Raw genomic sequence first — 72,089 nt, forward strand, 5'->3', positions numbered from 1 at the left:
TTTTTCACCACTACAAACGGCTTCAAACTACACATTCATTGAAATGAGCTAATTTATGAACAAGAAGAATCTATGTAGGAATAGTTTATTGATAAGGATGTATTGACACAATGTCATCTTATCAGGTTTATCTATATGTTATATAGTTTTATATTGGTTCAGTAATATTTCCACAGATTCAGCTGTTTAGCATGTTTAGTTTATTGATGAAAGTTTGGCGTGATCTGTCATTTTCTGCTTTCAAATAATTTGCATCGAATGTTCTGTAAAACATGGAATGAAGTGATCAGAAATACTTGAGATATTGACAGTGTCATACGGTGATTGTACTCTGCGTCATAAAACTTTTTACAAGTGGTATAAACTTTACATAGAGGTTCTAAAATGACGACGCTCGTCCTAGACGCCCCAGCACATCAACAATCGATAAAAATGTTGACAAAGTGAAGAAAATTGTTATGTAGAATCGTCGAATCACTATTAAAAAATTGCTGAGGGTGTCAGCATATTATTTGGTTCAAGCCATTTAAATTTTTCTGAAGTTTTGGGCACGAAGCATGTGGCAGCGAAGTTTGTTCCAGAATTGCTGAACTTTGACAAAAAAAACCGTCGCATGAGCATCGCTCAAGACTTGTCGAATGACGTCAACGACTATACAGATCAGCTTGAAAGGGTCATAACTGGTGACGAATCATGGTCATGACATCGAAAGCAAAGTCCAATCGTCCAAATGGAAGAGCCCAGGAGAGCCAATACAAAAAGAAAGCACGTCAACTCCGATCAAATGTCAATGTTCTGCACACTGTTTTCTCCGATAACCGTAGCGTTGTCCATCAGGAGTTCTTGCCACATGGTCATACGATCAATTAGCAATATTATCTTGGAGTGACGCGCCGCTTGTGAGAAACAATACGAAGAAAACGTTCGATATTTTGGAAAAACAATTCATGACTTTCGCATCACGATAATGCACCTGCTCACTCGTCATTATTTGTTCTCAATTTTTCGATCAAAACAACACTATAATCATACCTCATCCACCATATTCATCAGATTTGGCTCCCTGCGACTTTTCACTATTCCCAAAATTATAGGGACACATGAAAAGATGACTTTTTGCAAAATAGAAATTGATGAATTAATGAATATTTTTTTGTGAAAAATTAAAATTTACCTTATTCATATGTATCTATCTTTTTTATCACGCATTCATTGGCTTCACCTGTATGTATGTATATTTGCTTGTTTGTTTGTTTTATAATTCTCAAGCTCGGGATCTGTTTTTGACAGAACTATCGACCTTATTGCTTGATCTATTCGCGGGCAGATGGAAGTGTACGTAACCTCCTTGATATAATTCGAACTCACTTTACATATATTTCTTCATTTGAAAAAAGTATATTTTTTTCATTACCACGCGCGCCTGCTGCCTTATTTGTAAATATCTTCTGCGCACCTGCTGCCTTTGGCTTCGTAGCTGATTTTCAGGCTCCCTCTCCGGAATCGGAAAATATCAATGGTCACTTTTCTAAACAATATACGGCTGATACTTATGATGCACTGTTTGGAACCTTTGGTGTAGTAATGAATATTACTGGAGTTTTTTCCCAACACCAAATCGTTATTTTCAACACCTCGACACTTTGATTTTTTATTTATGTTTTTATTTATGTTATTTTTAACACCTCACCTTCAAAGAGGAAGAATAAAACCGTTTTAATCTTCCTCTTTGAAGATGGTGATCGAAACACGTATCGAGGTGTTAAAAATAACGATTTGGTGTTGGGAAAAAACTCCAGTAATATACGGCTGATTAATCCCAAAGTTCAGATAAAATAAATATAGTTGAAAAAAAATATAAAAAACACGCTTTTATAGTATATAAAACTAAAAAATGAAAAATAAATATAGTTTAAACAACTAAAAAACACGCTTTTAAAGAACATGGAAGTGAAAAGTTTGAAAAAAATAAATAAGCTTGAAATAATAAAAATCAAAAAAAATATAGTATTATTGTGAAAAAAGCGTGGGAGCTCTGTGCCATATTTTTTGTATATCAAGCGCCCATCTCTTTCTTCACAATGATATTGTGAAGAAAGTTGTTTCAAGCTTATTTATTTTTGAACCATATTTATTTTTATTTCACCAGAGTTCTTCATTTGAAAGTGATTGGCAATGTTTCTTGGTGAATGTTACAAGTTCGTACATCAATTGTCTAAAATGGTCTTACATAAAATCTAATGAAATTAACTTGGTTTACGTAACGCGCGTTGAGGAATGGTATTGTTGTTCTTGTGAGTAAAGTCTTGAATAGTATTAATAGATTCGAAGTCAAAGAAGGTACGAATGGAATAGAATGAATCGAATGTTGAAATTACCGAAAGTACTAGAAATAAAAATCATTGGTTTGAAAAGGAAAGCAAATATTGTAATGACGCTAATTTTTAATAAAACAAATCATTGTAACCTTCATTGAAAATTTGAAAACGAGTTGAACATTCAGTGAAATATTCAAGAAGCACTTTATTGGGAGATTTCCACTTAACACACCTGAAGAATCTATCGTATCTATAGCGAAACACCTGTGGCGTTTTTTCAAGCCGTTCAGTGAAATTCCACAATAAGGTGTTTCCAGAATACGTTATGGATTTTCATTAGCCGATTCCATCATATATTTTGTAAAATGTCAATTAAATACAAACAATGATAAAGTGAAATGAAAATACATAATCTCAACGTCGTGGCTTCTATAAGGGTAAATTTTGTTGTATTGTTTCTGATATATTCTGATTATTCCATTCAGTTTCATTTGAATTATATGTTGGTGGTTTGACCAATCAACCGACAACTGCGGTATCAGAAATTTGGGAGCTATTTATTTTTTGATTTTCATGGAATTATTTTCCAGCAGCATTAACTAACCTTTCTAGATTTCATATCATTTCTAGAAACATGTGGATTCGTTTCCCGATGGCATTTCAGGTTAGCTCCAAAATTTCTTCTACCGCAGTTGTCGGTTGATTGGTCAAACCACCAACACTGACATAAAAACTTGACAAGTTGACTTGGGTGTCACACCAATAGGTGGTTCCACTTATGTTTCGCTTGTGTTTACGCAGCTATTTTTATCAAGTACTTTCTTGGTTTCTCTCATTTTGTCTTCAATCGAGGACCACCTGCCCGGTACTGACGATGCCCAATAGGCTGAAACAGCTGTCTACCGGTGGCTCTTGAATTGAAATCAAAATGGGACTGATAAAAAGTACTTGTCTATTTATTTTTTGATTTTCATGAAATGCAAGCGAGTTATTTCAAAGGAACCACCTATTGGTGTGACAGCCAAGTAAACTTCCCAAGTTTTTTCATCTTACATAAAAAATAATATTTTTTTTATTGAAAGTATCCTTTGTTACATCTAATACATCCAAGAACATGTGTACAAAATTTCATGATGATCGGTTGAGTCGTTTTCGCGTGAAACCGTAACAAACAAACATACATTTGCATTTATAATATCAGTAGGGATAGGGATTAATATATTATTTCTTGTTTAACCCATTTTTTCACAAATTGTAATTCTTTCAATTTTAAGTATTCACTTCTCTTCAATTCTCTGACAATACTCTTAGTTCAATAAAGATTCATTTTCCCAAGCTTACAGTTTGAAGAGAGAAACAAAAAAGAAACAACTGAAACTAAAAAAATAGATGATTGAATATAGTTTGAGGCTCTAAAAAACTCATCATCAACATCGTACATTGAAATAATAATCAATATTTTTCCAAATGTATTCTGAATTTTTGTTTATTGAAAGTTTTAAAGCACATGGTAGCTCATTGTGAAGCTTGATACCTTTATATTGAATGGAATTTTGTCTGTTTAGGCTCCTATTCAACCGAATATTTTAGTTCATCAATACAATTTTTAGTATTTTCAATAATATCAATATTTTATTCATTTTATTTTATTGGTTCTTCCATAAATTTCAAATGTGTTAACGCCATTTCATACAATGGGAGCCGGAACTTGTGACAATGAGCAAATTTTTCGTTGCTAATTTCATTTTTTTAAATACCTACTAAAATCGTCGTTTTCTCCCAAGCTGACAGAAGTTCACCCTGTATGCCCCACCTTCGACAGTCCCATCAGTGAAGTGTTAACGAAGTAATCCATTGATTATACAGTACCCCTGCCAGTGGACCGAACAATATAAGCGGAACAGAAATAGGGCAACATTCGAGTGTATATTATTCTGCGGTCAAGGGAGAGCATAATTCATTTGGGATCTACCGCTTTATAGCCTAATTCGGTTGTTCTGGGTAAATGAATGCACCTTCATGAATTTCATTGGGTAGTTTCAACGAAACTATCTTCATTGAATGAAAATAAAATTTCAAATGGTATAATTCAAGATTGATCAAACACAATCCCTTGATGTTTCATTTATGAATTTTTCGAACACGATAATAGTCCAATTAACTAGATCAGTTCATTGATTATCCAGATCTAGGAAATTACGCAACACAAGCTTTGCTTAGGCGTTTCCCGAAATCTGAACACCACCACTCAATTTATTGTTATGTATTTAATTTTTTTAATTTATTGTAATTATTATGTAATATCTATTACAGACAAAAATATATGTCTGAATTGAATGAATTGATTAAAAGATTGATTGATAAGGATCCAAAAAATATATCATTGTATTTTGGAGGCGCTGTTCTCAAACAATACAGATTCTTGTGTAACGACTCTGAAGCCGGCCCTGAACGATATCTCAGCCAGCGAAAACACATGACATCACCATGAAAGAAGCAGTTTGACTCGCCGGAAAAATACTAGGCGAGTACAGAGACCACTAGATAAATCTGGAACGATTGTTACCGATATATAAGCCCTGCTTCCCGTCCAGAGATGGCAGAAAACAGAGATGAATTCAGAAAACGAGTCGAGCGGAAAATAAAGAATTTCAACAGTGAAAATAAATTAAGTGCTAAGTGTTGTAAATAAATTAGTTTGCGATATTGAAATATTGTTAGAAATAAATTTGTTTAGGACAGTAAATTCTTTAATTCGTTACACTTGTGTAATTTTCATATGCGTGAAGATCCACTTCATGATCCTCCGATGTGTACCATATAATATGACATCAAATTGAGAAACATTCATGTCATTCATGCCAAAGTTGAGATCAATCTTACCCTGGTAATCTTTTAATATACCCCCTTGTGATCAACCTTCACTTTGTTATTGAAATGCAAGAAAACGTATTTCAAAGAAAACCGTTTATTGAACAACTGATACTTCTACAGTAACATACGGCAAACCTATGTTGCTGATAAAAAATCAACCGACATATATAATCTCGAGGTGTCCAAAATTCTTGAATCAGAAGAGGTTAATAGATTTTCAAAAGGAACTGTAAATGGGAAGTAACTCCTCATTAAGGTGATTTTCTGAATTAGAGGTAATCACTTGTCTGCATTCCATTAGTTCGGACTTCTTTTGTCTAATATGATGTAAAATGATTTGAAATCCCTGAAATAATCGATAAAATTAAAAAGATCAGCTAAAAAATAACAATTATATTAACCAAAAAAACTGAAATTACAATATAATAAAATTTAAGCAACAATTGAACAATTGACAAGAAATGAAAATCAAAATTGAAAGATTTCAAGACAAGTTACTTCACGACGTTTCGATTGTTGATATCCACAATCGCCTTCGGGTGATGACTAGACTTATTCCTCCAAGAGCTGACTATTTATTGTCATTTGAGTGCTTTCACCTATCCCCTCTTCCTCCTCCCCGCTTCATCGGTTTCAGCGCGAGCTAACCGTTTGGCATGAGTTGGCCGTTTTCCGCTCGATTATAGGTTTCCATATGTTGCGTATCTCTAAGCTAGCTTGGCTAAATGCGTTGTTGGACAACATATATGCGGCTTTTTTGAACTCTCTCCGTGTGGATGATTTCAGCTTAAGACCACCTGATGTTATGTTGATGAATCCAAACATGCTCTGCTTTTCCTGATTTGCTGGTTCCTTCTCGCTGTATGTATTTCTTATGATCGGCAATGCGAACTTTCAATGGCCTCTTAGTTTTACCGATGTAGAATTCTCCACACTCGCAGGGAATCCGGAAAATTCAATTCTTGGAATCGCAGTCCGCGTTTGGTGGCATAGTTTTCGAGAAGCTGCTGCGGATAGTGTTTCCAGATCTGAAGTAGATCCTTTCCGACGATCATTTGATGAATGAAAGTACAAGTACTGATTATGGCGGCTTCTCTTCCTTGTGAGGCTTTTGCTGTCTTCTAACCAAATTATGTACCACGATCACTTCAGAGTAGCCATTCCATTGAAGGTAATTTTTGATGATGCCTAGTTCCTTCTCAAGACCTTTCATATTACAGAGTCCGAAAGCAGGGTCTACTAGAGTCCTGATGATTCCTCCCTCAGTCGATTGATGGTGGTTGGATTCCTGGTTCAGATACTGTCCTGAGTGAGTGACTTTTCGGTATACAGATATTTTCCATTCAGCGTCGGTCTTCCTCACCAATACTTTAAAGAATGGCAATTCGTTGTGGACTTCCTTCTCCATTATAAAAGTGATGGAAGGTCTTACGTTGTTGATATGCTTCAGGAAAGTGTCTAGTTCCGTATTCACATGCTTCCATAGCATGAAGGTGTCGTCATCGTATCTCAACCAGACTCGGAGCTTTTTGTGGGCTTATTCAATGCCCAGGGTTTCAAACCACTCCATATATATGTTGGCTGTAACTGGCGATCGCATTGATAGTCCCTCATCTTGCGTAAAGAATTCGTCCTTCAGTTGGAAATAGCAGTTTCGTATCCTAGTAATTCCATGACTACCCCTATCGGTAAGTTCGTCCTATCTTTCAGGTTCCCGTCTTCTGATAGCTCCCTCTGTATTATTAGAAGTGGTTCTTCGACAGGAACGTTCGTGTAGAGTAGAGGCTTTCCACGTCAAATCATTTTATGTCATATTAGACAATGCAAGTACGAACTTATGAAATGAATCATGAAACATTGACAACTACCTTCAAACAAATCACTTGTTCGGTTTCATGGGTCTGTACGGATCCGATGAGTCCTACATGTTGGAGGTGGTGGACGTAGATAACAAAAATTCGGTATTGTTAGTCTTACCTCTTATCAGCACGAAAAACGAAATTGATCACTTATTCTGCATCACTGCATTCTGCCTATTCTGTATTCTGATGTTAGTGTTTTAGACACACACGCAGGATCGCAAACTTCGGCGGAATAACTTGTTGGTTTTTGGTATCGAAAAAGAAGACAATGGTGAAGCCCTTTCTCTCCTAAGTCATCTTCTTGAAGTACCTATCGAATTTGCTGATGTTAATAATATATACTCATTCGAGAATAAGAACAAAAAGCGGACACTGAAAATCGAACTGGTCTCTTATTTAAAAAAATTGGAAATCACAAAAAACTTTCACAAACTAAAAAATAAGAGCATCTTTGTGGTCAACGATTTATGTCCAGCCGACCAGAGTATCCATAAATCCCTAAAGACTTACCTCAATACTGCTAAACTTAACGGAGTCAAAGCAACTATCAAGAATAACCACCTCATTATCAACGACACCTTCCACACTCTGGCTGATATCCAGTCTAATCTGGAACTCTTGCAAGTGACTCACAACAGAAGCGAGTTTGCGCCCTCTTCTACAAGAACTGCTTATAAAAGGACCCGAAAATCTTCGTACAACCTCTGACCGGAACTACAAATAACACAGTTACTCTAATTTTTACTATATTTTTTTACATTGAATTTGAATTCATTTATAATTTAAATTTAAATACTAAGTCAATACATTCATTTCCGCTTTGACGACTACCACCCTTACTAATTCTCCTTTCAGAATTGCTTGTTTTGTATATGCTTCAGTCGAGAAAATATCCTCAAATGTCCGAAACTTTAAAATTTGTACATTTAAATGTAAGATCATTATTCACAGGGTTTGATTTGCTATCGGAATATATTTCGAATGAAAATATTAACATATTTGGTGTCACTGAAACTTGTCTCTCTCCAAATTGACTCTGATACCATTGGAGTTAACAATTATCTTTTGGTTCGCGCCGACAGAATTGGAAGAGGGGGTGGCGTTGCCTTCTACATAAATAACTCTATTAAATTCAAAACACTCTTTAGTCATATAAGTTATCATCTTGAACAGTTGTGGATCTCAACTACCTACAGATGTAAAACTCTCGTTTTTGGAGTATTATACCGGCCCCCTTCAGCTGATTTGATCCAATGTTTAAACGAACTCGAAGACAGCATGGCCAACCTACTTCCTTCATGTGATTTTTTGCTGGCTGCCGATGCCGGCGATATTAATATAAACTTGTTAACTCACAACCGGCGTACTCAACTCCTTACAGATTTTATAAATTCGTTCGATCTTTATCAGCTTATAGAGAAGCCTACCCGAATAACTGCTCATTCTCAATCCCTGATTGACATCGTCTTTGTCTCTGATGAGGAAAGAATATTAGATGTGGATGTATATGATATTCAGGGAATTTCAGACATATGTCAGTGATGTGCAAAATTAATGCTTCTGTTTCTTCTAGAAGAGTTAAAATGGTTTCTTTTCGCGATTATCGTAACTTCGATCTATTCCGTTTAGACGTTCTGAATATTCAGTGGGATCTCATCTATCAATTCGATAACGTGGATTGTATGGTCTCCTTCCTGAACGACAACATTCTTAGTCTTTTCGAAAAACACGCCCCTTCTCAAACGAGGAGAGTAACTAAACCACCAGCATCTTGGTTAACTTACAATATAAAAATGATGATTGCACTCAAAAACCGAGCTCTGAGTAAATACAAGAAATCTTTATCTATCGCCGATTGGAATAGCTATATAAGGACCTCAGAAATTATACATGTAGTGCGATACGACGTGAGAAAAAGGCATATCTGGACTTTGTTTTAAGAAATAAAAATTCCAAAGCAACTTGGAATACCTTAAGAACGCTGAAAACTCCTTTTACTTCACCTCAGTCACCTGTGAGATTGTGCGAAGTTCTCTGAGACGCATCAAGAGCAACGCTTTGGGTTCTGACGGGATATCCCTCAACATGATCAATCTCATTGACTCTGTTTTGATAAATCACTTCACCTTTCTCATAAACTTTATCATTACCAGTTGCCAATTTCCAAAATGTTGGAGGGATGGATTGGTTATCCCTCTGGCTAAGTGTACCTAACTCACCTACTGTCCTTTCTGACCTAAGACCAATTACAATTCTACCGTATCTCTCTAAAGTAGTGGAATCGATTCTGAAAAATCAGATTAATGAGTACGTCAATGAAAATCATATTATAACATCTGTACAATCAGGATTCAGACCTCGTCATAGTACCACCACGGCCCTTCTGTCAATTACTGAAGATATTTTTCAAGCTGCAGATGAACAAAATTTGACCTGTTTAATACTTCTAGATTACAGCAAGGCATTTGTCACTCTAGATCATGAGATTTTGTGTGACAAACTTGTCTACTTCGATTTTTCTCGGAAAGCAGTGTCTCTACTAGAAAACTATCTGAAGAATCGTACTCAAAGAGTTGTTGTGGATGAAGTTATTTCAGATGCTCTGCCGGTATTAAATTGAGTGCAACAAGGATCTATCCTTGGGCCCTTGCTTTTTAGCTTGTATATTTGTGAATTTTATCTGTCCGTGAAAAAATGCAACATACATCACTATGCAGACGACACGCAATTATATTTCTCTTTTTCGCCAGGTGAGTCTACATCTGCTCTGTCGCATATTAATAACGATCTCCGAGCCATATTTGACATTTCTACTGCCCATAAGCTCAAGCTCAATTCAGACAAATCCGCAATAATGATGTTCGGAGCTAAAAAGAACAGAGAGCTCACCAACTCTACCTTTCAAGTTCACATCGAAAACGATATACTTCCCTCCGTGGACGAGATGAAAAATTTAGGATTGTGGTTTGATCTGAATCTCCGCTTTACTAAACATGTCAGCTATCTGAACCAATCTTCTCATAACGTTCTCAGACAGCTTTTTCCTAATCGTGATTTGCTAAACACAAACTTAAAACTTAGACTATGCGAGTCTGTGATTATGTCAAAAATTTCCTATTGCGACAGTATTTATGGACCTGCTTTGAAACAATCGGATGCTCTCCGACTACAGCGTATTCAGAATAGCTGTCTACGTTTCTCGTTTGGTATTCGGAAATATGACCATATATCCCCAGCAATGCAAGAATCAGGATGGTTAAATGTTGAGAAACTTAGAACTCTACATCTTCTTACCAACACACATAAAGTTTTGATAACTCGACAACCTGATTACTTACTGAAGAAGCTTAAAACATTATCTACGATTAACAGCTTTACTACAAGGAACAGTTCAGTTCTAGTCATCCCCAAACACAAATGTTCCATCTTCACTCGCTACTTCTCGTATAATGCACCCAAATATTATAATCAGCTACCCTGCAAATTTCGATCATACACCATCGTAAACTTTAAAAAAAAGACTGAAGACTTATTTATCTCATTAGCCTCTTGTCCGTTCCCGACCTTGGCATTTCTAAAATGAATTTTCTAAAGTAAACCAATAACTAAAATTTCTTGATATTGTTAAATCGACTTGTGTTCATATTATTTATCTATAGTTTCTCCCAGGTTGAGTTGAAAAACAGCCTTGGCTGATACTCCGCCTATTCACCATAAACTGGAAGTTTTTTTTCTTTGTTTTTGTTATTGTTCCTGTATTCTGTTTTATTTTATTTTTGTCTATTCCATTTGTATTTTTATGGTGAATAAAGACGTATTATTATTATTATTATCAATATTATAAATTTCAGCATCTGTTATAGACAAAATTATATAAGTATTTTTTTTCAAGACAAAGAAATACGAAATATCCAAATTCGGTATTTCAAATTTGAAACCTTCATATGAATAATTTTTTGGCTTATTATGTCTAAAAACCTATCAGCGATTTAGCGAAAATTGGTTCAACAGTAGATAACTCAAAAAACAATTTGAAATACAAACAAAACTTCTGAACGCTTTATGAATTCAATTTCTTTTGAGAGCGGGTTAATTGGCTAGTTCAAACACTTTTCAAGAGATAGACGTCTTCTTCGAAAATATATCGTGAACTTCAACTTGAATTGCTTTTCTAAAAGTTCACCATAAACTTTTATACTCCAGCAGAACCAAAGTTTCATATTATTCTCATACTTTATTATTCATCGTGACACAAACAAGTTGTTTGAGGCGACAATAAATAACTACGAAGGACTTCAGTTCAGGCTGTGAGTGCAATTATGTTCATTTCGTAAATTGATTTTAATAATGAATTGGATTGCACTGTACTTCAGTTATTCAGAAACTTGGGTTGAAATTGATTGAAAGAGTGAAAAGAAAACAAAGAATCAATGAATGAAAAATAGTTCGAATATGAGTAAGTCTTCACATAATATAGGAATTTCAAAACTCAGTTTTGAAATTCTTTTTTCAAGGAAATACGTTGACGATGTCATTTGTGCAATACCTTATGACAAATCTCTATGATGAAATTCTTGATGTTGTCAATAGATATGATAAAAAATTGCAATTCACTATCGAAATCGAAAATAATCAGATCCTTACTTTTCTTGATAAAAGTGTTATACCTGAAACTGATAATTTCTTGATCACTGTTTGGTATGTCAAACCTACTGATTCAGAAAGTTATACTCTATTTGAAAAAACGAATAGAAAAATTGGTACACCCTTCTCTCGAACAAAACATTCTCAGGCTTCTTAGAGACATATTGATCGCAAATTCCTATCCCAGAAAACTTTTGAATAAAAGAATTTTCAATACTGGCAGATACAAATTCCGATGTTATCAACAGAAATGTATATAATAATAGTTCGCCTATCAATTTTTCCTATAGATCTATACCTAATCATGGAAATTTATCTTAAAATATCATAAAACTTTTTCATCATGAACAAAATATCAAAATATGACAAAAAAATATTAAAACTACATAGAATTTGAATACCAAATAGAAAGATAATACGGATATTACAAAAAAAGTCAAATGTGATTTATTACATTCTTTGTAGCAAGCTTGATAAGAAACCATGTGCATTAGCGCAACATTCTATAGAAACAAGACATAAACCAAATCACAAATTACAAATTAAAATATCAAAGTTTTACATATAGAAAAAAATATTTCCAAAAAAATCCACAACTCAATAAATTATGGGCCCTGAAGAAGCTTCCCATTAGTAGCGAAAGCTTGACAAAGTAGAGCACAGTTATGATTTTTATTTTTTTGACTGAGAGACCCCGATTATCCATTTTACTGTATATATTTATATATTTCATATCCGAAGTTTAGGAAACTCACACCACACACCAACATTGGAGGAAAACCAGGTATTTACCGATTCACTTTAAATAAAATACATGCATATATAAAAGAAATTGTCCAAGAATAAAATAACAGGACAACCAAAACAAACTTTGAATACAGAAATTTCGTTTGCAAACAAATCACAGTAACCCTGAATAATCAACTGACATTTAACAGACATAGAGTGCGTTCCGATATTCACACAAAATCAGTTCGGTGTAGGTTTAGAACATTCTTAGAATTAAGTAATTTTCTCTCTTGGTAATTTATATATTTTTGAATTCAAAATTTTTTACATTTATAATTAAAATTGTTCTACTTTTTCTGAAATCAGTTGTGTCTTTTTCAAATTTCTTCACAGGAACATCTGCAAGTAGAATCAGATTTGGGTAAGTAATCGTTGTGTTCGTGCCTGAATCCACCTGAGGTATTGAGAAAAATCTCTATACACTGAGGATTTAAACTCAACATAAGAGTCTAGCCGAATCAAAATTTTCATTTAAAAAAATAACAAAAATGATAACTAGAAATCAACATATTTAACATCATATAATAATATATACAGGGCTTTTCATGATGAGCGTTAATTAGCCCTTTCTGGAAAACTATTCAACGGATCAACCTGAAAATTCCACAGTATGCATAAGTCAATGTGACCTACACGCCTAAAATATTTTAGACGAAGCGGCGTTGTTGCTTCTACTATAAAGTAGCGGCTCCTTTGATTTTTTAAATGGAATACCCCGTATATAATATCATATTATGATTCATTATCACTTTGTCAACAAATTCATATACTATTTTGCTATATCTATCTATTACCGTTTAGAAGATATAAATTAATTTCGATATTTTTTTACCAAACATGAACTTTTATAAATGCTGATAATCTTGAAATCTCTTGCACTAAAACGATCAAATTTGAAATGTAGTGGAGTGATTCTATGAAGATCTTCACTCCGAGTCATATTTTCATTTGCCTCATAGAGGGTCTTCAAAAAATGCAGATACTTTGATCTCATGAAAAAATGAGTGGAACTAATTTTTTTCATTTTTGAGCTCTATATCAAAATAGAAATAGTATTATCTGAACAAAGTTAATCTGAAATTGGATGTAGAGTTAAAAAATGTTGAAAAATTGAGTTCCACTCATTTTTTCATGAGATCAAAGTATCTGCATTTTTTGAAGACCCTGTATGAGGCAAATGAAAATATGACTCGAAGTGAAGATCCTTATAGTATCACTCCACTCCATTTCAAATTTGATCGTTTTAGTGCAAGAGAGTTCAAAATTATCAGCATTTATAGAAGTTCATGTTTGGTAAAAAAAATATCGAAATTAATTTATATCTTCTAAACGGTAATAGATAGAAATAGAAAAATAGTATGTATATGAATTCGTTGACAAAGTGATAATGAATCATAATATGATATTATATACGGGGTGTTCTATTTGAAAAATCAAAGAAGCCGCTACTTTATAGTAGAAGCGACAACGCCGCTCCGTCTGAAATATTTTAGGCGTGTAGGTCATATTGATTTATGCATACTGTGAAATTTTCAGGTATATATATACTGGCAGTAATACAAATTACAGTAATACATTTTACCAGTATAATAGGTAGCGGATCGATTAGGGTCGACCGACTTCCGAACACTTAACAGTGTAATATCCAGATGATGACAAATGAGATTTTGTCGAAACGTCGATGTGATTGAAGATTATAGCACATAACACGGATCAAAAACCCGAAAAACCAGTTCAACATATACCTATATTTACTTTAGATTAAACATATATATATATATATATATATATATATATATATATATATATATATATATATATATATATATATATATATATATTGAATGATGCAACTAATTTTCCGTTATTTTCAGTATTTTAACTACAAAATACTTAAATACTTCAGCTCAGGCTGTGATTATAACTGTGTTCATTTAGTAGATAGATTTTATCAATGGATTGAAAAGGCACTCTGTCTCAGTTATTCAGAAACGGGACTCAAATTGACTGAAAAAATGTATGTTTGTATCAGTATACTTTCATTTCACAAAAGTCTTACTGATATAAAATTTCCGTTTCAAACAATGGATCGCTTGATATCAGTCGATAATAAACAACTGATGAATAGCCTGATATAATAGTTCCATCAGCGTCATTCATTTAGGCGTGTTGCCAAACGGATAAATATTTTTTACAGTTTGACTTAAGGTAATTCTCAGATTTTATAAGCCATATACATACAATAGACATAATCCATGGCCGGCAATAAGGCTATTGAGACCAAATTTGTGCTGTTTAGAACCCTTAATTGCATTCCATTACTTGTTTGCATTTCTTTGTTCCGAATAATTACACTCTTCAATACAGACCCTTGTTTGCAAAGCGTGCCGATCTCCCACCAGCCATGGTTCACTGCACGTGCTGTAATTTAACGTTTATTATTTCAAATGAAGAGAACTTCTGAAACAAAAAAAATATATATGAAAACTAGGTTTCAACATATTATGGATGTACACGTAGAAATAAATAAATTGATGGATGTAGCGGTTACTACATGGTAGGAAATTATAATGAAGAAAAAAGAAATGAAACTTTCTATGTTTTTTACCACTTGTTACTACAGTTTCGTCCTATACGGATATTTTCAAACTCATACAATATACTAACAATGGTTCATGTAAGGGCTAAGGTAATGAACTATTGTTAGTTTATTGTATAAATGTCCGTATAGGACGAAACTGCAGTAAAGTTAGTTACTGCAGTTTCGTCCTATACGGACATTTTCAAACAATAAATAAACTGTTTATACAATAAACAATAGTAACATTAATTACAAATAAAAGTGGTAAAAAACATAGAAAGTTTCATTTCTCTTTTCTTCATTAGAAATAAATACCTGTTGAGAACGAAACTGCAGTAAAGTTAGTTACTGCAGTTTCGTCCTATACGGACATTTTCAAACAATAAATAAACTGTTTATACAATAAACAATAGTAACATTAATTACAAATAAAAGTGGTAAAAAACATAGAAAGTTTCATTTCTCTTTTCTTCATTAGAAATAAATACCTGTTGAGATTGAAAGGGGTATATTATTAAAAAACATCGGTTTGGCTTTCTACTTCTTCATTTTTTATACAAAAAAACGTGAGAATCTTCCAAAGAAAAAAGGAAGAAACGAACGTATAGCGGCCGTTCTCTCAGAAGGGGAAGCGGAGAGTTCATTTTGTACACGTTTTCTCTTTTATTATATTGTGTGAAAATCTGCGCCCGAAAAACGTGCATCACAATCCAATATATGATTTGTGATCCGCCGTGATACGATTAATGTGGTACACGTGCATTGAAATAATCCGAGTGGGACATCCTGAATGTCATAGGAAAGATGATGATCGAATCAACAAAGACGGGAAAATGGATTTAGGCAGTAGAGTCATTATCAAATTAGCAAGCAAGCTAGATAATAGTGTTCCGAAATTAGTCATTATGTGTAGCATTTCTACAACAGAGCTATTTTAGAAAGTTTCGATTGTTATCAAAGTTTTCAAACATTACATATTTCCACCTCAACCTAGCTAGCTGATGCCTTGTTGTTCAAAATCTACGTATTTTCTTTGGACTCCCAAAAGTGCTCTTCTATTTTCGAAATGCTTGTTTCTTTATTCTTGTGCTTGCTTATACTGTCTTTTAATGCCTTTTTATCGTTGTCCTTGTTTGGTAGCTTGTTTTTTTATGATAGTGTCCTCGAATCTGAGTTAGGTAGTACTGAAAAAAGGAGAATTGAAACTTTCTATGTTTTTTACCACTTCATTTGTAAATAACGTTACTTCAGTTTCGTCCTATAAGGACATTTTCGAACTTATACATTAAACTGAAACTGAAATTGTCCTTATAGGACAAAACTGCAGTAACGTTATTTCCAAATAAAAGTGGTAAAAAACATGGAAAGTTTCAATTCTTTTTTCTTCATTATGATCTCCTACCATGTTGTAACGGCTACATCCATCAATTTAATAGGTAGTACTATCGAACTAAAATTCAATTCTTTTCCTTGCCGAGAGTCCTGCTAAGAGGGTGTTGTCGTCTTCTGGCCAATGTATTTCTACTACCTATATGTAGTATACATTCTGTTGAATATATTTTTTTGTAACTCAGTCTTTGTCGATACCTCTTTTTTTGTTGCACAGACTGAAAATACGTTAGAATTTTAAATATTTTTCTCTAAATGAATTAGTGGTAATTGGTTTCAATGAATCAATCAATGGAGGTATACTTTATTGTCAGAAGAACAAGGTTATTAAAGACAAAGCTTATATTTTTATCTAACAACGATTAGGTAAAACTACATGGATAATTTGAGCATATGGATTTTATATACTAAAAATAAGAAGGATAAAAATGTTGAAAATATGTCAAAATAGAATAGATACAGTAATTACATACCTTTATTCATTGACAAAAATTTTAAATTCAATATTTGATAGCTAGACAGAAAGCTGGAATGAATTATTAGTATAATTAAACGCGTAATAATATATTTATGAAAATTTCATAAATATAAAATTCAAATTGAATTTGGAGTACCCTGAGGTACTCCAAATTCAATACCTGAGATCTTTGAGCTAGTGCCAGTGAGCCGCACTATTTAACTGCCGTTGTTCAAATATGATCCAGTCCTTCTCAATTGTGAATTTCATGGAAGGTATCACGCTGTTAAGGTGTTACAGAAAGCCATGTTGTGGTTCTTAACACTAATAATATACACATCTGTAATCCAACCAAATTCGATGCTACTTGTGGGCTTCTTTAAAAACCACCAAAATAGTACTTTCAGACACATGTTAGTAATATTTCTGTTGTACTCATTCTGACTTCCAGATTTTCGTCTTTGGATAACTTCCTGGAGATGATCTTGAAATGGTGTCGAACCTTAACATAATCAAAAGTCTGGAAATTGTAATTTACCGCTAATGCTTGAAGATCTTTTTTTGAAGATGAATTAATAGAATGAGACAAAATGATAATAATAGAATGTAAAATACAAAAGGTGAATAACATACAAACTTCAACCTCATTTGAATCTAGGGATCCACGGTTCAAATCGTGAACTATGGTTTTCCTATACTAGGATGAGTATTGCATTGAGACATATTCATCGATGTACTTTCAACTAGTTTTCATTTCTTCAAGTAATTTACTAATTTCACATCCATTTCTCCCGATATTCATATTTTGATTCACAAGAGAATGTATCTGCCTTAACCATTATCCAAGAATAATTCATCAGTCGCTCAAATCCGTTTCATGCTGATAGAAATATATTATGGAACATCAGTTACCTTTAGAATGTTTCAATCGCAAAAAACTGTATTGGGACCGTTATAGGGAGAGCGCTTTTACCGAAAAAAACCGTCATTAATCATATACGAAAATACGTCACTCTCATACCTCTCCCTTCAAATTCTTATCGAAACACAAAAAAAATTGTTAAAAACGATTTTCATCCATCAGAATTCACCAGGAAACTGTATAGGAGGAGACTGGAAACTTTTTCGTTTCGCCTGCATTGTGTATTCACGTCAAACATTGAAACATTTCGTTTCCTACATAACACATAAAATGCTACTCAAGCCACAAGTGAATTTGCAAAAATAATCATGTAGGTGTTTACATTATGACTGAAGATCACAAATGCTTTTTGGTAATTTTTTTATGGAAATAAATTTTCGGAAAGCATTTTTTTTCATTTTGCTGTTGAACTGCGGAATATATTGACAATCATCTTTCCCACCAACCGATTTCCTAGAGTCTTTGAAATTCACTAGATACTCGTAAGGACAACAACAGGATTGTTCTGGATTCTTGGGTTTCTTATTGAATACTCTTCGTAAGCAGGAAAATGGTAGAATCAATACCCCTGACCGCTCTGGAATGAATGATTCCGTACAGTCTATCTCGTCTTGTGTTTGTAGATATTTTGCTGGAAAAATCTTCACTAGTTTACTCTGTAGTACATATTCAAGCAAAAACGTTTGTGACTTTCTGGAACTTCCACTAGCGCTTCCTAATATGGCTGATAACCAATTTGTGCAAAGCTTATTGTTGAATCATCTGAAAATAGAACAGTATTACCAAATATGCGCCAAACAAACTGACTATTATGAGACAACAAGTATAGCTGAGACACCAGTCAATCTACTAATAACATTGATGATTTTCAAACATGACTTAACCTCTGACGGAAGCACCAAACTCTTACGAAGGTTCGGAATAGATAAACACTTCAATCTAACAGACCACTATTATAATCTTCATGCAGTCATTATTCACTTTGGTTTTGGCATTGAATCTGGTCATTATTACGCATTGGTCAAAGACGAAACGGACTGGTTTAAGTTTTACGATTGTCGTGTCACTAAATATTATGGTAATAACTTAAAAAATAAAAAAATAAAATAAAAAAAAGGTTTATTGTCTAACAGAAGTAATCCCAATTACAAAACAAATATAATTAAGTTCACAGCTATGACTAAGTATGAGTACAATAGAATATAACGAATAGCATATAAAATCAGCAGAGTAATAGAGTAGTATAGATATTATACAAACAGTGTTACATTCGTATAATAATAATAATAAAAAACATATACTGTAGAATTCTAATAGAATTGGCAGTGTGCAGAGAGTTAAAACACAGTATTTCACTTATGGGTTGAAATTAGATTCTAGTTCGACTTGCATAGAAAATAGCTTGTTACGAGCTATTTTCTATGCATTTTTCTTGAATTTATTGGAGCCTCTAGAGACTCCTTATATATCATTTTATGAAAGAGTGTGATCAATCAAGACGTCGGAGCGCCTATCAATTTTTGTTGTTGTTTCATAATTTAATCATTTGTATTACTTCCTATTTTCATGTAGTTAATCATGAAATGTACATTATGAAGACATGATTATGAATATGAGGTTCAGATTTTCAATCTCTGTTATTATAAAATTATATCCCGAAATGCCCAGATATGAGAAATTGAAAAGGCGAATTTAATATAAGTGAAGAACATTGTGAACGAATTTTTGAAACATATCAAAGATGAAAAGATCAGAAATATGTATTTTCCTATTATTTCAATCGTCTGAAACAACAATCATACTTGGGTTGTGAATGCCACACAAACGGGCGTTGATAGTCGCGATGTGGAAAAAGATGGTTTTCAAATATATACTTCGTTATTTCAACTTCATCATAAATTCTTTTCGGTATCCTGCCATCAGATCATCATTCATCTGACATTATCATCATAATTAGTATCTAAACTTACGTAAGACTCAATTTCGAATATCGAATTTCCTCCTACTTTGCTCGTTAGTTCTTGCTGGTTTCTATTTTAACGAACAATGCCATAATGATTGAAAACTGAGACGTTGTAATTTGAAAATTTCAGGTTCTAAGGAAACTGTCAATCTGTCATAATTTTCACTCTAATTTAACTAAGGATTATACAGGATCATTCGGCGGGAGCTCATATTAACAGTTGGCCAGGAATCATTTCAATTCGATTATAAAATGTTATATATAGCTCACCATTTTTGAAAATCACGAATCTATCGAAAATAATATCAACGAATAACACTCCAATACGGAAAATTATCGAAACTGTTTAAGATGTCTTTCCTTTGTTTTCTTTATTTTTGTATTTCTTCCTGAATGTATCATGAATATTGCTCAACATTTCCTGAACATAGATCAAACTGAATAGTGAAAGAAACATATCTGTCATTAATTTTTCCAACATATCAGAAATCACTTTTTCAAAAAGTAAATGCATTGCATTTTTAAGATTACTGAATTAAATGATACAAACTATGGATGAAGAATTCATTGAAATACATGATGTTCCAATCAAATCTGATTATTCACGGTATCTTTATATATTCATCGTTCATAAAAGTCAAATCATCTAAAAGAATAATTTGTTCAGGCCAATCTCAACTCCCTACACTCTAGGTAAATGGACTGACACCTATCAGAAAACCACTACTCCCCTGGCTAATACCACGAACGGCGTTGGATTATATTCGACAGGTATCAGTGCAGGATTCTTCACTGAAGTTATTCCTGCATATGTTGTTGGCAATACAACTGCCGCAATAGATTTTCAATTATTGGAACACACTTGCAGACCGGTTCCGGGCTGTTTGGCCACTCGTCAGTGCAATGTAGTGTCTATTATCAACATGAAGTCGATGATTTACGATAATTGAAAATCGAAAACTTCACATATAGTCTGTGGGCATACTTGAAGACTGGCTGTAAATCAAACATCAATGATTTGATTTAAAGGCATACTTGAAGACTGGCTATAAATCAAATCATTGATGATTTGTTTCATCATCTGTTTCAAATTAAGAAATACCAATCCAAAGTCTTTTTTGCTTCATTCTTGTCGTAATTTTTTCATTAAGTAGTTCGTGTGTGTTAATTTCTGAGAAGGATTTTTCGGATAGATCATACTTATCCTGAATAATCGTTGGTTTGCTCTTCTGGACTCGAATCCATTTAATATGCAGCCAGTCAACTTTTTTTTTCTGGGTATTAACTTTAACATTGAATACATTTCCTGAAATAACTCCTTCAATTTCAACAAAATCTGTGTATGTCATCGTCGTCACTTTATATCAGTGGTCATCACTTTATATCAGTGGTCGCCAACCTGTCGATCGCGAGCTACCGGTAGCTCGCGGAGGCAATTCTGGTAGCTCTCACAACGATTTTAATTAAAAAAATACAAACTGCGAAAATCAGAAAAGCTTCCGAAAATTCCACAAAAAAATCTAATTGTCATAATATTAAACATAAACAGCGGCAACGTTGCGGTGAGCGATCTGCCGCTGACGCCGTCAAGCTAGAATCGGCTAGAACCGACCAGCCGGACCAGCGCGTTAGTGTTCGGAAACGATCTAGATTGCTTTGAACGGGATAAATACGCACGGCGCGGCGACATTGCGCTTAGTTTAAAACTGAACGCGTAACCAACGTCCAGCCGTTGGGTTAGTAGAGAACAACAAAAATAATATTATGGCAAGCAGTTGTAAGAAGGTAAAGGCATACCACTTTCATTCGGAATGGGAAGAACAATACTTTTTTACAGAAGTTAAAGATAAAAATGTGTGTTTGTTATGTAATACTTTGGTCTCCGTTGCTAAAAAAGGAAATATTGAGAGACATCATAAAACTGTACATTCTAATTTTGAAAAATCATTCCCACTACATTCTGCCGCCAGAAAGGAGAAACTGAAACAGTTAAAAAAGCAGTTAATTGGACAACAATCAATCAATCAATTTAAACTGAAGATGTTTTCACATATAGGCAGTGGGCATATTTGAGGACTGGCTATAAATCAAATAATCTAAAGGAACAATTCGATCAGGCCAATCTCAACTCCCTGCACTGTAGGAAATGGATATCAAAAAACAACTACTCCCCTGGCTAATACCACGAAGGGCATTGGATTATATCCGACTGGTGTCAGTGCAGGAGTGTTCTCTGAAGTTATTTCTGCAATATGCTGTTGGCGATACAACTGCCGCAATAGATTTTCAATTATTGGAACACACTTGCGGACCGGTTTCGGGCTGTTTGGCCACTCGTCAGTGCAATTGGGCAAATTTCGGATGTGCGGTGGGTTACTTCATTTACAGACAGATGGAGCGATGACAAACCTGTTGTTTGTTGTCCGCTTTAGCCTAGTTCGAGGAATGATACTCTGAAGGAGTTCGATTTTCAGTTATCCGAAATCATCAACTTTATGTTGATGATAGACACTACTTTGCACTGATGATTGGCCAAACAGCCCGAAACCGGTCTACAAGTGTGTTTCAATAATTGAAAATCGATTGAAGAATATTTTTCATCTCCAAATAGTGAATTATATAAGATGCTATATGACTGTTTTCATTTCCTAAATCTTGAAAAAAATTCCATATGAAGTTCCTAAGACTGAAAAAACCAGATGAAAATTGTTTAATTTGATATTTTCCTGTGTCTTCTGTAAAATCATTAAGGCTTAGCTAAAAATCCACTTCTACTAGTGACGTGAATACTATTCGTGGTAATGAAAAAAATATCGAAATTCGCTTTTCGTACTTCACAAACTATAGCCTACGTCAAAACAGTAACTTGATCTTCCCGAAGGAAACCCTCTTTCACAACTCTAGACTTTTAGAATAATACCGGGCGATCAAATGGTAGATACCTGAGATACACGAAAACAAAAAACCTAAGAAACAAAAAAGACGAATAGTATTTACTTTCTTGAAAACTCAATACATTCATATCAGGTATAACAAATATTCTGAAACATATGTATATGTATCGAAGATTCAAATGTCTGTTTTATTGTTATCGTACTAATTGATCCGAATAATCGTCTAGACATTTCGAAACATCACAATAGGATATTACATTTCGAAACCAGCAACCCTTGTCAAGCGATCTGTTAATCTCCGAACAAATTCAGCTCAAGATTACACCTTAACATGACAATTTGAAACGTGAAATATGACTTTCGTTCATAGGCGTGTATGTAAGCAAAACATTTGCTTAATGAAAATTAATTGTGGTCATTCTGAACTATGCTTTCCACAATTATCATGAATAAAATCATATACTTGAGGTGCACCAGTAGAAGAAATATCTCAGAAATAATATTAGGTTGTTTCGAAGATGTATACTCATTCAATTAATCCCGAATCAAAAGAGCTGTGAATTTTTTGCCAAATTGATAGTACTTAAAGATGTACATGACGAACCAACAACAAAAGAATCTGCCGATCAAGGCCAATTATTTTGTTTGCTGTATTTGAGTTGTTACGATACAATTTTGCTTTGTTATAAATTAAACAATTTATTTATACTTTTAATAATCGGTTAGTTTATTCATTTCCACATGCGAATTTATGTATATTTAAAACCTTTCTAACCCGCCTATGACACCGACTAGGTCGGTAAATAGGTTGTGTTCCTTTTTTTCTCACACCCAAGGACATAAGGATAAGGACGGAAATTTTGGCGAAAAGATATTTTTCGATCGTGAATTGCTGAATGAACTGATTGCATGGTTGAATTATTTCGCTCGTTAACTACCTAGAAGGGATTTTCGAATTTTCAGCCAACTGTGGTTCCTTTTTGATATTGTGAAGTTTGGAGTATTTTGGGACAATATTGGAAACCACCGCTGCAAAAGCAGGATTTTTATAAAAAGGGCAAATAGTCAGTATTTTCTCTCAATTCTCAGAGGACGATCTTTGTCTGTTTTGTGTTGGAAACACCCTCGATTATTAGGAGGTTAGTACAGTATTTTCAAACAACCTTGTTCAACTCAGCTATGGAAGCGCCCTTTGAATCAGTTCACTTTTGCCAACGTCGATCAATTCCGGCAACATAAAATTTTGTTGCTCAGGATTAGATGAAGTCGACGAAGGTCATTTTTGCCTGATCCTGAATGGCGAAGGTTCTTCCGGTGAGAAAGTTATCGAAGTGCCTGAAACGAAGGTGGTAGGCTGGAAAGAGGTCTGGGGAGAATGGTGGGTGAGACTATTGAACACCTCGTTCAATAGTCGGACAATGATTTGTGAAACGAATAGACGGGCGTTGTTGTGGAGCAGTATCAGACCTCTTTTATACATCAGTGCCGACTGCTGTTGAAGCAATGTTTAGTATTCATTTCGTCGATTTTCTCACAATAGGATTCTGCTGGAAAGATTTGGCCAGGTTGTTGAAAATTATCGTGAATCACGCCAGCTGCTGGCCACCATACAGTAACCATGGTCTTCTTTGATGTGTTTTTGTCTTTGAGAAAAGCCTGTGTGGCTCGTTGATGTCAAACCAATGTTCTAAACTTCTCCTATTGTCATAGAAGAGACATTTCTTACGTGACGATCCAATCCAAAAAATGATCGTTTTGGTTGCGCAAAAGCAAAGAAGTATACAGCTCACAACGTGAGAATTTCTTCAAATCGTGGGGTACCCAGTTCTCGAGCTTTTCGACCTCCTCAATACGTTTTAAACTATCAAAACTGCATAGTGGTCGACTGCTATTAAGTTTTCTAACCACATGATTTGAATGAAATTTCCAAGATAAATTAGTGTCAACGTGAAGACCCAAAAATTTGGTTGTTTCACTTGGGAGAATTGTAACATTATTGACTGGAAACATGCATATGATTAATAAATCTTTTTTGCCAAAAAATTATATTCATATTGATTTTCCTTCATTAATGAAAAGCTTATTATCATGACACCATGTCGTTAAGGTCAAATTTTCAGCTTACCAAGCAAACAGCAACCTAGGACTGCTGTCTACGTTCCTAGGAAATACAGAGCGTTTCCGATGGCACAATTCAGCACCTCAGATCTCCAGTTGGGAAAGGCAAATATATGGCGTTGATAATCGTATCGGTGTACCTCCCATCAGATGCAGCCACCCTACCACCGACCAGAGAAATGGAGGTACTAGTGGACCACTGCCTCAACCAGAGAGTGGAGCTCATATTGGGTTGCGACTCAAACTCTCACCACGTGAGCTGGGGCAGCAAGGATATCAACGCCCGAGGTAAGTCACTATACGAATATATAATACAGAAAGATCTAACAATCTTGAACAGAGGCACGGAGCCAACATTTATTAATTAATGCCCGTAGCCAAACGTTAATAGATATCACGCTCACGACAGCCGAAATATCAAACAAAATCCAAGACTGGCAAGTCTCGGACCATATATCTATGTCAGACCACCGCTGCCTGACCTATACGGTAAGCCAGGATCTCAGGACGACTGTAAAACCCCGTGACCCGAAGAGGACGGATGTAGCTCTCTACAATCGACTCTTAAGAGGAGCTCTGCGGGAAACAGAGGTCCTGACTCCTGGCAACAATGAAGAACTGGAAAGGTACACAGTATCTATCTACAACAAAATAGACACTGCCTATAAGGATGGTTCAAACGCATGGCACAACCAACACATGGTGGTGCCCTGAATTGGAACACCTCAGGAAGACAGCGAGAACGACCTTCAACAAGGCAAAACGTACAAGACTCGAAGACGCAGACGAAAACAAAGAGAAGCCTGGAGAGCCTATAGTGGGGCAGTCGAAGACTTTCCACTAGCTTCTAGGCTACAGAAGGCACTCTCAAATGACCACCATAAGACTATCGGCATCCTGACGAGGTAAAATGGCGACAAAGCCGCCAACCTCCAGGAGAGTGCTGATATTCTTATGGAAACTCACTTCCCAGGTTCTGTCTTTCCTGGAACGGCGAACTGGACGGATGTACCAATAACACCCTCACAATATGACTGGCAATATGCTAATATTGATGAGGATAAAATAAGATGGGCCATATCGGGCTTTTCCCCCTTCAAGTCACCAGGGTCTGACGGTATAAGACCAGCCCTACTTCAGTGGGGACTGGACACTCTTATGTCACACCTGGTTGGAATATTCGGAGCCTCTCTAGCTCTGAGGTATATTCCCAGTAAGTGGAGAGAAGTAAGAGTAGTATTTATACCCAAACCAGGTAGGATGGACTACACCCTACCAAAAGCATTCCGACCAATTAGTCTCACATCGTTTTTCTTAAAAACCATGGAGAGGCTATATGAGCGATATATAAGAGATGAAGTACTTGTTAACAACCCACTTCATCCAAATCAGCATGCATATACCCCGGGAAGGTCTACTGACCTTCCCGGTCAGTAGACCTGTCGATTCTGCCAACCACCATGTGGTTGGCAGAATCGAGAGATCATTGGATAACAAAGAATCCACCCTAGGTATATTCATAGATATTGAGGGAGCGTTTGATAAAACAACCTTTCCAACAATTACCCAGCAACTACACTCCAGGAATGTACCCCTGGTAGTAGAAGAATGGATACTCCAGATGCTCTCTAGCAGAGCAATAAGTATTAATGTAGAAGACATCACAGTGAAAGGACTGGTCATGAGGGGATGTCCACAGGGAGGGGTCTTATCACCCCTTCTCTGGAACATAGTTCTGGACACCCTAATTGATCACCTTAACAAAAATGGATTCTACACAATTGCATACACAGATGACATAGTTATCTTGCAGACCGGCAAATTTGTAAACACACTGTGCGATAGAGCGCAGGATGGGCTCAAATTGATAGAAACATGGTGTAAGGAACACTCACTGTCGATCAATCCCAAGAAGACTGAGATGGTCCTTTTCACCAGGAAAAGAAGTTTAACGGGCTTAAAACCTCCCGAAATCTTCAAAAGCCAACTGAACTTCTCTGAAGAGGTGAAGTACCTTGGTATTATCCTCGACAAGAAGCTAACGTGGAACTCTCATCTACAGAGTAGAGCAAAAAGAGCATACGTGGCTTATGAGCAATGTCGGAGGACAGTGGGACGCGCATGGGGTCTTTCACCCCGTGTAGTCGCCTGGATCTACACTGCAATAATATGACCTATGTTAACGTATGGAGCCATTGCATGGGGACCGAAAGTTCTACAAGCAACGGCCATCTAAAAATCATATCAAATACAGCGACTGGCTTGTTTAAACATCACAGAAGCCGTGAGAACAACACTAACCGCGGCAATGGAATTAATCACGGGTCTGACTCATCTGGACCTGTACGTTAAGGAGGTTGCGTTAATGGCCATGGTACGATTGCACACGGCTGGTGTAAACCTAGAAGTAGGAATGGGTCGATTGAGGTTGGGCCTATGGCGGGAAGCGCTTACTGCGCAACATCTGCTGCAGGCAACAAGTGATGCAATTGAACCCAGGTTTGTGTTTAATAAACCCTACAAAATACAAATTAAGCAGAACACAGAGTCAGATGCTACAACTGCAATACGGATTCATACAGATGGCTCAAAAACCAAAGAAGGCTCAGGATGTGGAGTGTACTCCAGATCACTAAGCCTAAGGATTAAGTGGGGAATGGGAAGAAATACCAGCGTGGTCCAAACAGAACTGGCTGGTATCTCAATCTCCACAAAAGAAATAACCAAGAAAAGAATTTCTGGCAAAAACATAACAATCTGCACTGATAGCAGACAAGCACTATTAGCCTTGAACAGACTTCAGGGCTAGCACTAGAGTGCCACCAAGATTTAGCCAAAGCCTCGGTAGATAATAATATTATCCTGAGGTGGGTTGAAGGGCACGACAGGAGTAAAGGTAATCGCATTGCCGACTCTTTAGCCAAGGAAGCGGCTGGACTAAAAATTTTAGGATCCAATGGCACCCACGGCCTGATGACTTCGACAATTGCGGAACTAGTCAAATGTTACACCCATGCTCAATCTTTAAAGAGATGGGATGAAATCAAAGGATGTAATCTTGCCAGGATCACCTTGGGCGACCCTGGGAATCTGGCGCCGAAGAAATATCTGGCGATGACCAGGAAAAATCTACGCCTTACAGTAGAATTTCTGACTGGCCACTGTCAGCTAAGAAAACACCTACATAATATGGGGCTAGTGAACACACCTCTATGCAGGATGTGTGAACAGGAAGATGAGACTGTCAGGCATGTTCTGTGCGAGTGCCCGGAGTTATCGTCAATAAGAGAGTGTGTGTTCGGCGAGTCTTGGCCTACACCTGCCGATATAAAGGAGATGTCTCCCAGCGACCTGTCCACCTACCTGAAAAGGACAGGATGGACGACGACCTAGGAGGACAACTCCTCGGGAGGATGTACAATGGGTCACAAGTGGCCTAAGTGCGTGGGCTTACACTCACCCTCCCTACTCTACAGATACAGATACCATATCGTTAAATTATTGCTGATAAAATTCAGCCTCTCTTCGGGCCCCTCAGGACTATCTGCTGCTGCAGAAATTGATGTGTCATCAGCATAAAATACAATCGAGGATGTTGCAATATACTCTGGCAGGTCATTAATGTATAGCAGAAATATTAACGGCTCCAAAATGGATCCCTGGGGATCCATTTCCCAATCAACACCATTCCATTTAACGTATACCCTTCTGTACCTTATATATGACAATATCTAGTTTAAAAATATTCAAAGAATTACTATGGAACATAATTTTTTCTATAGAATATCAATGTCTTAGATAAATCGAAGAAGAGCCCACCGACATACTTTCTCTTGTCAACATCATTGTAAATGCGTTCCATGAAAGCAGCAGTCGCTCCTTCAATCGATCCATCTGAACAAAATCCGCACTGAAACTTGCTCAAAATATTATTACTCAACAAAAACTCAAGCAATTTATTGTGAATACATTTTTCGATGATTTTGCCTATAGTACTTGGAGTCGTGTCAGCAAGTCATTTTTCTTAAATATGGAAATGATGTTTTCTAGTTTTAAAGTATATGGAAATGTTTCTTCTTCGAGGCAACAAACTTAATAATATTGATAGGTTAGTGGTCGAAACCTACAGATATTTTATTTCTTATGCAAATGATTACATTATACACCTCTACTGCAGTAAATTGTTGGAAATAAAAACTATTCAGTACACAATGCCCTACCGTGCCACCAGAAAAATTATTTGAACGATAATTGTTTGTATGGTCAATGAGTGAGGTTACAAAATGTTCCGCAAACGAATTCGCAATGGTTAATTGATCATTTTCTACCTTATCATCAATACACATTTGTTTTAACACCCCCCTTACATAAAACATAACAATATGAGAGATTTACATTTATGAGATCTCGAAAATTAACAAAAAAATTCCAAACAGTTTGAAAGAGATGACGGTGGATAAGTTTAAAGAGAATCTGAAAATGATTCTATCGATGAAACAGAACACACCTCGATAACTATATTACTTATTTACTTTTTTCGTTATATAGCGCTTCATTGGGCAGCTTAATTGTATAATCAAACAGTATTTCCATATCAGTTTTTAAAAAAGCTAAACTCAGTCTATTATGACAACAAGTACTCATTCAAGTAGGAAAAAAAATATTCTGTAAAATGGGAAATGAAGTCGCTATTTTTATTATCGTTATTATTTTTATTATAACATAGACTTGTTCTCACTGGTATCTGCTTGCTATATGTGATAAATCCTAGTAGAAAGTAGGATTATTGTTTTTTAGATAGATAGATAGATAGATAGATAGATAGATAGATAGATAGATAGATAGATAGATAGATATTCATTTCTACAGAGTATATGTAAATCTTGTAAAAAAGTTAAAAGAAATACTTTGTCCGAGAAATACATCAGTGAACAAAATTACAAAAGATTAATAAGATACAAAATTTGAATACAACACGTCACATACACATATAAGTATAGAGTTGATAAGATAAAATTTAACATACACTGTTAAAATATTCATCTATAGTATAAGGCACTATATTGCATAAAAATCCTTTCACAGACTTTAGAAAACCGCTGGCCAACCCAATGTCTCTCATATCCTGTGGCAGAGAATTAAAAAATTTAACCGCACTGTATACAGTACTTCTTTCATATAGAGATTTTTTATGTATCGGATATAAAAAATCATTACTAAATCTTGTTCCATACTTATGTGTTTTATGATGCTTTTCAAAGTAGCTTGGTTGATTAACTGAAAAATTTAATGACTCAAAAATGTATATCGCTGGTACTGTTGATAATTTGTTCATTTTGAAGATTCCTCTACATGAGTCTTTGACCTTCATACCAAAAAGTATTCTGATTACCCTTTTTTGGCAGAGAAATACTCTGTTCAGCTCATGACTGGAGCCCCAAATGATAATACCAAACCTTATTGCAGAGTAAAAATTAGCGTAGTCATCAGAACATCACTGTCAACGTTTTTTTTTGAGAATTCTCATAGCATATGTAGTTGAAGAGATTGTCTATTTGGTTTACCCAACTTAAGGTGTCATGGATATATATACCCAAAAACTTCACAGAGGTGTTGCAGATCACTCTAAAATCATTGAAACTAATGCTCTTCGGTGTCTCCATGCTGTTATCAATTTTGAACATGACGCAATCTGTTTTTTCATCATTTAAAATCAATTAAGTTTCCAGAAAAAAGTTTTTTTTCCTTCCTATTACAATACTGCCATGTTTTATTATGTGTGGTAAGTTTGCACCTGTCAACAATAGGTTAGTATCATCAGCATAATTATTTATGTCGGCGGAATTTGAATTTACTACCATGTTTATGTCATTTGTGAATATAATGAAGAGTATTGGACCCAATATACTACCCTGTGAAACTCCCATAGACGTCTCCAAAGCATCTGATCGTGTTGCTGTATCTTTCAAGTTCAGTTCTACGATTTGCTTTCTGTTTTTTAGATACGACTTGAACCAGTCATAGGAGTTCCCTCGAATTCCATATTTGTAAAGTTTGCCTAGTAGAAGATCATGATCTATACAATCAAAGGCTTTAGATAAGTCCATGAAAATCTCGCAGAATAGATCCCCTCTTTCCATTGCTTCCAGAATTTTATTACTAAAATTAACAAGAGCTGTCTCAATGGAATTATTTTTCAAATAGGCGTGTTGGTGACTTGAAAACATATTAAAGTTTGAGAAGAAAGATGTTAGTCTTGTGGCCAGTGCGTTTGCGAATAGTTTTGATATACATGTCAGAAGACTAATTGGTCTGAAATTATTAATGTCTGACCAACTTCCTTTTTTATGTAGTGGCTTTACAATAGCTGTCTTTAAATCATCAGGAAAAATTCCTTGCTCGAATGACATATTTATCAGATGAGTTAAAACACTAGCTATTTCATATATACAACTTTTAATGATGAGTATTGAAACATCATCAATTCCACAGCTCTTTTTTTACAATTCCTATTAACTCATTTTCTGTGACTGGACGCAAAAACAAGGTGTGACTATTGGAGGTTATCGACTTCTCGATAACCTCGATAATTTTAACAAATGGTTGTTAAAATTATTAGCCATTTCTCCTGGATTTTCAGTATCTATCTGATTACAATGCAGTGAACCCGTTTCTTCTTCAATTATCTGCCACATCATTTTGGTTTTGAATTGAAGGGGTTATATTTTTAGGAGTGATTAATTTTTTTGGGAAAGAAAGTTTTTGGCTTTCTACTACTCCATCTTGATACAAAAAAACAAGGACGAGGGAATCTTCCAAGGAAAGGAAGGAAGTAATCAATTTCAAAATAAATAACTCTATACATGGATATGTAGATCATGCAAAGAAGTAACTTTCAGACACAAACTGAAAGAAAGAAATATAGAAGTATTTGTTTCGAAAGAATTTTTTTCTTTCGTGTGATTCAATGTTTATATGAAAGTAGCTGTTTCAGGAGGACTTTCTTTCAGTTTGTGTCTGAAAGTTACTTCTTTGCATGATCTACACATCCATGTATAAAGTTACTCATTTTGAAATTGATTACTTCCTTCCTTTCCTTGGAAGATTCCCTCGTCCTTGTTTCTTTGTATCAAGATGGAGTAGTAGAAAGCCAAAAACTTTATTTTGGTTTTGTTGTCTGATTGTGCAAATCTCTTCCTATAGTAATCTTTCTTGGCGTTTTCTAGTAGATTATTGTAGTTGATCTTTAGTTCCTTGTACATTTCTTTGTACTGATGATCAATGTGAGATATTGATTGATAGAAAACTAGTTTGTTTTTCATGTGACTAATCTCTGGTGACATGAAAAATTTACTTTTAGTCAACTTCTTGTTCTTACATGATTTTGCAAAATAGAGATTGAAATAGAAGTTGAAAGTATTACTGAAGGATGAGAATGCTTCATTTAGGTTTTTTGCATTGTAAAGATTTGACCAATCCTCGGGAGCTAATTTTGTACGAAATTCCAGAATTGATTCCAGATTATAGTATCGTTTCTGGATTCTGGAAGTGGGGTGAGTTTGATTCACTATATTACAGAGCAAGAGCTGCCCAGAATGATCGTAAATACCGGTTTGTATGACTATTCCTTTTTTAAATCCATCAAAATTTGTAATGATATTATCTAAGCCTGAACTAGAATGAGAAGTTACCCTTATTGGTTCCGAAATAGTTATAGTAGCATTTTAGCTGGCCAGCAAATCTCTGAAATCTCTGCAAGCCTTGGTTTTTTGACATAAAAGGTCCACATTGAAATCACCTGCAATAAAATATACACAGTGTTTTTCATATAAAATGCCCATTATATGTTGAAATTTAGATAAAAAAATTTCTATATCACCTAATGGTGATCTATATACACAGACTATAATAAATTTGGTGCCGTCTGTTATTTTGCAAGCTGCGCTGGAGCATTCAAAAGTAAAATCCTCCGAGAGAGCGTTTATTTCATCAATGGGACTACCGGAGATCCTCTTCATCACATAAATTGCTGAACCCCAATGTTTGCCTTCCTCTCTGCAAAGGCTCGATATTAGATTGGAATCATCAATAGTATAGTGTTTTAGTTTCTCCCATGTTTGCCAGTGCTCTGTTAGGCATAGAATGGGGCAATTGAGATTTTCCATGACTTCTTGGAGCATATTCATACTGATTCCTAGAGACTGTACGTTGTGGTGCATCAGAAAATTTTTCATATCATTTGGATCTTGTTTATTTGATTCTTTTCTAAAAAATATTCTGCTTGGTTTGTGTTATTTCTTCGAGTTTCCACATTTTCAAGGAGATGTCTTCCTCTCCTAAAATCGAAGCGTTCAAATCCAATATTCTTTGGCCGAAAATTTGGATCATATAATTCCTCTTTCAAGCCTGGTGCTGCCCCTATCATGAAGGATTGGTTATTCCTTCTTACATTAAGTGTGTGAAGTTTTTTGACTTCGACTTCATTTCCAGAATCCTGATTTTTGGAAATATGTGTTTCAATATATTCCTTGATATTTTCTTCCATTATGTTATCGGGAACTTTTGTAAGAAATAACCATATTTTTTTCTGTTTATCATTCACACCTTTAAAATTGATGTCCCCATCGCCTCTTCCATAATTGATCTTCCTTCTTCTTTTCCTGATGACCTGTTGAAAACCTTCAGTAACACATTCATTTTCTTCCTGAAGGTTGATTATATCGGACATGATACTCCTTTGGGCGTTTTCAAGATGAATAGTTTCGTGTAATCTGTTCTTGGGTCTCGTTTCATAATTAGTGCCACCCTGTATGATGCTAGATTGGAATTCAATGTTAGTGCTATCCTGTACCTTGTTGTTTGCAATTTCTGAACTTTTTTCTTTATCGGCAAAAACAGATTTTTTTGTACTCCTGACTTGTTGAAAAAAATATTATTTTCTGATTCAGTGGCTGAATAATTTTTTCTTTGTCGGCAATAATGATGTCTTTGTCGCTCAGAATTTGCCTGAGTAATTTGTTTTCTTCCCTCAAGTATTCTTCCTCGGAGAGATGTATGATGTCCTCAATCTTTTTTGTTAGGGATTCTGAAAATCAACAGACTGTGTTACAAATTTTGATTATTACTGTTTCATGCTGTTATCCAGGCAAGATTTTCGCCTTTGTGCAGCAATCCCGCATGATCTTGATGTTCGAGAGTAGAGGAGGCATCACTCCACCAAGGGATCCAATAATCAGAACAACTATTCTAAAAGAGTGGTCTGGATAGATTCTGCGGAATTCTAAGAGAAAATCTCGATATTTCAGCCGTTTTTCCTACTCTTCTCGGACTATATTCGTCTCACCCAAAGATGAAAACTTCACGACGAATATCATCTTGCTCTGATGGTCGAGAAGAACTCCAAGCTTATTAGCTTGTGTGATCCTGAGGATGGGGAATAGATAGTTTCAATGAATTCAGCACTTCTCATCTTCCCTAACGGATTCAATTTTCCTTCGGAGCGTAGGGCAACACCGGTGTCTCATCAATACCGTAAAAATGCCGTAGACGGTAATAACGCATTCTTACTGCCACGTTATGCCGATGAATAGTATAATCATCACTATTATCATTATCATTCATTCTGATCATTATATACGCCACTGATGGTCCCAAATATAAAATACGCCAACCTGAACGGAATGACTATAAACGCTAGTAGACTCTATGTAAATGGGATTTAATATCCAACCCCCACATCCTATTTTGGGATAACAAAGGATTTGCTACAATTAGGGATTCATGAAAATCTTGACGCTTCGCTGCTGAATCATCAAGCTTCCTTTCAGGATTTAACGTACCTCTGGGGAAATGCTAAACGACTGAATTTACTTGAAGCTAGGAATTTTGTCACGTAATATTCTTCGAGAAAGAAATTCTCGATCGAAGATTTTTGAAACTTTTGATGTACCTACTTCTCTTACATGTTTCGAACATATGCACATACAGGGTGGACCATTAGTGTGTGGACGGACCCCCCTGTAAAATGTTTTATCGTTGAGCTGAGCAACATATTTTACATAAGGAGGTATTTCAAAATAAAGTACAGAATTTAGGCAGAATTATTTGAAACATGTAACACCATGAGTGAGTCGAAATGTTGGTATGGACTGAAAATTAGATTTCACAAACAGGAGATTTTATACAGAACCATTAACTTGACAAACTTCGAATATCAAAAACTTGATTTCTTTTGAATGAATTTTATGTCAACGTTTTTTAGAACTGACACTGACACTGACAATTTGTCAAAAATTGTCTTTCTATTCACGTATATGCCAGCTAGGATTTTGACACTTACACACTGTTACTGGTATTTAACAAAATTGCAGTGTCAAACTGAAAACTGAAAATCGGTTGAGAAAAGTCTGGAAAACATGTTTCCGTTGAAGAATTCAGGACTAGGTAGTCGCGTGGTTAGAAGCATTCCTTTTCAATCATTCTATCTGCCGGTCGTGTGGGTTCAAAGCCTAACAACTACAGAATCTTTTTTCTCAGAGAAAGTGATAGAAATCGCACGTTAAAACGTAGGACCTCGCACAAGTTTCAACTTCTGAAGGCTGCCCCTTCATAAGAGAACGACAGCTGGTGAACGATTTTTTTTATTTTTCTATTTATGAGATTAAACAATTGAAACGGTAACAAAATAATATTGGAAATTCATAACAGCTGCTCAAAGTGACCACCGGCTGCTTCCAAACAATAATGTGCTTCTCAGTTTTGGACTTGTTTTTTTTTCTGTTTCAATTTGAGAATATAATAATAATAATGATAATAATAATAATTTTATTGATGATTCCATATAATTACAACCAATCAAATGGCAGGATTAAAATTTCTGCGTATAATAAATCATCGCAGAGATTGCTCTTCCATCCAACAGTAAGAACAAAAGAAAAAGAGAGAAAAACAAAAAAAAACAGTATGCTATCAAGAACAGTACAACAAGCATATACAGCGAAATCGAAATACAAATATATATATTTTGTTGTTTGCAGAAAGGTTGATTGATTTCGACGTAATTCGATTAGTTGGATCTATTTATTGCAAGAAGATATTTTTTTATCTTTCGTTTGAAGCTTCCTAATGGCAGAGGTTTATATTCAATGGGTATATGAGTAGGCAATATGATAAGTGAAAGATCCGCGAAATAGAGTAGTTTTATGCTGTGGTATTATTAAATGTGTTCTGAATCTCAAGTTAAGATGGTATACGTCAGTTCTAAAGGACATTTTTTCGAAAATATAGGAGGATTTTTTTTTGTTTTAAGGAGTTTTTGAAAAAATGTTTCAGAATGAAATATTCGTCTAGATTCCATATTCAACCAATCCACATCCCCGAACAGATGGGAAATATGTTCTCGTTTCCTCGTACCCGTAATGGGTAATGAGCTTAATACAAAATTCCCGGACCATACACCACGCCTGATTAGTAGGCATGTGAAAGAACTGAAGTATCGCAGAGTATAATTTTACTTTTTTTATTCAGGAATGCTCTGTTGGAGTATATTATTTTCAAATTTGCGTAACCCTGTTTCAGAATTTGCGAAATATGTGTTTTTAAACGAAGACTGTTGTCAAGATATAATCCCAAGTTTTTTGTAACTCCTTTCAAGGGAAGTTCTGTTCCATCTATTACAATATTTATGAGGCCAGAACCAATGCATGGTTGCGAATTGCAGTGACCTATGAAATTGAGATGTGTACAAAACGAACAAGAGAGGGCCCTAGTATTGAACCTTGAGCATATATTGAAAACCCTAGGTAACCCAAAATAGCAAAGAGGAGGTCATGGTGTATGCGATCGAAAGCCTCAGAATAGTCCAATAATATCAGAAGACAGATTTTGTTATTATCGATAGATCTGTGCACATCATCCACAACTTTCAGGAGAGCAGTCGTACAATTGTGGTCAGGTCTGAACCCTGATTGACACTCCGGTAATATATCGAAATCATTCAGATAATCATGCATCTGCAAGTTTAATATTTTTTCAAAAACTTTTGAGAGCGCACATAGAATGCTAATTGCCGGATATGACCTAAACTTTCGGGGTTAGAATTTTTGGCCAACGGAAGAACATTTGCTTGCTCCTAGATGGATGGATAGGAATGAGTCGATATGCAGTGACTGATATGTGGAAGTGAGTGAGTGAGTGAGTGATATGTGGAAGAATTGTGGGCAGTGCAGCAACATTTTAATGCTCATCTCATTAGGTCCTACAGCATTCGACTTCATGTCCAAAATAAACTTATAGATTTTATCGTCATCAGTAGCTTTATAGGAGTTGGGACTGTTTATATTATTACTCGAAAAAAAAATCATAATTTCATCATCAGGGAAAGAGTTGCAGGTGGAAGATATATTATTGTCTTCATTATGAAGATTTTTGAAGTAATGGTTTGTATTAGAAACTACACCACGTTGCACCAATTGATTTGACAGCATTGTGGGATGGTTCCAACTAATTCACTTATACTATTTTATGTAGTGTCATTTACTATTTCCATATGTTATTTGGGTTTTCATATCAATATCCAAACAAACTATATGCCTACAGATACGTATCAGTCTCAACAGTTCCCAGCTATAATCCTCAACTATATAACTCTTCTCCAAAACATGCTAAACAACAATAGACTTTTCGCGTCTTCGAAATCAGATGTTCCTTTCACGTACTCTTTCGGAGCTGAATATTTTTCAATTGATGATTGTGGAAATAATTGATGCTATGATATTGTTGTAAACAAAAATTGGAAGTGGATTTTTTATTTATTTTTTGATGTTTCCATGTATTTCAATCCTTCACACTCTGGAAAGTGTAAATGGCAGATTGAATGAACCTGTTTTTTTTTCATTGTTTCATATCGTGGAAAGTTGATATGCTCAGAATTGTCCAAGAAACATGAAAGGTTGACTTGAAGTCATACAGTTGTTGCAACGATTCAACAACTTCCGAAAGGTGCATATGTGCAATATGTAAAAGTAAAATAGAACTAGGACCACCCTCTAGAATAATAACTGTTCAGTACGTTTCAACTCTCAACTTCTGAAAATGTATAAAAACCACGAGAGGTTGTAACATAAATTTGATTCACTATGAATATCTTGTTATCATGAAACATCTAATTATTGTTGATGCCAATCTCACTTTGGAAATATAACTTTTTAAAAATTATTTGTTTTGAAAATAGGGAAGCAGTACTGAATTCCCTTGAGTTACAATAATACCATATTATTCGTCACTAACTTGAATGTAAGTCTGACAATTTGTAACTAACTTATTTCATCACGCAGGACGGTATTTATAGGAGAATAATTGTTTACATGTTCAAAAAATAAAATAAGAAGAAGAAAGAGTCTTTGTGTCGTCTTGAAGAATTGCGTATATGCAGGTGTCGATTCTGCAGCATCAGCGTTGACATTGGATCTTGTTTACTTCATGTCACCTTGGTTATGAATGGATATGGTCAATAACCAACATATAACAACTCCCTTCATATTAAAAAAGTTGATGCGATGCGGCAACTTTTTATAGCTGGGAATGAAATGGAAAACTACGGGATGTGTTCACATTTCGTTGAGGTCGATTTCTTCTTCCTCTGGAGTTTCGCCTCTGAGACTGGGTCTTCGCCTTCGGAAAATACTGGCTAGGGTTTTCAGTGGTTTTCACCGGCCTGAAAGGTATGGATGATGGCGACAGAGGGTAGCTCAAGTCTTCGATAACTAGGTTTTTTCTGCGCCTTTTTCTACACTTACAGATAATGTACAAAACTATTAGTACAATAATGAGTGTGATAGTCAAATAGGTAAACCATGAGATGTGTTTGGTTACGTAGGGTTGATTTATCAAATCGTCAAGGGTTTTGGAATAAGAATCCAATTTATGCTTGGCGACATCCAAATCGTCGACGTTTAAGTCACTTAGTTTCAGCAGTTTCAACTTCGGGAGGCTCGATTTGTCTGGGATCTCGTTACAGTAATCGTATGGAAGTAGGACTGGATGTGATCCATACAAAACGTTTGACAATTTTGAAAATCTGGAATCCGCTTGAATTTTCGTGATTTCGATAAATGCACTAACTACAATCGGTTTCGAAAGTCACTATAGAATTTTTGTTAATTAATTCCATACATGATGGAATCGGCCGATACTTGATGAAAATCCATAACTAACGTATTCTTAAATCACACAATGAAGTGTTTTTAGAATACGTTAATCAGTTCCGTTTTTGGGTTCTTTCCGAGACAGTTCACAGTTACTTGTAGTGGTTCGGAAAGTATTATGAGCCATAAATTTGTTTCAATTTTGTGCACTTTATAACTTTGGCTGAAGAAAAGAGAACTTTGACAGTTCATCGGAATGTTTCTTGAACTGCTGAAGATTTGGGCTTCACAGATTGAATTTTGGTTTCGGTTTCGAAAGTCACTATAGAATTTTTGTTAATTAATTCCATACATGATGGAATCGGCCGATACTTGATGAAAATCCATAACTAACGTATTCTTAAATCACACAATGAAGTGTTTTTAGAATACGTTAATCAGTTCCGTTTTTGGGTTCTTTCCGAGACAGTTCACAGTTACTTGTAGTGGTTCGGAAAGTATTATGAGCCATAAATTTGTTTCAATTTTGTGCACTTTATAACTTTGGCTGAAGAAAAGAGAACTTTGACAGTTCATCGGAATGTTTCTTGAACTGCTGAAGATTTGGGCTTCACAGATTGAATTTTGGTTTCGGTTTCGAAAGTCACTATAGAATTTTTGTTAATTAATTCCATACATGATGGAATCGGCCGATACTTGATGAAAATCCATAACTAACGTATTCTTAAATCACACAATGAAGTGTTTTTAGAATACGTTAATCAGTTCCGTTTTTGGGTTCTTTCCGAGACAGTTCACAGTTACTTGTAGTGGTTCGGAAAGTATTATGAGCCATAAATTTGTTTCAATTTTGTGCACTTTATAACTTTGGCTGAAGAAAAGAGAACTTTGACAGTTCATCGGAATGTTTCTTGAACTGCTGAAGATTTGGGCTTCACAGATTGAATTTTGGTCAACTGGATACGCGAACATATCGTAGCACAATTCAGTTCGATGTATCAACGGTTTACAAGCACACATGTCTGTAATTGGTATGAACATCAAAGAATCATCGTCTTTCGCGGTATATTGTTGAGTGATTGACAGAATATGATGCAATCCTGTTCTGTTATCAAATATCGGAATAGGATATAAATGGTATAAGGAATACATTTCAGGTTCTATTAATAGGATTTTGAGTACAAAAACCAAGTTGGATTTGGTGTGAAATGCTTAGAGCTCTATTATTTCAAGATATTGAGCAACTTTCTCTAGTTTTGGAGAAAGGGGAAGGTTATTCCTCCTTAACTTTTGGGATATTTCTAACAATGCATTCACCAAGTATTCTGGTGTTGTGATTGAGGAATGAATAATGTTCAATCGTGCAAATGTGATAGAATCCAGAACGTCATCCACATTTTCTTGTAAATATAAGAAGCTGTTCATGAGTTTTTCACAGATTTCTATGAATTTTAGTTTTGCTTCAATTTGACTCATTCTGTCATTCAATTCTATAATAGATTTCTCAATTACTTTTATATCTTCGTTGAAGGTTTGTTCGTCAACTTGTAGTTTTCTCATAGTTGTATTGAAGTTTTGAATAACAGAGGCCTCAAGGTTGCCAGTGATTGATTTAAATATGCTTCCTATGCCATCAATAAGACCTCTTTTATATCTTTTGGTGTCAAATGTTATTTCTTGAAATTTCATTTGTAGTGATTTTGCAATTTAAGTGAGAAGACTAATGTGAGTCTTTACTTCTGATCTGAATTCACTCATGCTATGGCCACTGATTTGAGTTGTATCGATTAATAAATGAAGAATTTTGAAATTGTTTTCAAAAGCTTCTCTAAATTGGGAAATGTTTTTGTTTACTAATAATGTCCCCTTGTCATTTGTGAGGACAATGTTTGGTGGTAATACACACCTACAGTGTTGTTGATTGGTTCGATTTTGTAATTGTCTACTGACGGAGTGGCTACTGATCCGACCAGTAGGAGAAACCTGAAAATAAATTAATTTTCAGTGTATGCGATCAAAATTTACTTTTGTTCTTTGATTTGTTTGTAAATTTAGAAGTATGGCTGAATTTTGGAAAATCTGTTAAATTATGAACGGTCCATTGAATTTGTTTTGTAATTTGTCTTTAATTTGTGATTCTTTCACATAAACTTTGTCGCCTACTTTATAATCAGGTGGTTTGCCAGAAATGTTTCGGTCGAAACAAATTTTTGCTTTTTCTTTCTTTCTATCTATTTTTTCGCGGGCAACTTTATAGTACTGAGAAATTCTATTATTGAGATCTCTTACGTATTTGGTAATAAGTTGTTCTTGACTATAAAGGGTTTCGGGGGGTCTACTAGCTGTGTGACCAAAAACTAGTTCGTGAGGGGTAAATCCGTGAGACTTGTTTACAGAATTGTTATGACATATTACAGCATATGGTAGTACATTAAGAGGGTGGTCATTTGGGTGTTCTGCCAAATGGGCTCTAATCATTTCTAGTAGAGTTGCGTGAAATATTTCTACTGATCCGTTGGATTGAGGATGGTTTACGCTAGAGTATGTCAATTTTATGTTGAATAGGTTACAAAGGTCTTTAAGTAAAGCATTATCGAATTCTCTTCCGTAGTCGCAATGAGTTCGTAATGGAGTACCGTAATGTTGAAAATATAAGAGAAGAGTGTCTGATATTGTTCTTGCGGTTTTATCCGGGATTGGATAGACTTGTGTGAATTTTGTGAGTTCGTCGCGAATACTAAGGGCATAATTTTTTGTTGGGATTTCGATTATGTCGATATTTATTCTTTCAAATGCGGTTGTTGGTGTTTCAGTTATAACCAAAGGGTTGTTTAAATTTTTTCTACAAATTTTGGTTTTTCGACGAACGTCACAGTTTTTTATGAAGTTTTTGACGTCTTTGTTTAGTCCTTGCCAAATATATTTTTCGCGTATTCTCCGAATTGTTTCATTAATTCCGCGGTGTAGATTACTCTTTCCATTGCGGAAATTATTGAAATTTGGTCTTTGTCAGGTGTGACAATAATGTTGTTACATACTTTGAATTTGATGTCTTTTTCAGATAATATAAAACATTCACTTATGATGCACTGTTTGGAACCTTTGGTGTAGTAATGAATATTAATGAATATTACTGATTTAGTGTTTTTTTCCAACACTAAATCGTTATTTTTAACACCTCGACACGTGTTTCGATCACCAAGTGATCATCTTCAAAGGAGAAGATTGATTTGTATAGTTTTTGTATTGCTAAACTTAATTTTTCAATTATTAATTATGCAATGTAAATACATTACTAGAAAGTAGAATGATGAACTGGTGCGATGAACTCGAGTTATGCTTATGCAGCGCGTTCCTTGAACGGCTTCATTCTTTCAACGTGCACGGTGTCTTGTTTTAAATTCTTACCCTTCTTTATTTCAACCTTATAGTTGACCTCGTTTATTTTTTCGGTTATTTTATACGAACCGAACCATCGATGGAGTAATTTTTCTGACTTGCCAACTACACAATAATTGACATGTCGATGCGTCTTATCATATCTGGATTTCTGTCTTTGTTGCTCTTCCGCTATTTTCCGTCTTACATCTTCCCGAGTTTTCTGAATTCGATTTAACATTTCATTTACTTCCGAATTGTCACTAACATTTGTACCCAAGGCTATAGGTACTCGAGCTTCGCGGCCATAAACTAGTAAAAATGGAGAATGTTTCGGCACATTTTGTTGAATAACAAAGAGCCGTAACTATGCATGTATTGCCCAAATCTGATTTTGGAAATGGACCTAAAATATCAATTCCTATTTTTTGAAAGGGTTGACCTACTTTTATGGGTTGCAATAGACCGGGTGGTGCTTTAGGTACATATTTTTGTGCTGACAGTGAATACATGTTTTTACGTATTCTTCGACTTCTTTATACATATTTGACCAGAAATATCGATTTTTTATTTTCCCGAAAGTTTTTGCGAACCCCAAATGACTTTCGCTTAACGGGTAATCATGAAAAGTTAATAAAATATCCTCTTTTAATTTTTTCGGAATTACTAATAGTTTTGCTAATCCAGCTGGTCCGAAATGCTTTTTATAGAGTATGCCATTTTCTATTAGGAAACTTCGCGACTGTTGAACTATTTTATTATTTGCTTGCTCAGGATTTTTGATTGCATTAATGAGTTCATTCAGGTCATTATCCTCTTTTTGTAATTGTGCGATGGTTTGTAAATCAATTTGCAAAATTGGGATTTCAGGTGCATCGATATCGTTTTCTGTGGGGTCTGAAACAGGATTTCATGACGAACAATTCGCATCGGAATGCTTTTTCCCACTTTTATGTACAATTTCATAATCATAATCTTGCAACCGTATAGCCCATCTAGCTAGCCTTCCTGAGGCATCCTTGTTCTTATGTAAATAACACAGAGCATGATGATCAACGACTATCCAAAATTTTCTTCCCCAGAGGTATTGTCTGAAGTAAGTTACTCCGTATACAAGAGCAGCTAACTCTTTTTCGGTGGTATGGTACTTGAGTTCCGGCGCTGACAGGCGTCGGGACGCATACGCTACCGGATAGGCTTCTCCTGACCCATCTATTTGTAAAATTATCGCGCCTATACCGTAATTACTCGCGTCAGTGTGGATTTCGATATCTAGATCATTTCTAAAATGATGCAGAACTGGATAGTTAACGAGTTTCAATTTCAACTCTTCAAAGGCTTTCTGTTCAACCTTGGACCAAAGAAATTTAGAGTTTTTTCTTGTCAACACAGTGAGAGGCCTTGCAATATCCGCAAAATTAGCAATAAATTTTCTATAATAGTTGGCGAGTCCAATGAAAGATTGTACTTGTTTTACAGTTTTAGGTATTGGAAAATTTTCAATTGCAGCAATTTTGTCACGGTCAGGTGACAGACCAACACTACTAGCCACGTAACCTAAAACTTTTATTTCTTGGAACCCGAAAGAACATTTAGTAGGTTTCAATTTCAACTTTGCCTTTCTGAACCGATCAAATACTTTACGTAATTTTATTAAATGATCTTCAAAATTTTCTCCTTTCACCAGAACATTACCCAAATAAACTATACACGTGTTGTATTTCAATCCTGATAGAACCTGATCCATACATCTCTGAAACAAAGGTGGAATTGTTGAGAGGCCAAAAGGAGCGACATTGAATTCGTAGAGGCCATCTCCCACTATGAATCCCGTTTTGTGTTTGTCTCTTTCGGCTATACTGATTTGCCAGTAACCCGAAAATAAATCAAGAGACGTAAAAAAGTTAGAGCCATTTAACGCAGCCAAAAGGTCATCTATTACCGGCAAAGGATAACAATCCTTTTTTATGACTTCATTTATTTTTCTATAGTCCACACAGAATCGCCAAGATCCATCCTTTTTACGCACTAGTACCACAGGTGAAGCCCAAGGACTATAGGACTTTCTTATTATTTTTGCGTTCAACATCTCTTCGATTTGAGTATTGATTATTTTTCTTTCTTTTGGTGAGACGCGATAGGGAGGTTGATGAATTGAAGTGGCGTCTCCTGTATTTATAGTGAGTTCACAAACGTTTGTTTTGCCTACCTCATAAGTATTACTCGCAAAAATATCGAAATACTCATTTAGCAGTTCAAAGAGCATTTCTCTCTCTTCAGATTTTAAATTTGTATTCAACTTCAAACCTAATTCAGAAACATCTACATGAAGAATCTCATTATCATGACCAACAGAATACCGAAAATTTCCATTTTCCCTTTTTTCTTCCTCGGAATCACTCTGTATGAACCCAGGGAAATAATTATGCTCATCAAGCTTCACAATTCCAATAGAATTTATCTCCGTCCTTGACGAGAATCCCGAATTAATCCATTCTTTGGTTTTTCCCAAACATGTACCCTCAAAAATAATTATCGTTACGTTCGTGTTATTTGTAACACGAATTAAACGTTTCTCTAAATCATAACTGACTAATGATAGTCCTCTATTTCTGAAAAAGTTATCTCCGTACACAAAATAGAGTGTATTTGTATTTTTGGCATGAAAACGGATTTTTATTTGTACTGAACTTAAAGTGGATAAAGAAACTTCGCACATTGTACCTTGTCATCGCTAGGACTTTCATTATCGATAGGAATGTTTTCATCAGAATGAAATTTGAAAAAATAAACAGTGTTTTTCACTTTTATCGCTATAGAATTGGTTAGAAAATTTATATCTGTCTTATACCTTCTGTTGAAATCATTTCCTAAGATACATTTACCATTACCATTTTTGACAAAAATTTTCAATCTAGAACACTAACTCCAGATCTTGTGTCGATCAGACAATGAATTTTGTTTTTTCCAATTTTTCCTTCAATTTCTATTGGACTTGAAATGTTGTTTTCGATAGAAAGAATAGATAACGTTTTCACATTTCTTTTTCTATATCTGCAAGATTGTTTTTCGTGACCAATTTTGTTACAAAAATAACAAGTTTTATACATTTTACCGCTAATAAAATTTAGCGGCGGGGTGTTCCGTTTTTTGAATAGCAATTTTTTGAATAATGCCCTACTTTTCCACATGCAAAGCATATAATTTTGCCGTCGGGTGTACGGCCTTTATTTTTTACTTTAACATTTTGATTATGCCAGGAACCCCTATCACTAAATTTATTGAAGGGTTTTTGAACCAACCTGTTTGATGGATGCTCCAGCTGCTGGATACGCCTCCGCAGGTCCTCAAGTTCTTCTTCTGCCGTCCTTCGGTAGTTGTATGGGCCTCTCTGAGACACATCTCTGGACGTGGATGGCCGGGTTGTAGTAGACGAAGGACCCTCTTCTCTTCTCTCTAGCATGAAGTTTGTTGTTTCTATCTTCTATAGATTCTCTCGAAGAGCCTTCATGGAATCATTCTTCATCAGGTTCACCTTTTCTAATAGGGTCGGTTTGAGTCCTCCTAATACAAATCCAATTTTCTCACTTTCGTCCATCTGAGGGTTTACCGAAAAACACAATTTCAAAATGTCGTGTAAAAATGTCCAAACGTCCTCGTACTGTCCTTGTTTCCGGTTTAGTAGTTGGAAGTAACACTGTTCTCCTTTTATAGAACTTTGAAAAGCGGCTTTTAGTTTTGTTTTTACGTCTTCAAAAGTGGTACATTCACTCTCAATTGTTTCATAAATGTCTAGAGCAGCTGCTTCGAAATAGCAGGGAACTTGCAAAAATTTTGTTTCGTCTGACCAATGACTCGCCCTTGCAGCTCTGTTGAAGTTTTTGAAAAAATCTTCCACGTTTTCACTTGCCTTGCCTGTGAACGTTTTCGGTGTAACCGAAGTGAAAACTTCTTCTATTGGCATCTTGGTTTCTTCTTCTGAGTTCTGAAATTTTTCGTCGGATTCCTCGTTTTCACTTGCAGTTGGTGAACCACTTTCGAATCGCAGTTTTTTGCGTCGGAGTCTAGTTAACATCAAGTTGTAGCACTTACAAAAATTTCACTGGCTTTCACGGGGTGTCCGGCGGCTAATACAGGTTGCCTGCTGGCTAATACAGGCTGTCTGGCGGATAATACGGGATGCCCGGCGCCTCCACCAAATTTGTTACAACTTCGGTTTGGGGGTGACTCAGGGGTAGCCTGAGGGAAATACCATGAGGGAAACACCAGAATACTTAGAAACTAGGTTTATTGCCTAGGAGTTGTACAAGGGGGTCCTTCCCCAATCAGGTCTTACTAACAACTGTCTTATTATAATACATCATCATCAAATATAAAACATGTTGACATCATCAAAACTATCAAGTCGAGGAATCAGCTACCGCGGTCCCCTCTCGCTCCGTACGCCTCGTGTTGGTCAAAGTGACATTATGTTGCGTCGTTTCATTGGTGCTAAATTAAGGGTAGAGTCCTTGATCGCCATAGATCATCATCTTGCCACAATAGGAGAGTTGTAGTTCTCGTTTTACTCTTTGAACTCTTGGAACCCAGCATGGAAGCTGGGTTTCCGGCTCTTACTATTTGTCCTATGGTTGGTTCTAAACCTGCCAAGAGAGTATTTAAAGTCATGGTTTGTATTAAACTTTGTAGTGCCTGCTCCTCTTCTGGAGAAAGCGGTTGTTTTTGAATTGCCGCGTGTATTTTTGCATCGTGAGTTTGAAATCTGTTTCTGAATGTTAAAGGGGGCTCATTGGGCATTTGATGGATTCTTTGAAGGTCTTGTATCAAAGAGGCTAAATCACGTGTGTCACCAAAATATTGGATTAACAGTAATTTAATTTCATGCCATGTTTGAGGGTTTCTAGAAATGATGAGTTCTGCTGCTTTTCCTTTCAATTTGTTTTTGATATGTAATGTTACTAAATTTTTTTGATCTTGTACAGCAATGCGGTAAGTAGTATTACAAGCATGTGAAAATGTATTGATGAAAATTTGATCTCCATCGTACTCAGGTATGATTAAAAATATTTCATTGAGTTTGTAAGGCTCAAGATCAGGTAAAGTGTTTGCATTTGGCATGATGTTTGACAATAGAACTGGTATTTGACTTATAAATATTCAGTTTCAAAAATATGAAGAAGTCGTGATGATTCTTTTTCACTCACCAAAGGTTGTCCATAGAGGATGAAATCCTACTTCACAAGCGTTGCTCCGGGAGAAGTTAGCGTTCGCGTGTTCTTCCGCCGTTGAAGAGACCGTCCGTATGTGGTCCTGTTGGCCTGGGGTTTGTTGGTTCTTCCCCTGAAGGATTGGGATCCACCACTACCGGTTAGGCTGCTCCTTGTTCCGTTTAGTTTTGAAGAATCCTACCGACTGCGCCAATTTGTTATATCTCGCTTTGGAAATATAAGTTATTGAAAATTAATTATTTTGAAAATGGAGAAACAGTACTGAATTTCCTGAGTTACAACAATACAATATCATTCGTCACTAACTTCAATGTAAGTTTGACAATTTGTAACTAACTTATTTCGTCACGCAGGACGGTATTTATAGGAGAATAATTGTTTACATGTTCAAAAAATAAAATGAGAAGAAGAAAGAGTCTTTGTGTCGTCTTGAAGAATTGCGTATATGCAGGTGTCGATTCTGCAGCATCAGCGTTGACATTGGATCTTGTTTACATCATGTCACCTTGGTTATGAATGGATAAGGTCAATAAACAACACATAACACTCATAATGACTTCATCCTATGAATCGATCCCATTTACATAACAATTTTCCATCCATATTCATGAACGTACAAAATTAAAAAATAACAAGAATGATGAACTCCACTAAATAGACAGTTAAACGAGATAGACAAAATATAGAATATTCTCTATTTCCTGTATAGGCAATTTTCAAAATAAATATTGCCACATATCGCTGGAATTTTTTGCCATGATAATGAATATATCCTTTGCGGTAGCATTTGTTATAGTTGACTATAATAATTGTTTCATAATATGTTCCTGAGAATTAAATGATTGGAACGAGAAAATAACTTTTTAAAAAGAATTTATTTTACAAACTAGAGACGACTGTCTCTTACGAGAGCTACAAACAGAATGATAATTAATATAATGTTAACTGGATGCTAACTGCATGTCGAGATAAGGGATTCCTGGAATATCTCTTACTCAGCTGAATCTCCGTGTGAATGGCCGTGTCGTGGGAACTATGACCACGTAACTCCTCCCTCCTTAGGCCGAAAAAATAAAGGAATTATTTTGGCGGCTTGGAACCATATCTTCGTCATTGGTATTTTCTTCTTTTTGGGGTGTTTTGAAGCAACAACATCCCAGTATACGGGTTTTAATCCAATTTTTCTTAAAAGCTGCCAATATCAGGACAATTATTGTGATAGTAACTCCTGCAAAAACGCCAAAAATGGTAGTGTTATTTTCGGAGTTGTTAAATTTGTGGATTGGTTTCAATCGGTCCACTATATTGTTGATTTCGTAGAGTTCTTCAAAATTGATTCTCGAGAAATTTTGTGTTTCATATATTGTTGACTTCTCGATATTTTTCATTTCAATTTTAGGTAAGATCAGTGGCTTGCCTGTTCCTATTTTCACGTTGTTGGTGAAAATCTTGTTTCTCACTTCAATTTGGCAATTTTTCGGGATCTTGACTAGGGTGGGCGCTTTTATTTCCAAATATTGATCGGTTTTACACTTGGAAAATATTCTTTCGCTCTGTATCGGAATTACCAGGATTTCTTCTTGAGTGATTTGTTCGATAATCGACTCTGCCACATTGATTGGAAGAGGCTGACAATTATCGGCGACTTTGCCTTCGATCAGGTGGGATGTGCATTTGTCTTCGGAAAAGTAATCTTCTGGACAATAATACGTTTTCTCTAATACTGGGCATGGACTGTCTTCGAACTGGATATTGTGGTTTGCTCGTGCCAAATATGGGTATTTTGGGATAAAAATACTGTTATTTTGGATGATAGGATAAAGGTGGAAAAATGTAAGAACTTCGTTTCCGACAATAGGAACGTGTATTGCGAAAATTATTCTGTCATTCGAAAAAGTTACTTGTGCACCGAAAAATTGATAATATGTCAACATACTTTCAAATTTCGGGATTTTTGAATCAGAATAGATGTTGCTTAAATAATTTATTATTTCTTTCAGTTCAGAACTAGGTATTATTGAATTGTGTAAAGTATTTAACTTTGCAAATGTGATAGCATCTTCTAGATTATCGATAAAAGTAATCATATTTTGGCAGTCAAGGGTTATTTGTGAGACAATTCCTTGAAAACTAATGTAATTCGTCAGGTCGCCAATGGTTTTTTGAACTGCAACTTGAAATGTTTTTAGACTGTTTTCTAATTTTTCTTGATTTGAATTCAAAATTTGGATAGTTTTATTATAGTGATTGATTAATTTTTTGGAGAGGGAGATTTGCATGTTTACCTCATTAATCATATTTTCTTGGTTACGTTCTAATATAGCGATACTTTCGTCGTATCGTTTACCATCATCAGCATCAAGAGTACCGAATAACCAATTTTCGATTTTTCCAATAACATTTATCATACCTCTTTTAATACGGATATGGGGTTGGAGGTTTTCTAATTTCTTTTTTGTCATATCAATAAGATATTCGGTTCTGACTAGCAGGCTGTATGCTAATCCATGATAGGAAATTGGGTTATTAATTGTTCCCTTATCAAAATTATTTTTGATTATTTGGAAGTAGTCGTCTAGTTTGTTTAATTGTTTTATTATAGAGCTAAGTTCTATGTAATATAAAAATGTATGTTTGCTGTATATAATTCTTGCATTTCCCAGCTGTATGGGAAGGATGGGGTTGGTTATAGGGGTTATTTGAATATCGTCACTTTGGACTCGGAGCACGTGAAGTAGAAGGTATAGCGGTATCAACACGTGTATCTTCATGTTCTTTTACTCCCTGTAACAAAAGTTTTTTTGAAATTTTTGGTTTTCTGGCTATTGTTTTGTGGTAGGTGCCTTTATTTGTATTAAGTTTTATATCGGTCTCTTCAATAATTTCAGTTTTCTTAAATTTCGGTCGATCTTTATTTCGCGCCTTTGTTCTAATATACGCAACTTGTTGATTTGCAAACTCTGGGGGTTCATTTCGTTGGGTATTTCTGTTTTCAATAACTTTTTCTTTAGTAATTTGGTTGGAATTTTGAATAGATTGATACAGTTTTTTGACATTTTCTTTGTGTTTTTGAACGTAATCGGAAACAATTATACGATCATTTAAATCAAATGGGTCTGTGTTATTAATATGACCTTTAATTACTTCGAAAGGTGTAAATTTGGTAACACTATGTATTGAATTATTATAGCCAAGGACAGCTCTTTTCATCAGCTGTTCAGCTGTGAACGATTTTCCTTCTTCCTTTAAGCATCGATAATGCTCAATCAGTGTTGAATGAAATCTTTCAACTGGTGAATTAGAATTACTATTTTTTGAAGTTGTGTAATGCAGCTCAATGTTATAAATTTTACAAAAATTTTCTAGATCTTTATTTTTGAATTCGGTGCCTGAATCAGCGGTTATTTTGAGTGGTAAACCGTGATGGGTAATAAAATTGAGTAGATTTTCGACTACTAAAACTCCGGTTAAGGATTTTAATGGATATGCCTGACCGTATCGTGAAAATGTGTCGATAATTGTTGAAAAAGTTTCGTTTGAAATTTTGAATGTATCTATGTGAACATGCTCAAATGGCTTAGAAGTTGTAGGTGTTAGGTTGAATTTAATTACAGGAGGATTCCGATCGTATTTATTTTTCTGACATGTTTCGCAATTATTAATATAATTTTGTATGTCTTCTGCCATTTTTGGCCAATAAAATCGTGAACTGAGGGATGTCCTCATTTCATTTATACCTCTATGGCATGTTTTCTTAACGTGATAGCATTTAAGTTTCTCTTTCTGTTCTTTCGATGTTTCTACATCCTCTAAGAATGTTGGACAATGAACAATTTTGAATGAAGAATTCTTGAGTAAATTTTGGATTGTTGTATTGAACATTTGTGAGACTGCTGGATTTTTAAAATGGAAGGCAAATGTTTGTTTTGGATCGATATATTCTTTAATGAGTTTAACAATATTCTCGCTCAGATTTTTAGAGGGTATGGTAATATAAGATCGCAAATTCTCGAATACCTTTTCTATTCTACATTTAAGTTTTTCTATGTCACCAATAGCTACAATTATCTGATTTTTATATGTATTAACTGGTCTTTCTGAAATGGGAATTTGAAAGACAGGGTCTTCGAGAGAAGTGTGAACGGTTTGTGAATCCGATATTTTTTCGATTTCATTTAATTTTGGGGGGGCAATTTGAATATCAGATAATATATTAATTTGTTTTTTCGGTTCTTGCGGTTCCAGGACTTCATTGAGAACGTCGTTGTCTAAGATTGGAATATTATCGTTATTCAAATAGGTGTCGATAAGTTCGTTTATGTCTCCAGGATTATTTTGAACTGAAAGTGTTTCGATAGCATTGAAGTCATTTGTATGAGGATTTCTAGAAAGAGCATCCGCTGCTTGGTTGCATTTTCCTTTCTTATATTTTACAACATAGTCGAATTCCTCTAATTTCAAACGCCATCGCACAAGTCTTGAATTAGGTTCCTTTAGCGAGAAAAGCCACTGAAGGGGTTTGTGGTCTGAATAAATTGTAAACTTTCTGCCGAAAAGGTATGGTCTGAAATATTTGCAGCTCCATACAATCGAAAGAAGTTCTTTTTCGATAGTTGAGTAATTAATTTCAGGTGGGTCAAGTGTTCGAGAAGCGTAACAAATTGGGTGTCCATTTTGTGACAAAATGGCGCCAAGGGCGTAATTTGAAGCATCAGTTGTGACTTCAAAGGGTTTTTCAAAATCGGGGTATGCGAGAACCGGTTCTGAAGTCAATACCGATTTACAAGTATTGAAACATTCGATAAATTCTTTAGTGTGTTCAACTTTTGCGTTCTTTTTAAGACAACTTGTGAGAGGTTTTGTTAGTTTTGCGAAGTTGTTTATAAATTTTCGATAGTATCCCAATAGTCCTAGGAATGACTTTATTTCTCGTTGTGTTTTTGGGATTGGAAAATTTTGAACAGCTCTGATTTTCTTTGGGTTTGGTTTTATGCCTTCGGGCGTAATAACATGACCCAAAAATTCTACCTCTTTTCTGAGAAACTCCGATTTATCCAGTTGGATCTTAAATTGTGCCTCTCGTAATTTAGAGAAGACCAATTTCAAGTTTTGGATGTGTTCTTGGAGTCCAGTGCTGAAAATAATTATGTCGTCCATGTAAATCATGCATACCTTATTTTGTAGGTCTTTCAGAACCTCGTCTAATACGCGCTGAAGACTTGATGGACCGTTCTTAAGGCCATACGGAAGTCTCAGGTACTCGTAGTGTCCGTGCTCTACATTAAAAGCCGTTTTTTGGATTGAATTTTCGGCCATCTCGATTTGATGAAAACTGCTTGCCAAATCGAGGGTGCTAAAGTACTGAGCTCGTCCCAGTTTATCTAAAATGTCGTTTATGTTTGGGAGTGGGTAACGATCACTAATGGTTTTATCATTAAGTTTTCGATAATCGACTACCACTCGCCATTTTGGCTTCCCGGAAGCGTCCATCTTTTTTGGAACTATCCAGACCGGGGAAGACCAGGGACTACAGCTTGGTCGTATTATATTTTTTTCAAGCATGTCTTTTATTTGACGTTGAACTTCGCTCTTATGAACGTATGGATACCTGTATGGTCTGGTATGTATGGGTATTTCGTCTGTGGTCTTGATTTCGTGTTTGACCTTGGAGGTGAATGTTAATTTATCTCCAGGTTTCAAAAATATGTCTGAAAATTCTTTACAGAGTTTCAGTATAGCATTTGTTTCTTCCTTGTTCATATGGTCTGTACGTATCAAATCAGCGATATTAATTTCGGTTGCCAGTTTAGGTGAGTCCGTCCCTGTATTTTCGAAATTTTCATAAGAATACATTTCGAAAGTAGAAGATTGAAAGCTCTCTACAGGAAGTGGTTGTATCAATTTCACTGATATTGTTCTATCGGTGGGGTTTTGTACTTCCATAAGGGCGTAACCATTTTTTGAAGTTGTCAATATTTGCGGAATGAAAAGATCATTGAGTGTTCCTTCAAGGGTAAGAATTTCACCTTCAGGAACTGTGACAGGCAGATATTTAAGTACTCTTTCTTGTGGGTTGACAGAGAAAGAAAAACTCGTATCTGTAGACTGTCTGAACTTGAAAGGAATTTCAACATGATTTCCTATCAGTCTCTTATTCACAAGGTCTATATTCAGATGCATATTTATCAAGTCTGATAATCCTAAAACTCCGTCAAAGTAATCGTGGAAATCAAATAAAATAAAAGTAATTTCATAGTTTGTGTTGAACTCTGGAAAAGTAGGTATCGAGGCTTGGTACCTTACTTTCTGACTTCCTAAAGCCGTTTTGATAATAGTATTTGAATGATAAATTTTGTTTGGGAATAATTTTTCAATAATAGATGGTTTAATAATCGATCTTGAACTTCCAGTATCGATTAGTAGTTTAATAATTTTATTTTTGTGACTAACTTCGACATAAGGTAATGCATTGTTACAAAATGCATTAATGTCGGCTAAGTATGATTTTCGAATTGGGTTGTTGAATGAAAATTTCCAGTTTCATCACAATCTACGTCGCTTAAGTATTCATTCTGAAAATTTGGTTCGTTTTCTAAATAAACAGCATTTTCTGAAGTGTATGCTTCTTCATTGAGGTTGGGATTATCATAAAATTGTTGATCAGTGTCATTATTTTGGAGAAATTCATCGTATTCGTTAGAAAATAATTCCTCAGATATAAAATTCGGTTTTTGACTTGCGGTAAACATTTTTTGAGGGTTTCGGTAATTATTAGGGTTCCTTAAAGTGCTGTTTTGTTGAGGAAAAGGTCTTTGAGACATTTTTGTTGGGTTTCTTGATGTAGTGGACATGGGTTCCGGTTTCGGTAATTGATTAGGTGGAATATTTTTTGGTTTAAAAACATTCTGAGGAGGTCCGAAAACTTCTCGGTTTGTAGGGTATCTTTGCGGTGGTAATTGTCTAGGTTGGATATTAATAGGTTGGCTTGGCCAATTAGGTCTAGTTGAGAATTGTGGATTGAAAAAATGTTCATTTTTTGAAAAATAATTTGGGTTAGAAAAATTTTCGTTTTGAAAATTTTGTCTTTGAGGTTGTATAAATCTAGGGCCATTTTGGTTGACGTTTGGTATGATGGATTGTCTACCGAAAGTATTGAACTTTGGTTTATAATCGTTTAACGAACCATACATTTTTTCAAAATTTTCGAACTCGTTTACGTATGCTATGGCATCTTCCAGTGAGGCTGGCTTTTTGAGATGCATATTATTTCTCAAAATACCAGGACAACCAGCAATGAAAGTACTGAGGGCTACTTTATCGTAGTGAGTTGTTTGGTAAAGTTTTTCTTCTGGAGTTAAGTCTGGGTTGTTACTGACTCTTTGAACTACATTACTTTTGATTAATTGAATTCTACTACCGAAATTCATTAAGTCTTCTCCTCTATGGGGTCGACTTCTAGTTAATTCCTGAACTAAACAGTCCAAATCTCTCCTATCCGAAAAACATTGTTTTAGAGCAGATTTTAAGGCGTCCCAAGTATTAAGTTCGGTTCTGTTACCAACCATATACTCGGCTTTACCTGTCAATTTTTCTTGAATACATTCAAGAACGTGTTCATTAAGTGAAGCATCATTAAACACATTGTATGCGTTAACTATAGCATCGCATCTACTGATAAATTTGTTCAATGTATTACTATCACCATCAAAAGTTTTTAAATTGTTTATTCTAGATTTGAAAAGGTTCCAATTTATTTGAGTTGGTTGGGGTGGAACTGGTGGAACCATTGTGGGTTGAAAAGTATTATCAAAATTTTCAGTATTATTTGCTGAACTTTCTTGAAATGATAAACTATTCAATCGTGATAAAATATCTTCAATTTCACTCATAAATAAATAATTGTTTTTCTCAATAAATAGTTTCTTAAAATTACTCGTCTCGAATAGACAACAATTTGTTCGCAATGAACGATACTATATATCTTCGCCGAAGTCCTTATACAGAGGGTTCGTGAAGGCAAGAAGGAAACATTTGGCACTTACTTGTAAGTTCCAGTTCCTTCTCCGTTGATTCCTTGCAGCTTCCCTGGGGCTCTGTCGTCTCCTTGTCCGCTCGTTCTGGGTGGTCCTCGAAGGATTCTTGTTGAATTTGTGCTGAAGGGGTTGAAACTCCACGACGCAAAAAGTTCGTTTTCACGCTGCACAAATCCTACCGACTGCGCCAATTAAATGATTGGAACGAGAAAATAACTTTTTAAAAAGAATTTATTTTACAAACTAGAGACGACTGTCTCTTACGAGAGCTACAAACAGAATGATAATTAATATAATGTTAACTGGATGCTAACTGCATGTCGAGATAAGGGATTCCTGGAATATCTCTTACTCAGCTGAATCTCCGTGTGAATGGCCGTGTCGTGGGAACTATGACCACGTAACTTGAGTGTATACTCTAATATGCACATGTTAGGTTTACATAAAATATAGAGATGTTGAAAGATTTTGGCACGCCATTTCTTACAGTATGGCGCTTTTATGGGGGTTCATATACGTAATAAGTGAAAGGAAAATGATGTTCTTACCGGTGGTGCACGGGACTCAATTGCAGAATAATTAATTGAAATAACTCTAAAATCCGGAGGCGTCAAACAATTTCTTTCACGAATTTTTTTCGATATTTTAACAAAAATTACCGGCGCTCGCTATATGCTATACTTCTTCGGTGTGTATTTAGGCCCGCCATACTTTTTTGAAAATGTTTTTTTTTTAATATTTTTTATAATAATTTCCTACAGGCTGATCTTTTTAAACCATTGTTTTTCAATAATATTGTACGAAATTCACCACGTTATACCTTTCCGACGGTCCAAAATACCCTCCAAACATGTCATATTTCAAAATTCGAAAAACTATTTCTTTCCCCTTAAAATTTGGTCTAGTAGTTGTTTTTCCTGATTAGAAACATAATCGTTATAATGCCATACCTGTAGAGTGGGTGATATACGTACAATGTAATTGAATATTTGTAAAATTTTATGCAACATTTGAACAATTTCTCACAGTATGGCACCATTTTTTTGAAGTTGGACTTCCAAACAAAAATAATTTTCAAAAATGTGTGTAGGGACATTCTTGTTCAATAAAATAAGGTGTTATGTCGTATAATATTTGTCAATCATTCCATATTCCCTTACTGTGACCATCTGATCTTCCTTTACGTGTATCAGAGTAGAATTTTTGAGATTTTGAGTTAACATTTTTTTGGATAGTTTTGAACATATATACTTTGAGGAAATTGAAAAAAAAACGATTTCTTCGACCCGTCACAGTGGCGTTCCCCCTTAAAGATATCAGAAAAATAAAAATGGAACTAACGTGAGATTGAGAAAGAAAATGAGTATCTCTGCAAAACATAAAACATTTCTTAATGGAAATGACTGACAGTGATAATAATTTTAAAGACGAAAATTTCGAATAGAAGTGAATTTTTTCTTTTTGACATTTGAGAATGTAAGTATAGATTTTACTGAGATTATTTAAATCAGTTCTTTTATTATTCATGGATCTATCATCATGATTAATGTATACTATTTCCAGAAAAACTCTTTTCAATTGGTTTGATTCTGTACAAAGGACAGTGGAATTGTTGTAATCCATATTATGGTCATTATCATTAACATGTTTTGATAATGCACATCTGTTTATGTTCCTCCTGCAATCACTTTTAAGAGAAACGATACGACTTTTTAGAGTTCTTGATGTTTGTCCAATATATGATTTGTTATACTACGTGCAAGGAATTTTGTACTCCATATTAGATTTTTCTTCATTTTTTGTTGGAGTTTTCACTCTGCTGTATAATGTGCTCGGATAGGTTTTCGCGGTCAGTAGTATGTTGTCGTTGAGTTCGGATTGAACCGCGTCCGGAGTTTAGAACATAAAATAGAAAAATTGACATTTTGGAAATTTCAAACTTCAAAATATCGTATATGTAGGTACACATCACAGGCGTTAAAACCTGAACAGATTCCGCCAGCCAATTGCAGTTAAATCTGATGGGCCAGCAGGAGTCTTGTTTGTTTTACCCAGTAGATGCAAATGTGCATGGTGATCATGCTTTGATCACGCATCTATCTTTGTTTGGGTTACTTTGTTAGTTGGCTGGATATAGTTTAGATCAAATTTATTCTAAAATGTCAAACCTGATCTTCGAACTGAGACAAAAAACAGGAATAAAAACATGGATTCGGAATATGAAAACAAGAGTAACGCACCAGAAATTCGTAATATAGCAGTTCATCACTCAATAATGAGAGTAATGGAGGAGTGGGAAACTCAAATAGCTTTATGTCACACGAATTTGTAAGAAATTCCTGGAGCAGTTAGTTGAACTCAGGGCTTATAAACAAGTAATTGTGGGTTCGAGTCATAGCATCATTACTTTTCAATTCTTCTTCGATCACTCAATTATTTAAAAGACAGAGATGAAGATAGATGAGTTTTTTGTCTAAAATGATGCAAAGTCAATACAATTACGTGAATAGTTATATAACCATATACGAGTAGTTCATAACAAAAAAATAATGTATGAACGAAATATGTATATCTTGGTTATAACTTGATATAATTGGAAGGGGTAAATTTTTCAGGAGAGAAGTTCATTTCTCAATAATAAAATGAATGGTTTGGAACAACTCAAATAGCTTTATATAATAAACTAATATAAGACAAGATTGGTACAGCAGTAGTTGGACTCTGGGTTTGTGAACCAGTAATCGTGGTTCAAATCACATCGACTGCCGTTTTTCAATCCTTTTTCAGGCACACATTCCAACTATTTGAAATTGTTTTTAGATAACTTCTTGTTGCTCAATCGGATGAGTCTTGCTTTGATATATTCCCGATTCCACCCTCCAAACCAATATTCGATTATCATTAATACAAGTATTATATTTCAGATATTCCTTACTTTTTTTTATTGACATCACTTCTGAAGAGTAAAAAATTTCCTTAAAAATATACGATCCCACGAAAACCCAATTACAGCAAAAAATCACCGAACTCCGAACAGAATAGCTAATTAAGGACGAAGTACAGAATAGTGAATGAATTCAGGTGATAATTATAAATGGTGCAGATGATTTTTCAATTAGCTAGATAATGAAGCGAAAGCAAAATCTCAAATCCGATTCGAACTTCAAAGACAACAAAAGTTGGACTTTTAACAGGATTCATCAGATAAGGCTATTGCAAGAGCTCTCGTTTAAGTTCATTCGATAAGAGAAAGGGCCGGAGAGTTTTCGGAATTGTGCAATTGTTTCCACGGTTCGACTGTTTCTCTCCTACCTCGAAATTTCATTACGTTCTGCTTTTTAATGAAAGCATGTCTAAATACTTCATTTGGGAATAAAAAACTAGCCTGGCCGTTTTTTATTGAATCAACAAGATGAAAATGGAGGTAATGAACTGAGAGTAAAAGCAGAACAAATTTTATGAAATCATGATGATAGTGATTTCAGTGATGCAGTTATTCTTCGGTTCATACAAATAGCGTTTGTTCATTCCTCATTTCCTTTCTTTGATGTAAAGTACGAGAGGTGGCACTTTTTATTAGTATCAATTTAATTTTCTCAAGATTCACATTTTTTTATCATTATTACGTATTGTGTTCTGTAACACAAAAAATACTATTCAATACCAGAAACGTATTCAAATATGAACAGGAAGTATAATGAAAATAACTGTAACAATATTGAACGAAATTCATTTTTTGTGGAAAAGTGTAGAAAGGGGCAATTTTTTCAGTTCATCCCGATAAGAAACGATAAGTAAATACGTGAATTCGATGTGATTTTTACGAAGAAACATATTTTATTTATCAGTAACTTGTGTTTAATAATGTTTAATAATCAAAAAAAAAGCTAATAAATTACACAAATAGTTTTAGAATCTGAAACACTCGATGAAGTACCTACAAGGTGTTCTGTAGAGTTATCAAATGTTTTCTGTTGCAATCTATTAATTTCCTTTAAAATCTATTGTAAGTTCAATTGGATCTCCTTGTCAAAAAATAACAAGATACCTTTGAGAATTTTGAAACCGATATCATAAAACGGTATTTTTTTTAAATACCACCCATTTCTTAAGTAAATCAGAACTTTTGACATGGTGATGGTGATGTGTTTAGGTGGGATTCGATTTCGAAAGTCTTTTCACGAATATATCTGTTGATAAAACTCTTCAAATTGTGAGGTCCAGGTTGAAAATTGACTCAACTTCAGAACATCAAGTAAAGTCTTGAGTAAATCAGAACTTTTAACACTAAGTGATGGTGATGTTTAGGTGGGCTTCGATTTCGAAAGTCTTTTCACAAATGTATATGTTGATAAATCTCTGCAAATTGTGAGGTCCAGGTTGAAAATTGACTCAACTTCAAAACATCAATCTATTTCAGAGCTAGAGTATTATGTATAGACAAAACGTATTTTCAATTTGGAGATGTCCTTTATCAACAAATATAAAATCCTTACTGTAATATCGTTTTTTATTATACAAACTATACAGGGTGCGGCAAAAAATTAAGGGATTATTCCTTGGACTACTCTAAGGATATTTTGTCCTTTGGTGATTTTTAATAGGGCGCTTTGTTTCGAAGAAGTCCACGTAACAGTCCCTTCAATTTTTGCCGCATGTTCAATAAATACCCTGTATATCTCACAGTAAAACAACAAATCAACGCAAATGACAAAAACTCAACTTTGATTTGCCCATTTCAAAATATTCCCTCATTGAAGACTCTCATTTATAATGGATTGAAAATATTCAATCACCTTCCATCGTATCTGAAAGGTGCATGCCATTACAGGAAGTTCTGATTTTTTTTTGTTAGAATCCCTATTATAATTTATCAGAGGACTATCAAAATGCTTTTCAATTCGAACTATGTCTGACTCTCAACACATTTTATGTAATCAATATTGGAATTTTTTTGGCTTTTTTCGTATGAATACAAATTGTTTTTGTTGTCTTTTTCAGTCCTTTTTCGTTGTTTGCACATATGTCCAGTAAATACTTGAAATTTTCTTCGACAGACTCGCAATTTATATTATTTCATTATGTATAGTTTTTCGAGAACATTACCTGATTGAAGAGCAATAGCTATTATGTGTTATTTTTTTTTTTTATTATTTTGATCAAGCTTTGTCTATAAGACATAGATCTTCAGACAATAAAGCATATTTTGACTTGACTTAACTTTAGCACGACTGTGGGTTCCCCTTATCTCTCATCTTGAATATATATATGGAACATTTTGGAAAACCAGAATGGTTCGAAAGTTTGGTGATATTTGGAATGAAAATCATTAAAATCTGAATGCTTTTATGGGTTATTTTTAAGAACATAAACTGACAATAAAGTTCATGATAGAGATTTATTTTTTGTTTGATGTGATTTGATTGATCTGTGATAGATCTAGCCCTAATTCAGGCAGACTGTGACGTCATCACACCAATCAGGTTGCCTCTCAGCTCGCCTGAGGGCTTGAACCACCGACCAACACGGCAGTCAATTCGAGTGAGTGAACAAAGCACCCACGACGAACCGCTTGGCTACCGAGCGACCGACTATTATGACATACCAGATTTTCATGCGCTTAAATCACAAATATCATAACCTGAATTTTCTCTGTGCGCTCCATGTCAATTGTTATTACCTCATGAACTGAACATCGTCAATTTGTTTAATTTTCAATGTATTTTATTTTACAAATTTATCAACATTCATTCTGCCACTTCTATCAGAGACAAATTCAACAAATCAAAAAACATGAAAATCGGTCCAGCCTCCCTTGATACATAAATGTTGTAACTAACACAATTTTGCGACTTCGTTTAATTTTTTATATTTTGTGTCTGGGTCAAATAATTTGTTAAAAGTCGCTCCTGCTCCAACAAATTCAAAATATTGCCGGAATATTTAGTGACACGACTATCGTCAAACTTAAACTATTCTGTATCGTCTTTGACCAATGCGTTATAATGACCAGATTCAAAGCCATAACCACAAGGAACAATGAGTGCATGAAGATTATAATAGTGATCTGCTAAATTGAGTTGTTCATATATTTCGAACCTTCGTAAGAGTTTGGTTTAGTCATGTTTGAAGATCATCAGTGTTATTATTAGATTTACTGGTGCCTCAGCTATACTTGTTGTCTCATAATAGTCAGTTAGTTAGGCGTATATTTGGCAATACATTTGATCATCATCCGTTAAAAGTTTTATTTTCAGATTACGTAACAATAGGCTTTGCACGGATTGGTCATATTAGGAAACGCTAGCTTCACATACGTTTTTGCTACATCCTGAACATGTTCTACAAAGTAAACTAGTGGGGCAACTAGTCCAGCAAACGATCTACAAACAAAAGACGAGATGGACTGTATGGAATCATTCAATCCAGAGCGGTCAGGAGTATTGATCCTGCTATTTTTCTGCTCACGAAAAGTATTCATCAAAATTATTCTTTCTTTCGTGTATTTCAATATTCATGTAAGAGTATTTGTTTCGGCACGGTTTTCTTCCAAATATTATAAATGCATGATTATCACATTCTAGTCAGTTTATTTTGAACTCTACGGTTTCTACTTTCTTTTAGAAATTAACCACAATTTTTGTGGGAGAAAGTGAAAACCAAAAAGCTTTTTTCCCTAAAAACGAATATTTTTCAAAAATATACCCCTTTCAATTTAATCGAATTCACACAATTTATGGAGATTATATAGAATGTTTTTTATATATATTTGTTCCCACAAGTAAAACTGAAAGTAAATTCAATAAAATAGAATCGAAACGAAATCTGCATGAAATTCTTCATCAGTCGAGTCAAGAAAACTCAATTTGGACCTTAACAAATTTCTGTAACACGTAAAATTTCGGATCTAACTACAAATACCGTGGCTTTTCTGCGACAAAGTGTTTTTCAGAAGTTTCGGTGCATTTCCAGCACAAAATGAGAACTAATAACTCTTTCAAGCAGAGCGGTTTACGGAAAATGCGAATTAGAAGAAACACCGAGCGGCAAAAGCCGTCTAACAGGAGTGCAATGTGCAGTGCCACTGGAGTAAGGTAATATATTCAAATATAGAAGATTAACGTTAGGTCAGAGCATTATTCTCAAAATAGTGAAATCCCTCTCATTATGGAAAACCAAACTTTCCAATTTGACTATCATTTTAGGTATAGTTCCAATTAGTAATAGTCAAGTGTGAACTAGACAGCTCTGTTTCGACCGCCAAGATCTCATCAATGGTACTCAGCTGAACCACGAATGCATTACTGGGTTAAAGTGTCCATAGTGATAACATTTCCTCTCATGTCTTTTATAGGATCAACAGGAGACTGAATCCAAGAATATCAAAAATAAAGGAGACTCTGGTTTCAACCAGTTACCTTGCAATGAAAGCTACAGTCAGAGGCAGAGGACGAACCTGGTTTGGCGGTCAATATCAAAACCTGTTTTACAACGAACCGACTTTGGGAGCCTCATTTATCTTTGCTCGTGGTTGGGTCTGCTGTAGTACAATACAAAAATGAAAAGAAACAGCAGCTTCATAATAAATTGACAACGATATACAGGGCTTTTCATGATGAGCGTTAATTAGCCGTTTCTGACAAACTATTCAACGGATCAACCTGATCCGATTCATATTTTCATTTGCCTCATACAGGGTCTTCAAAAAATGCAGATACTTTGATCTCATGAAAAAATGAGTGGAACTCAATTTTTTCAAATGGAACACCCTGTATATTTCAACATTTTTGAGCTCTACATCCAATTCTAGATTAACTCTGTTCAGATAATACTATTTCTATTTTTAACCGTTTTCGAGATAAACTGTTTCAAACGGAAATTTACATGGTTTCCTTGTTCATCACTCATTTTTGTAAAACAGATATCGTTTGATGTTTCTCAATTAGTCACAGATAATACAATGAAAAGATAATTATTAAAATATTCCTCAACCATCGAATGAAACTTCTCTTCAAACAGTAGTTTTATTAACGCTGAAACACGAACTGAAAATAATAAACCCATAAATTAATGAGTTAATTTAATCGTCAGTGTATTTCAGAATATGTTCAAACACATCTCCACCTCTACTTAAACAAACAAGTAATTTCTTCAAAAGATTGTCATGTGTATGGCTTCTGATCAAGTCTGGAGTCAAACTATTGGAAGCAGTTGTAACTCTCGATTTCATATCTTCCATTGTTGTTATTGGAGTAGAGTAAACCATATTTTTAATGAAACCCCACACGAAATAATCTAATGGGTTGCCATCTGGTGTTCTAGGAGGCCAACGAAAAGGTCCATTAATACCAATCCATCTGTCTTCGAAGATTTCGGTTAAAGTTTCGCTGACTGAATGATAATTATGGGGTGAAGCACCATCCATTTGGTACCATACACGTTCTCTTCCTGGTATATTATTTAAACTCAGAATTCCATTCCTCAGTGAATCTTCATATTTTGATGCATTCAAATTATCATCATAAAACTCGATATAAAAAATTGACTCATTCTTTACGGCACAAAATATATTGAATTGCCATCTTTCTTGAAAACCCCTTTGGCGGACAACATGGGGATTTTCTGGCGCCCAATAATGACTGTTGTGTCTATTGAAAACTCCATTTTTTGTGAACTTGGCCTCATCTGTCCATATGATATGGTCAAGGAAATGTTCATCCTCTTGAGTCCTGACAAGTAACCATTCGAAGAATTCCACTCTACGAGGTAAATCAGTCTCTTTCAAATGTTGGACACAGTAGAACTTATAGGGATGCCATTTATGCTTATTAAGAATTCGACAAATCGTCACGTAGGGTATACCTATCTCCCTTTCAGCCTCGTGCAGAGAAGCATTTGGAAATGCATGAAAGTATCCCAAAACTGTTATACCATTGTCATCACCATCTACTTTAGTCTTCTTACGAATGATTTTTGGACGGAAGGTTCCATTCAACCTACAATTTTTTAGTAGTCGATTTATCACATTATTATTCGGCTTCGGAAGTTGTGGATATCTTTCATGAAATACCCGGCATGTTCTACTTGCAATTCTATTGCACTCACCATAAATTATATTAATAAATTCAAGGAATCTTCATTACTGTAACCTAATCTTGACATTATTCTATTATAATTGGTAGCTATCACAATCAGTCAAAACCACCAACGAAAGTCTGACGTTAAATAATTGGTTTATTTATTTTTCCAAAGCACACTATTAGAAAATATCAATGTGTACTGTTGTACGTTAGAGACCAATACCTCAATGTATACAAATTGTAACTTTTTCTAAGGTAGGTACATACCAATTTCGAATTGACTGATCTGAAACAGTTAAAAAAACTGGATCAAAAAGAAATATTACTAAGTATGAAAAAAAAATTTGAATATCCAAAATAAGTGATGAATTCAAAAAAACGAGCAAGAAAACCACGCCAGTTTCCGTTTGAAACAGTTTATCTCAAAAACGGTTCAAAATAGAAATAGTATTATCTGAACAAAGTTAATCTAAAATTGGATGTAGAGCTCAAAAATGTTGAAATATACAGGGTGTTCCATTTGAAAAAATTGAGTTCCACTCATTTATTCATGAGATCAAAGTATCTGCATTTTTTGAAGACCCTGTATGAGGCAAATGAAAATATGAATCGGAGTGAAGATCCTCATAGCATCACTCCACTCCATTTCAAATTTGATCGTTTTAGTGCAAGAGAGTTCAAGATTATCAGCATTTATAATAGTTCATGTTTGGTAAAAAAATATCGAAATTGATTTATATCTTCTAAACGGTAATAGATAGGTATAGGGAAATAGTATATGAATTTGTTGACAAAGTGATAATGAATCATAGTATGATATTATATACGGGGTGTTCTATTTGAAAAATCAAAGAAGCCGCCACTTTATAGTAGAAGTGACAACGCCGCTTCGTCTGAAATATTTCAGGCGTGTAGGTCATATTGATTTATGCATACTGTGAAATTTTCAGGTTGATCCGTTGAATAGTTTGTCAGAAACGGCTAATTAACGCTCATCATGAAAAACCCTGTATAAGAAATACTGAACAATATTAAAAAGCAAAGAAAAAACATAGAAACTGAAAATCAATGGGTGATAAAATATCAAGCAATTTATCGAAGTAAATATCAGGACAAGACCAATAAACATAGAAATTACTACACATCATCATTACAGGTGAATTTCCGCCAAAGATTAGTTCTCCGTCAAGACAAATGAAATGAGGTATGTTTGTTTGAAGGTGATTGACAATATTTCATAATGAATTTCACTTCCATTGTCTAATATATAAAAAATGATCTGAAATCCCTGAAAAAACTAAAAAAGGAAAATTAAAAATGAATAGCTGAAAATAACAATTATATCAAGCAAAAAAAAACCTGAAATGAAAGAATAGTGAAATAAAATACAAGTAACAATAGAACGATTAAACAAAAAATAAAAAATAAAGTATAAAAAATTATAAAAAAATAAAATGAAAATCAAAATAAAAAATTAAGAGATTCCAAGCCACGTTAGTTCACGACGTTTCGATTGTTAGTATCTACAATCGTCTCCGGGTGATGACTGGACTGATTCCTCCGAGAGATGACTATTTATGGGTCGTTCGAGTACTTTCACTTATCCGCGCTTTCCATTTTTTCCGCTTCACTGGTTCAGTAGGAGATGACCGTTTGGCGGGAGTTGGCCATTTTTCCATATATTGCAACATATGGAAACCTATCATCATCAAAAATGGCAAACTCACGCTCACAACTCACATATAAAACTTGCATTCATGATTTAACATCAGGCAGGGCCGTAGCGAACGAAATACCAAGGGGGGAATGGAATCCAAATTTTCCCAACCCCACCAGCAAAATTTCCCAACTTCCGAAAAAATGAAAGCCGAGGGATAAGTTACTATTATAATACGTTAATTTGCTTACTTAGCTATCCAAAATTTGGCAGAATGCTTATGCCCGTTAAGGTATGCACAAACAGAAATAAATTTTGGTAATTACATAAATAATAATGGGAATTATTCTACTTTGGACCAAGGTCCTTGGTCTTCCACCATATCCACAATGTATAGGAATATTCAATACAAATGAAAGGAAACAACACTTGAATAATATTGTGCTTATTGTTTTCTACTATCATTTTTCCTATTTTCACGGCCCGAAATTTACCAACTTATCCAAGTCGAAAAAACAGCGAAAAGTTGTGAATGTTTTACTGTTCAGGAATGTTCTCTCACTTGGGAAAAATTAGAATTTTTTGAAGTTTTCAAACAACTCAGAATTTCCAAATACGCATGTATGTAAAGTATGCAAGTTATGCATGTTGGGAAATCCCAACCTTCTCTCGGTTCTTACCCTTTCCTTATTACCTCTTCCTTTCTTTTCTCTCATTTTATTTTTTTTTCATTTCTTTACTATTATTTTTTCTTTCTTCACTGCCCAAAATTTACCAACTTTTTCCCAAGTTTGAAAAGCGGGGGGGAGGCTCCCCTCATCCCCCCATGGCGACGACCCTGCAGACAGGGCTGTTCTAACCTGCCATAAGACGATACCACGAATTCATTTTTGGACCCAACTCTCCTTAAAAAACGAGCCAGAGTACGAGTAAGGCACTACTCACACGGGGATACTGAAATCTGCGATACTCAAAGATTTGGATACTGAGAGACCTGGATACTCCGATACTGGGAGACTCAAGTTGCCTGTCATCCTCACACAGTCGCGACTCGGGTTGCTAGTATTTAGTTCCCTTCAAGCTGCCGAAGAGGTGTGTTGTTGTCGTGGTATTGTTCTTGCTTTATAATATGACTAGTGATTCAAGTAGTGATGAAGACATCATCATTCATTATTACAACCGATACAGGAAAAGGAAAGTGAGAAAGATGTGGTTACACCCCTACATAGAGAAGAACATGAATTGCCGATTATTCGTTGCTGCAAAAGAATTACAGGAATCAGATTCGAAGTTCCTCGCATTGTACAGAATGAGAAAGAAGACTTACCAAAAACTGATGCAGCATATTGCTCCAGCTATTCATTATACCAACACAAACATGCGAGAATGTGTGAGCCCTGAGGAACGAGTTCTTATTACATTGAGGTAAGTGAAAGTGACAAAGTACGAGGAATGTTATTTATTCAATAGCTACATCGTATTATAGTTATTATTTAACAATGTACATGTTTTTATTATTGTCTCTTGCAATTTTTGGGAAATATAAACATATCAATTTGAAGGTTCTAATACCTCGCGGACTACGTCATAGTATTGTTGGGAAGTAGCCAGTCCTATCTCCTCCATCGTTGCTGTTTGTATGGTTTGCGAAGTGTGCATGGGTACCGAGGAACATGGAGAGGAAGAATATGATTAAGGTGAAGAAAAACCCATTCGAGACTGGTCCTGTGTTGACCTCAGCTCATCAATGAGGTGTAGGACTCTACGTCTAAAACCCCTCATTTGGGTTTCTGTCAGTGGCTCGATTTCGGGAAGTAAGCTATCAAAAAATAGTTTTTTTGCATCAGAATGTCTTGCGTGATTGTCAAGTTTTCGCCTTTTGGCGTCCATATAATCTTTGAATGACTTGTCAACATCTGTGAGCGTCTGTTGTTTACGTTTATTTTTAAAAGCCGGAGTGCTCACAGAGTCAGTCGTTGAAGGTGTACAATGAGGTTTAATTAGTGGAGGAGAAGCACACCGACTGTAGGAAAGAGGGGGTGGGGGTGGAGGTGGTGAGTGTGAATCTTCTTCCTCTTCAGGCAAATGGTGTTGCTGAGATGGGTGTTCAGATAACTGTTGAGACACGTCAGATCTAGATGGTGGTACAGTGGGTACTTCAGGCAAATTTCCTTCAGGCTTCCCCACTGTTCGTATATAGGGAAGTGTAAACTGCATCGCCTCTGACAAATAGTACGGTTCTGTCGTGTTTCCTGAACCTGACGGTGGTGGCTTCAAGCGGCGTACAAAAACTGATCGCAGGTTTTTCCACTTCTCCTTGCACTCTGCAACTGAACAAAAATTTAAAAAATGAGGACTGCCGAAAAATATTAGAACATAAATAACCAATAAGAATAACATGCTGAAAGTATTATTTTATCTTATGTAACTACAGATACATGAACATTATTATCGATCTCTTGCAGGTATCTGGCTACAGGGTGTACTTTTACATCGATGGCATTGTACTTTGAGCGAGGACAGAGCACCGTTATATACATCGTACGTGAAACTACCCAACTCATTTGGTAAGTATTGAATCACACCTACATGCCAATTTCAAACGAAGAGCAATGGAAAACAATTGCTCAACGTTTCTACACACTGTGGAATTTACCTAATTGCTTGGGAGCAGTGGATGGGAAGCACATCCGCATCGAAAAATTACCTGGGACAGGTTCTACCAATTTCAACTATAAACAGTATCATTCCATTGTACTACTGGCATGTAGTGATGCCGATGGTTTTTTAACCACCATTGAAACTGGTTATGCAGGCAGAAATAGCGATGGAGGAATATTTCGTGCATCAGTTACCAAACAGTGGATTACAAGTGGCCTATCACACTTGCCATCACCTTCAAGACTACCTGTTGATGAAAATGAGTGTGACTTCCCGTACTACTTTGTTGGTGATGAAGCATTTCCATTAGCAAGGTACCTGATGCGGCCCTACCCTCAAAGAACTCTTGATAACACAAAAAGAATTTTTAACTACAGACTGAGTAGAGGAAGGAAATGTGTGGAATGCGTTTTTGGATTGATGACAAAAAAATTTCAAGTCATGAGCAGTTCTATTCGTTCCCGAACCACGCAGAGAGTCGTTGACATAATTAAATCAGTGTGCATTCTGCATAATTTCATTCGTAGATGTGAAGGTATTCAATATCATAGTGATGAACCACAACAAAACTTCACCACTTCTACTACTCTTGTCCCTTCAAGGAGAGACATTATACTTCATTCTCGGTCCACTGCTTATGATGTGAGGAACTATTTAGCAAACTATTTTCTAACGCCACGTGCTTCCCCCCCATGGCAATGGAAATTTTTAATTGTTTGAATGTGCATCATTTTACTCTTCATCTCATTTCATGAGAGGAATTTCATTGTATTCTCTAAAGTACCTAAAATAATATACCTATATTGTTCTATGGGTTCATAAAATACATGTATTCATTTTAACAAAAAGGTGGAACTTACTTGATAGATTAACATTCTTGGCTACTTCATTCCACGCCTTTTCCGTAACATCTTTTCTGGAATATTCTTTCAGTCTATAATTATAAAGCACAGGAAACTTCTCCACTTCGCCGACAAACTTTACGTTGAACGCTTGCTCGCTCATCGCGATCACGCAACTGAGGGACTAGGAGACTGGCAAGCCGAGTCGCCGTGTCTCTGCGTCGTGACGTTGCCAAGCCTTCGATACTGGAATTTCCCCATCTGAGCAGCAACGTATAAAAACACTTGCTGGGTCTCCGAGCCGCTGCGTATCTTAGTCGTTTCGCGACTTGAATATCCCCGTGTGAGTAGTGCCTAAGACGACATATATAAGATTGAAACCTTGTAAGCGGTATGTAATAAAGCCAAGATTTGATTTAGAACACCGAATGAGAATTTGTATTCATCTGAAAAAAGGTTGGTTGGGTAACATGATCAATGTTTTCTTTAAAAAAACCAACATTTTCTTGCAGACGTTTCGAATTCAATTAAATACTTCTTCAGGGCTCTATAACAATGAATTTTCATAAACCTACCTTTTACAAAACTTATACAATTATTATAATTTCAATCTCCCAAGAAATAATAAGTTCTTAATCAAATTACTTACCGAAAAGTAGTTTTTTCGTGTTGATAATATTTCTTTTTAAAAAACCAAAGCCATGTCAGATACATATTTAAAAACAAATAAAAAACATTGCAACAACCAAATTTCCGAGACAACACCAACACAAAATGACATAAAACAAACGAATGGCTTTAACTGTGATTATGATAAGGTGGTGTCTGTTTTTTAATCAATGGCATTGTTAGATCAAGATCTTCAGATGATGTGGTGCTGCAGGTTTTTCCGGGTTTTCCTGCAGCTGAAAAAGCAAATGCGCCACTGGAATCATTGAAGTCGCCCCGGAGCGCCAATTAATTTTTATTGTTGTGTTTATTTTATTTTCATCGTTGTTTTAAAAAAGGTTAATTATTAAGGTATATACTTATCAAATTGAAATATGCAGTATTAAGGCCATCGACATCTCTTCTAGTGTTAACACTATCTCATTTGAGAATATGTATCATTTCGCTCAAAAGTCTTTCGGATAAATATGTTGGATGATCAAAATCAAAAATGTGTCCATATACTTTTTCATGCCAACGAGAGCTGTAGGGTTTTTTATATTCAGTTTCGAGTCTCTCATGTGTTCTGAAACTCGTAATTTAAGATCCCGTCCGGTTTGACCAACATAGCATTTGTGACAGCTTCCACAGTTCAATTTGAACACTATATTGGATTGTATTTCTTGTGATGTTTTTGTTTTTTGTTTCGAGAAAAATTGCTTCCCAACTGTATTTTGATTTGAAAAGGCCACTTTAATTTGTTCAGTGCTGAGTAGCATTCCAAGTTTATCAGATAAATTTTCTACAAATGGAATTTTATGATATTTAGGTTTCACCCTAGTATTTTGGGAAAAAAAAAAACTTCTTATATTAATTATTTTTCTAATAGGGGCTCTAGGAAAATTATTTTTTACTAGGTAATTCTCGATTAATTGGAGATTTTTGTTATAAAATTCAGAATTGAAAATGGCAATTGCTATTGATTTCAAATTTCTTACAATGTTGATTTTACTCTGAAAATTATGTTTTGAAAAATAATTCAAAAATCTCTCAGAAAAAGTTGGTTTATGATACCAGTTTACCTTCAAAATTCGGTTTGCATCTTTGATTGTTTTGGTATCTGAAAATGCTAACTGTTTTCTGCTATTTCTAGAGTGAATCTAGGTTTGGATGAAAACTATGAAAACTGTCAAATATTTCAGTTTTTTCATTTTTCGGTATATCGTCAACATATCTTTTGAAAAATGGCAATGAAAATGAAAACATATATTTTGTAGCAATTCAGATTGGATTTGCCAAATATGCCAAGTCTCTTGAACACCTCCCGTGAAAGTATCCATAAAAGAGTGATAAATCTCTAACCTTCCTTCGATGTTCCAGACTATCAAGGTTGCAAGTGATGTTCATGTCTCCAATTAGACGAATGGCACTTTTCTGTATGGAATCCAGCAGCTTCAGGGTATGCTTATGGGCAGAGAAAACCGATGCCTGTGTTCTCGTGGCATTGAATTGAACCTGGTTACTTCCATGCCTATTCGAAATGACCTCTAGGTCATCATTAAGATATGCAACCTCCTGCTGCCGCTGAAGATGGAAGTTGATGAAGA

At 35.1% G+C, this 72,089-nt stretch overlaps 1 protein-coding gene and 1 long non-coding RNA gene across 5 annotated transcripts; both read right to left on the reverse strand.

The window, feature by feature from the left end:
* Positions 1 to 10,538: 10,538 nt before the first annotated feature.
* On the reverse strand, positions 10,539 to 47,939 carry LOC141482438 (uncharacterized). 4 transcript variants are annotated; one of them, XR_012465538.1, is made up of 4 exons: positions 47,538 to 47,939; positions 45,636 to 46,976; positions 14,729 to 14,947; positions 10,539 to 12,826 (listed from the first exon to the last, which is right to left on the reverse strand). It is a non-coding gene; the product is annotated as an uncharacterized lncRNA (long non-coding RNA). The 4 variants fall into 4 exon arrangements; XR_012465537.1 differs by lacking the exon at positions 10,539 to 12,826 and having other exon boundaries at positions 13,994 to 14,947; positions 47,538 to 47,937; XR_012465540.1 differs by lacking the exons at positions 10,539 to 12,826; positions 14,729 to 14,947 and adding an exon at positions 16,746 to 18,598 and having other exon boundaries at positions 47,538 to 47,937.
* A 19,968-nt stretch (positions 47,940 to 67,907) lies between these two features.
* On the reverse strand, positions 67,908 to 70,080 carry LOC111512775 (uncharacterized). Its single transcript, XM_023168926.2, has 2 exons — positions 69,853 to 70,080; positions 67,908 to 68,661 (listed from the first exon to the last, which is right to left on the reverse strand). The coding sequence occupies exons 1-2, from the start codon at positions 69,995 to 69,997 to the stop codon at positions 68,024 to 68,026; spliced, it is 783 nt and encodes a 260-aa protein (XP_023024694.2). The 5' UTR covers positions 69,998 to 70,080; the 3' UTR covers positions 67,908 to 68,023.
* Between the last annotated feature and the right edge of the window lie 2,009 nt (positions 70,081 to 72,089).

This window comes from Leptinotarsa decemlineata, unplaced genomic scaffold (assembly GCF_025532065.1).
Source record: "Leptinotarsa decemlineata unplaced genomic scaffold, Ldec_3_MD MMD2_tig00001064_RagTag_RagTag, whole genome shotgun sequence".
Taxonomy (NCBI): domain Eukaryota; kingdom Metazoa; phylum Arthropoda; class Insecta; order Coleoptera; family Chrysomelidae; genus Leptinotarsa; species Leptinotarsa decemlineata.

What these genes read in the sequence shown, in the direction of transcription:
- LOC111512775 (XM_023168926.2), bottom strand. Translation starts at nt 69,997, where the DNA reads ATGAGCGAGCAAGCGTTCAACGTAAAGTTTGTCGGCGAAGTGGAGAAG. An exon ending in CAAGAATGTTAATCTATCAA is followed by an intron (nt 68,662 to 69,852) that starts GTAAGTTCCACC and finishes ATTTTTGTTCAG; the next exon opens with TTGCAGAGTGCAAGGAGAAG.